At 40.8% G+C, this 72089-nt stretch overlaps 1 protein-coding gene across 4 annotated transcripts; it reads right to left on the bottom strand.

The window, feature by feature from the left end:
* Positions 1 to 25550: 25550 nt before the first annotated feature.
* Positions 25551 to 63923, bottom strand: ets1 (v-ets avian erythroblastosis virus E26 oncogene homolog 1). Of its 4 annotated transcripts, none has more exons than XM_040130908.1 (10): positions 63835 to 63923; positions 62273 to 62349; positions 58047 to 58194; positions 37953 to 38072; positions 36927 to 37127; positions 36539 to 36616; positions 35852 to 36097; positions 34158 to 34418; positions 29236 to 29354; positions 25551 to 28858 (listed from the first exon to the last, which is right to left on the bottom strand). In XM_040130908.1, the coding sequence occupies exons 2-10, from the start codon at positions 62339 to 62341 to the stop codon at positions 28643 to 28645; spliced, it is 1458 nt and encodes a 485-aa protein (XP_039986842.1). In that variant the 5' UTR covers positions 62342 to 62349; positions 63835 to 63923; the 3' UTR covers positions 25551 to 28642. The 4 variants fall into 4 exon arrangements, with proteins under 4 accessions (XP_039986842.1, XP_039986841.1, XP_039986843.1 ...); XM_040130907.1 differs by having other exon boundaries at positions 62273 to 62374; positions 63835 to 63917; XM_040130909.1 differs by lacking the exon at positions 36539 to 36616 and having other exon boundaries at positions 62273 to 62374; positions 63835 to 63917.
* Positions 63924 to 72089: the final 8166 nt, after the last annotated feature.

Raw genomic sequence — 72089 nt, 5'->3', positions numbered from 1 at the left:
TTTCCTGTTAGGTTAACCCACTGGGTCTGGGGGTATTCTACCTTGCTATTGGATCATAAGACACAATCCCCTCTTGCCCTAACACTTAAAATGAATGGGCCCATAATTCAGTCAAGCTGCAAAGTCACCACTAAACATTTTTTTTTTTTACGCTATTGTATTTTACTTTCTTAAAATACTTTTTTATAAAAACATAAGCCACCAAACCACAAGCTATTTTAATGCTTGTTGCCAGTTACAGACAGCAGTTGATCTGTGAGGTGATTTGGCAGGATGTCATTCCAGACAAGTCATGGTGTTACCATTAATTTTTTATTTGAAAGGTGAACAATGATCAATAAAACCCAATTGTCACCCAACTGTTGAATTTCTACATCATTATAGGAATCACACTCGTTCAGATGCACATATGAAAACACTTTTTCACGGCTTGATTCAATTCCCAGCTCTTCATGTATTGTCTAGGGGATGAAGTGTGGCTGGCACTGAAAGGGTTAGATCTGAGTGCAGGAAACTCCAGCTCAGAGCGCAGAGAGAGAAACAGAGAGGTGATCAGGTGCCCCATCTGGATCCAATCCCACCTGGGCCCAGATAAAAATAGAGGTTGGTAGATGGGCTATGGGCACACCAGTCCTTCTTCTTCAAAGGTGTTATGGGGAGGAAGTCTATTTGGGTCTTTATACTAACCCACAATCTCCTCTAAATTTTAAAATTATCAATTTTTATGTTAATTTTATTTTACATGATTTCTCAAATAAAAAAAGTGAGGCATTAGTAGGCCTTCTCCCTGTCTCCCCCTTGGTTTCCTCTACCCTTCATCTCTGTCCTGGATGGGTTGCAGGTGTTGGGAGAGGAGTTCTGCACCACAATCCCATTTTTTCAGCAGCTGCTCTGGTTGGTTCGGCTGGTGAGGAGATGGTCACGGTTTCATCATTGAATTAAGTTAGGCCTTTGAACCATGGGGGTCATCCCCCTTGTGCCTCTTTTCACAGATAAAAAACTCAGATAGGACATGTTGAAAGGATATGTTTCCAATTTGACTCGTGCCACCCTTATCCCTCTCAGCCCCCTCCTCCCCATCATTTTTCTTACTATCTCCCTCCCTCTGTCTGCCTCCCTGTCTGCCTCAGTGCATGTGTCAGACAGCTGATTAATTCCCCAGAGAAGAGAGGTGGAATGAGAGAGAGTGGGGAACACAAGAGGTGAATTGATAAATCATCTCTTTATTCAACCACAGGTAAATAAAAAAACGTGGCGGTGCTCAGAAATACATAGATCTCCCCCCTGACACCAACAGATGCTCTGCATTAATGTCTTCCTGGCTTCAGTGTAAGACGATAATTTATAAACTGCTTTTACATGCGGACCCCAGGGATGACTCTTATCTCTGCTGCACTCGTATGCCTATGTGTCTAGTTGGTCCAAGAGGGATTGTGTGTGTATGCATTCATAGTATCATCTAATTCTCACACTTTTATAGACGATATAAATAATTTGGTATATGGCCACAACCCACTGACAATATAGAGCTTCGACCAGACCTTAGTCAAATAGTATTTTAAGGCAAACTTAGATACAGTATACAACAAAAGTACACCCCCTAGTCAATATCACTAAAATATAAAGTCGTTACAAATCCTGTTCATTTAATACAATTTCAGTTGTTTGTGGCCAAAGCCCAAAAGGCCAATTGAAAAACAGACAAATTTGACTAATTAAACTATAACGAAAGGTCCACATTTAAGAACCAAATGCAACAAAAGTCAGTACACCCTTCATTAGTCAGATTATATTCTCCTATTTTTTTATACATTTTATGCCCGCCTTGATGACAGATTTCATCCTCTTGGGCATGAATAATACCAGTCTTGCACAAATCTATGGAGAGATGTTCTGCCATTCTTCACAGATGATTGTTTTCAGCTGCTCTTTGCTGGAGGGGTTTTGTTGCTCTACCTTCTGCTTTTAAATACTCCAGAGGTGTTCTATTGAATTCAAATACTTCATAGTTTTTACTTTTTTCTTCTATAAAAACTCCTGTGTGTTTTTTGCAGTGTGTTGGGGATCATTGTCATGCTGGAAATTTCCTTTTCTGCCAGGATTCTTCCGATCGTGAGTCATCTTGTCGTTCAGTATTTGGCTGTACAAACTTGCATTCATACTGCCATCTAATGTCATGTCCCCTACATTTTTTGCACTCATGCAATCATTGCACCCCATATCAGCACACCCCCACTTCCATGTTCCACGGTCAGCAACATACAGTCACTGTGGTAACCCTGGCCAGGTCCACGCCAAACATGCTGGACCCTATGTTGTTCATATGTTTTTCAATGCAAGATTGCATAAATTGCGAATTGTGCTTGGCGTGATTTTTCTTTTTATTGGTAGCATGGCTTTTCCTATAACTCTATTTATGAAATCAAGAGGTGTTTTTACTTAACTCAATGTGATACTTGTGCTACATGCAACAACATAATTAAATTAAAATCCAAAACAGTTATTAACACATAGAAGATACTAAAAATTGTGTAACTTTTAGTGTCTCTCCAGTCTCTCAAAAGTCAGCAGGCAGCAGGAATCAGGAGTAATGTCCACAGGCTAACATCACTGAATCTGCTGTCTGATTTTAATAATAAAAATATTAAGACTACCTTTTCAAACAGTTTTCCGTAGTTAAAGTGTTTTGATGTAAAAACAAGGAACGATAGGAATAAATCAACAACATTAATCTAAAACAAGATACATTTTTTTTTTTAAATTACAACAAATATCATCAGTTAAGAAAAAGCTACAAGATAAAAAGTGAGTCTTAAGAAGAGATTTAGAAGAGGATACTGAGTTTGCCTGTCTTAGATCAGGTAGTGTGGTCCACAGCTGAGGGGCCCGGACAGCAAAGGCCCGGTCACTTTTACTGACAAGTCGAGATTTTGGAACCGCTTGCAGGGCCCTACCAGAGAATCCTTAAGCAGCAGTCAGGCTCATAGAGAGTTAGTAGAATACAGATATAGGCAGGAGCCTGATCACCTGAGGCTTTAAAAACAAGCAGTATAATCTTAAAATCAATATAATTCGAAAACTCAGGCGGAGCCAGTCAAGGGTAGCAAGGATTCTATGATGTGGTCACTTCCCTTAGAGTGTGTTAAAAGCCTGGCAGCAGCATTTTGTAATAACTGTAGATTTTCGATGTTTCACCTGCTGATACCAAAATAAAGGGCAATGGAATAGTTGAGTCTGGAGGAGATGAAAGCATGGATGACCTTTCCTAGATCTGCAGATGAAAGCAATGACCTGATGTCAGTTAAAGATCTCAGTTGTAACAAGCAGGATTGCTCAACTTTAGTCACCTGACTTTCAAAGGACAACTCAGTCAAAATAATACTTAGGGTACAGGCCTCTTTTTGAACATTATTAGATAAGTACGCAGAATAAACAAGAGATTGTTAATGCTGGTAGTGATGGGGCCGGGTGGTGTAATTATAATTACTTATGATTTTGAGTCATTGAACTGCAGGAAAGTACTGGACATCCAGTACTTCATTTCTTCAAGAAAGGACATCACAGATGACACATCAGTGGCATCGGGCTTTATCTGAACATACAGTTGTGTGTCGTCCGCATAGCAATGGAAATCAATATTATTTCTACGTATTATTTGCCCCAGGGGAAGCATATATACAGTAAAGAAAAGGGGACCAAGAATAGACCCTTGTGCGACCCCACAAAATAGAGGAGCACATGAGGAGAAGGCATCTCCAAGCACAACAGAGAAGGACCTGTTAGTCAAATATGAGATGCACCAATCCAGAACCAAAAATTTTGAACCAAGCTCAAAGACTGAGCTGAGATCAAGGAGAATTAAAATGGAGCACAGGCCTGCATTAGTGGCAGTGAGCAAAAACCAGACTGAAATTTTTCTACGATCACTGTTCATAAAAGAAAAGTTTTGACAAAGACAATTTTTTTTCTAAAATCTTGGATAAAAAAAAGGATCCAGAGATAACGTACAACAGTGCATTCTAAGGTTGACAGGGAGATTTTACCGAAGTGAGTTAGTGCCGAAAATGGGCAGGAATCAACATCAAGCTCTCTGAATTCAGTGTTAATGTGCTGCTCATTCTCAACTATCTTGTTATAGAAACAATGAAGAAATTCTCAATCTCTCTGGGGAGGATTAAACTGGCTGGCTAAGTGGGAGACCAATCATAGTTTATGGTTTTAAAGAGAATTCTGGGATTATGACCCTGTTTAGCTATTAGCTAAGAGTAATAAGAGTCCCTTGCATCTTTTACTGAAAGGAAAGACGAACGGTACCTGGAGGAGCACTGCTTTGTGATGAGAGATGGCTAAAATCAACCATTTTCACATTTTCCACACAGAAACCATACAAGAGCACAAGGTCGAGCATGTGCCACTTGTAATGGCTGGGATGCTTGATATATTGAGTTAGATTAAAAGAGCCTAAAAGTTTGATCAAATCAGAAGTAAAAGAGGAGTAGGAGGACAGTCAACAAACATGGATATTAAAATCATCATTAAAAAAAACTCTGTTATATTTGAACATAACGACTGATAAAAGGTCTGATAATTCCTGGATAAAACGAGAGCTCAATTTAGGAGGTCTGTGTATAAAAACACATAAAATGGGCAATGCATTTTTTAACAATAAAACTAAGCGTCTCAAGGGTGGAAAAACAATTGACTTAGATTAGAGAACAGCAGAAAATATTTCCGTGTATTACTGCAAGACTTCTGCCTCGACAATCTGGGCTGGTGAAAATGCAAAAACTCTGGGGGCATGACTCAGTGAGGGGGGCATATTCATCAGGATTAATCCAAGACTCTGTGATGATTTAAAAAAAAATCAATATTGTTGGTCATACGAAAATCCTGGCAAATAAAAAACTTACTGGCAAGGGATCTAACATTAAGTAAACAGAAAAGAGTTGTTTCAACGGAGGGAATGGAAGAAGTGGCTTTAACTGTGATGAGATTGTTTCTGTGTGGACTCTGAGTACATTTTGGTTTTCCACATTGCCGTTCAGTGATCCTAACAGGAATGAAGGAATTAGTGTCGAAAATAAAACCAGCACCACCAGCAGCAGGACTCGCACTGTCAGGGACAGGCCTATGAAGTCTAAAGCCAGGATGCTGGGTAGGGTCTTACGGAAACTATCGATTATGGCTAAAAGCAAAAAAATTAATAAAATTAGAAATGTTCCTGTTCCTTTCCTGTTAGGATGCAAACCATTGTTTTTAAAAAGATCCCACTTGGTCCAGAAGGAATCAAAATTACCAACAATAAACTAATAATAACAAAAATAAAACCAAGCCCAGTAGCAGTTGTAAAAGTTTGCATCCATTATTGCAGACTAAGAAGACGACTAAAACATTCAGAGCTTTTAGTTATGGTGGCAGTGGCTTTCAAACGTGGAGGCAGGAGACTCAAGTTCATACTGTAATTTAATTGATTGCTTGGACATGATGTCACATATGCCAACATGAAATATCACAGTTTAGATAGAGGGGTGAATGTCAAGGAGAGCCGGGACCACTGTAGTTTTATAAAATCAACCATCTTGCCTCCTGAAAGACAGTATGTAATAGCTCCAGGGAGATTTACAAATCTAACGAGAGTCTTTAACAATTAAAACATCAGGCCACTCAGTTTTAGGGTTTCCACTGTACAGGTGGTTGTGGTGAAGAAGTCACTGTAGCTGACGTTGCTTAGTGGAACAGGTTGTCCGGTGCCGGCTGCAGGACTGACAAATGGAGACGTATGGACCGTGGGGGTCCTGATAAAATGGATGGCAAGCTTGTTGACATTGTGGAGCTGTTGGGTGAGGTCACACGGTCTGCTCCGCAAACAGCAGGTGGAATGGAGGAGAGCATAAAGATCTGGAGCTAGCTTCCCCAGAGGAGAGAAAAGGTTTGTGAGTGGGGTGGCCTAATCACCGCCGACACCGGATGGGTCATAGAGGGGAAGAGAGAGCCTTTTATGACCCTTGACCACAGACACCCATGAGGGAGGAAAGGGTGAAGTCAGGCCAGGGACATCAGCAGGAGTCCCTGCAGTTTCTGAAGCTGAGGGCCGCTGGCTACTCACAGGCTCGAGATAGGCAAGCTGTGAAAAGAGCTCCATCTTGTGCTGGAGGAGATCCTCGATGAGCTGCTCAATAGATCGCAGTTTAATTTTCAGCTGACCAACCTCCACGGACAGAGCCATCAACGGAACTGTAAAACAGAGCAAATTTCTCAGGCTCGAAACAGAAGCCCGCAGTGATGAAATGACAGAGGTTCGGCCAAAGTGTAGAAACTTACTGTCGAGGGCCCGGGGCCGGGCCCCCTGCAGATGGGTCGTTTCTGGTAAGTTTCAGCTTGAGGTGGCTACCCCTTGCAGTAATGTTTGGAACTTCTGGTACATGAATGAATCCCTTGATCCCTGAATCTCCCAAGCGGTGTCCTCAGCATTCTTCTTCAGTGTACAGGCTGAAGTTCAGCATGTACAGGAAGTTTAGAAGGCTGCAAGTACACAAGAGCTACAAGAACTGATATCAGCAGCAGCTGAGTCAAGTCAAGTATATCGGTTTGGACAGATTAGCAAAGGATTGTAGTACTTACTAGTCTCAGCAGCATGTTTAAAGCTGCTTAAAGCAAGCTAAACTTCATCATGCAGTATTCAGGTGAGTTTGTAACACTATTTAAGGATGTAATGCTATTTATTTATATGGCAGGCGGTTATTTTTAACATAATAGTAGAGTACGTGGGAGAAGGTGAAAGCTTTTTTCAGTATCAGACCTAGAGTGCAAGTATAAGTCAGTATTTCCTGCAAGCAAAATGTACAAATGTTAACTTGATTCATATCAAAATCACAAAAAATACCAGTAGAAAAGCTTAGTTTGTTAATTTTGGGCAAACACTAGCTGCAACTATGTTGCAGGTACTCAGTTGGTGTACTTAGTTTTGTTGTATAATGTACATTAGATGAGTCCATTTTTAAATCACATTTGTTTGTCATTTACATCTTCCCTGTGGAGCAATTTTCAATGTAGGAACTATCATTGTATTTACATAGATACAGTATGTGACTAAGTCCATCTGATGATATCTAATGATGATTAAAAACAAGCTGTTGTAAGTGTTTACGATTGCTCACACAGGTTCAGACCCAGCTGTACAGTCTCCAAAGTGTCTTCAACACCAAAGCCACTTTTTGCAACTGCTTTCAACACGGTGATTATTATTCGTCGCTATTTTGTAAACATGAACTCGTGGCTGTAATGAATGCATTTCGTGGTGATTTTTTTAATTATATTTAACATGGTATGAAATATGCAGTAGAGTGAGAATTGTGTTATGTCAGTTCATCGAAACGCCCAAGAGGATTTTGAATTTTCCTTTCGAGAAATGGCTGATTTTTTTTTCTGACCACCTGCTGTTTCCTTTCTCTCTCTCTCTCTCTCTCTCTCTCTCTCTACATACATGCATACAATATAGGTGAATTCATGGGTCCACTGGTAAGTCTGCAATTGAGGAATTCCCTTTCAGGAATCACAAGCATTTGAAATGTGTATAAACCCTGCAGCTTCACTGTATGGACAGGACTTCTGGGGTCTGCTTGCAGGTGGGGCTGAGTTAGCTGTCGATTGTTGTTGTCACTAAATAGTTATAAACCATATAGACCGGCTCCTTTTTAAACATTTGTTTTATATTTTCACATGGTAATCATCATTGTAAGGTCTATGGGTTTTAATTACCATTAAGCCTTAGGGCTATACAGTACCTACTACTTACAGGCCATCACATACACTAAATAGTTTGGTTGTCAACACAAGAAAGGATGCGAGCTTTGCCCAGATGGGCTCAAATGATTTCCACTTGTTCCTTGCAGTGTCATGCACTTGACTGCACGGCCAGCGCCACTTGTCCTGTCTTGACAACAGTTGTACGCAGAGCTCAATGTTGGCTTCAGTTCGCGTAGGTTAAAAAAAACTAAACCAAAATACTTCAGAGATGAGAGTTATCATTCATTCTACATTAAGTTAAGCTCTCTGCAGCACGTGACTCTTCGCTCTCCTTTTTCTACTCTCACTTCTCTGGTGTTTGCCCCCTTTGAAAAGACCCACTCACTTGAGATTGACAACCAATACAAAATAACAAATGTCAACTTGTGACCGTGACACTTACCAACCCTGTCTCCTAAAAATTATGTCTATATGCTGCTAATTTGTTGACTGCTAATTTGCTTATTTGCTTTTATCCATGACCATTCAACAACTTTAATCGCGTGTTAATCACAAAGATCTGGTACACTGCCCCTGATACGCTCCTATGGGTCATATATGGGTGGGAAGTGACAAACAACTTATACAGCCGTTTAGGTTGGAGGAAAACGATGCTTACTGACAAGGTAATTATTTCCTTATTTATTTTCCTTTATCAAGTCATGGCATTTTTTTATGGTTATGATGAAGCAACTTGAAATACCTGGTAAAGGTTATGGAAAAACTGTCATGACACAAGAAGTGTTTATTTTTACAATATTTAGCAAGTACTGAAATCTTTACCTAACCATAACCAAAGTGTTTCAGTAACCTAAAACCTAACCACATGAAGGATGGAGGATGCAAAACTCATCTCCAGTCCTGCACTTTGTCCCCCCACTACTCTGACCACCTTCTCACGACTTCTGTAGAAGAACATAATAACATGTGGAAATAGAAAACATGTTTCCAGTGAAGATAAACCAGTTTCTTCCAAAATAACTTTGGCAATTCAAATTAGTACAATATGAACATAATTTTCTAGAAGATCGGGTTGTACATAGAGAAAATATGAGTTCTAGTAAGCCACTTTTGACAGTGCTGGACTAGTAATGAAAAGTAATGTAACAAATAATGTACAGGAACTGTACTTTTGTTGTGTAATAAGTTATAAATAATTACATTTTCAAGCAACTTGCCCAACATTTCTTGTGTACCATCATAATCAAAGTCATCAGTAACAATAAGTTAATAAAAAACACTCAGCACTGTCATTGGGATTCCTTAAGCTCATGAACTCGCTTTCCAAGCAGCTGCCATTATTGCTGTTGAGGCGCCTTCAGTATGAATCAACCTATTTTGGCAGGGAGGAGGTGGTTGTGTTTGAACATTATGTTTATACAAGCAGTGTACCATGCTGATGAACTTACAGTCGATGAATATGCAGCTCTTTGAACTTTATATTGCCAAATAGCAACTCTGCAATTCTGCAAAATAGCAACTCTGATCAAATAACTAAAAAAAGGGAAAAAAGGGCAATATCTAAGTGAACCATCCTGGGTCAAAATCAATTTATTATGTTTTGTGTTTTGAAATAATACTCCTCCTTAGTATGTGACAGTGTATAACAGGCGGTGGTAGTGAGTTTTTTTCAGTCACATACGTTCAATCAAAACAAAGGATGTCTTGGTTTTTGTGTTTTTTTCTGCAGAGCAGTTGTTTAGAGGAGGATTGTGGTGCAGGCCCCATCACAGAGCTGAAATTTTATTTCAAGCTGGTTGATAGCGCTCAGCTTTGCGGGTGCAACAAAAAATTACTTCTGGGGTGGAGTTTCTGATAACAGTGGTTTCCTGTATTTGCTTCTTTTAGCAATGGACTGTGTGTGTGTGTGTGTGCGCGCGCGCGCGTGTGTGTTTGAACATGAGAGAGAGAGAGAGCTATTGAGAAAAGCATTTCCAGCTAAACGGAGAGTGTATATGATGTCAAAACAGCAGAGTCTATCCTCTTGGTCATTCCACAGTGTCAGTGTGTGCGTGTTTGTGTGTGTTCATGTGTGTCTGTCCGTGAATGGAGGTACATGTGCGTGCCGATATGCATGTGTGACCACTCCGCTTCTAATGCACTGTGTTTACAACTGTAGAGTAAGTTGTTAATGGTTGCCTGGTCAATGACCCTCAAAACAGACCACCTCCACCCTGTCTCCTCCTGCTCACCATGCCTTATCTGTGCCACCACTGCCGCCCCCTCACTCTCATCTGCTAACAGGGAAGGGTAACTGAGTATGGAGAAACTGAAAGTGCTCTAGCAGCTTTAGTAACTTTGCACACACTAAGGCCTAAAGGATTTCAAGAGTAAGACTATACTCCTCTCTTTGGTTTTTTGGATTTTCTCAAGTATTACTTTAACTTCGGTCTTACAGTATTTTTAACATTTAGTCATTGTTGTTACAGCATCAGGATTCACTTTGGAAATTTCTTTTGGGCTTTTAATAAAAACAGGAAACCACTTGCAGTAATTTATTATTGAGCAGTGAGCAGACTGTAAATTGAAATTTGGTAATGAAATGTAGCTGCACTATACTTGCGAAAAAACTGAGTTGATCTTTCAATGTAAACATGATACATAATAAGATTGACTACACCAGTCATAATTTGGGCAACTCATAAAACCCTAATGGTTACAATTTTAACCACAATATGTTTTCCAAGTTTATGAACTGAGTACCGATGTGTTTGTGAGTGAATGCTGTACGTGAAATTACAGGTTGTCAAACAGAAGTAATGTTTTACCATTGCATTTGTTTCTCTGTCAGTTAACACGTTAGTAGAGTATCTGAGAAATATATTATATATATATTATATATATATATATATATATTTATTTATTTATATATATTATAAATATATTATATAGAATTATATATAATACTTACATAAAAATAAATAAGACTAGTAATGCTTTACTTACTTTATAACTGTATTCTTTTAAAAATGCAATTATGTCTAATTAGTCAGTTTATGCACATTTTGACTCTGAAGCTTCCCACCAGTCACAACTGTGACCAAAAATAAAGCACATATTTTTACATATTTGAAAAATTAAAAAAATAATACATTTGAAAATATTGGCATGCAGTTTGAGTGATTCACTGAGTAAAACTCAAATAGGCTGTTGTTCTCACACAACATGTAAAATAATAATATTAATAAATTGGTGCAAATTGGTCTGCAAGTATTTACTTTATACTGGGGCATAAACTTCTCACAGGACACAGAATGTACGTCGAAATGTAAGCAAGAGGTCCACATGTTGCGTAGGCACACTGAGTTGTTAATGTTATGTAGTTGTCTGATGAGTCATTTGAAAAGGATGACTACAGTTTATCCGTGGATATGGGAATAGACATAAACACAACTTTGACAAGAGGAAAACACTGATGTTAATCTAATTTATTTGCTATCTCAACAGGATCACAATAGGCATTTTTGTTTTCAAAATTCAAGAGAAGTGACACTTTGGCCAGTCACACTGCTCTGCGTTGTTTCAATTTGTTATCACCTGGCAGCGAGTCCCCTCTCACCACACATCAGCTGTCCTCTGACTCTGGCTTCCCACTGGGCTCACTCCCTGACCACACATTTGCCTTGGGTATCTCCTCTCTCTCTCCCTTGCGCTCTCTCTCTCTCTCTCTCTCTCTCTGCTGGGTTAGTGACTACAGGAGGAGATGGTGAGAACAGAGGGCCGTAGCCTTTCCCAGCCACAGCCCAGAAGATTGCTGTGGAGCTAGGAGCCCACCTCTCGCCTCAGCCCCCGGCCCCCAGTGATGTGGGAAAAGCCTGGGAGGGTGTCCCACTGAGCGTGCTCAAGCAGTTGTCCCAGGCTCCAAACCTATCACTGCAGCCCTCTCAGTTGTCCTGGGCTCAGCTTGTTAAAGACAGCTTGCTTCACGAGCGTTATCTTTGCTGGGTTGTTTCACCTTGCCTCAGACCAAACAGAAAGTGCCACACAAGTTGCAGTGGGAGTCAGTGAGGTTTAATTGCACCAGTGAGTCGTGACTTCTTGTTACCACTTTAAAAAATTTGTGTAAACATCTGTTTGGCTTGCCTGAAACAGTCACGAAAAGGCTATTGATTGACATAGCTTTAACTGTTCCAGTCTTAAATCTCTGGTTTCTTTCTATTTTCTTTCTTTCTTTTTTGTTACTGCTTTTGCATCAAGCAACTGTTAGAATCATTATTGCAATAACAACCACTTTAAGAGTAATGACTCTTATCCAGCTGCATGACTAAAATCTGAGAATTACACAACGTCCATGTGGAACGAGAGGGATTGCATGGTGGCTCGGTGAGTAATCTCTGGCTAGTTCCCGTGCGTTAAACTGATAAAGAGCAGGAGGATCTGTGTAGTGTCAAATCCTATAACAAGTCAAACACGCACACACATGCGCAGATAAAACAACTTTACCCCAATGCAGAGGATGTGAGTGCCAAAACATGGGGAAAAAGAGGAATAAAGAGAGATCATTGACATTCATCTGGGTTTAGAAAGCATTATCATTTTAAGATCATTGCATGTCTCCCGCAGAAGTCTTTGCCATGGGAATGGGGATATTGTTCCACAGCTTACACCTCCTCTGTCACAATGTTTTCATGGGAGAAGAGGCGATCAAGCAGAGCAAAACCCCTCTGAAGTTCCAAGTCCGACGATTTTTTTTTTTTTTTTTTTCACAAAATACACAAAGATGCATAAATCATGACTGCTATATGTTCACATGCACACCCTTCTCGCAGCTGAGAGTTAGCCAGCCTATTGCACTGATTCGGAGGGAGCAGATCTTTGTATGGGAAACTCTGTGACCTGAGGAGCACTTGTCTGCTCCACAGCGTGTGAACAGCCACCATCCTCCCTCTATTTCCCCACGCTCCCCTTCCATCCCCTCATGCTAAACATGGCATTATATTTTTCTCTTGTCATCGTTAGGTTTCATTGTCTCTGAGAAGCGGTGATCAGTTGGCATCCTGTGTCTGCTTTACATTAGCTCTGAGTCACCAGGAGGGTGCTGTTTACACTGACTGAGACAACGGCACTTGAGAAAACAGCCAGGAGAGAACTTACCCTCATTTTTCTCATTTTTTTTCCTCTCATAGTTTCATTCTGGATCTTGTGGTATACATGCACTGTCAGAGAATGGGGGGAGGCAACATAAGCAAGGATTGCCACAATGCGTGTTTGGAAGTGTGTGTGATTACGGGGTGGGGCATGGGGGACTGATTTGTGGTTAAGTGAGCAAGACCTTCTTGGCACATCATCATATGACTTTGTTCTCTCTCACACAGTGAGTAAAAAAAGGGATGTGTGCATACAGGTTGTTTTATTGTGGATAAGGATCACCATTGTAGAGTCACAGTAAACACATGATTACATAGCAACCACAGAGAGTTTTTAAACCAGTTTATGTAAATATAGGTGAGATGCCATTGACTCTGTTGGTTTCCAGAATATTTGCTGCTCATTTAAAAACATATTGATGTCATTGTCCTATTGTTGTAATTAAGGGAGAAATATTCTGCTGATGCCATACAATATACCTGAATGACACTTAGAAGGCATGGAGGGGTTACTCATTTTATGCTTTTAAATTTGTCAGAACCTTTGGAACATCAGTTTTAATTCAAGCTGTCAACTACAGAAGAGAATCAGATGATGCTTTTCTTGGAGTTTTTTTGTTGGTTTTTTGGGGGCTGGGTTTTGACAAAGGGGGGGGGGGGACTAAAAAAGGAATTCTGAATTATGTGAGAACTGCATTATTTGTCAGAATGTTCTCTGATATTAAAATGGTACAGAGACAGTAGGACAACTTTAGGCAAGATTATGGTAAGACTTTTTGTGAAGTTTTTTTGAGATGGAAAAACTTTTCTTCCACAATTGTTGTGTAATGAATACAAAGTTCATAAAATGTTGAAAGCCCATCTATGCAATTAAATCTAGAGGCTTACTATTGTTGACACACCTAAAAATGAAAACCAAACACGCGGTCAGGGATTACTACTTCACTCTGGCTTTTCCAAGATAAGTTCTGCTCAAACTCAATTTGAAAATATCTCCTACCCAGGATTCCCAGGAGGTCTCTATTTTCTGTAAAATCACAGACTGGCTACTTTTGTCCTCCAGACCTCTTTGGCCCCTTTCAGCTGCCAAGCACAAACACATTTCCGGACACAAAAAACATTAGCACTAAGGATTTACGTGATATCACTGAACCATATCTTTCCTCCGCCTGATACAGTTCAGGCCATTAGTTACTATAAGGAGTTTGTGTTCATGGTTAGGTTGAGAAGGGGGCGGCTGACTGTGGTGCTGCACAGGTGAGCTCTGTGTCACACCTGCTAGGCTCTATCACAGGTACTGGAGCACTACAGCACTACAGTTGGTCACACAGCACTCAGCTAAACAAACTAAGGTTTGGTCAAATTGCTACATTAAGTTTGAGTGAAAATTATTGAGGTTTTGGAACTGTGAAAAAAATCATCTACTGGAACATGATCAGACTGCCTGTTTTGGTATAATACAAATAATTTATCACAGACATTATCAGCTTGGGAAAGTTTTTTCTTTTTGGTTCAACAAAGGTCCGAATGACTAAATGTCTCTATGATTGTAGATACAACTGCACTGGTGTCCATAAAAAGCTTAACCAATAAACAGTGAGAAACAGGAATTAGAGTGCAGCTAGCCTCTCTGAGGCTGTTTGGCACTGCAGTGCTTTGAGCTAAATGCTAGCATAAGAATGCTAACATGCTGATGTTAAGCAGGATTATTATTCACAATATTCACCATCTTAGATCAGGATTTTATCAAGCTAACATTTGCAGATTAGCACTAAAGACAAAGTGCAGCTGAAATTGATGCAAATATCACAAGTTTTGCAGGTGCTTTGTTATAAACTAAAATACTTGACGAAGTAAAGTTTTAATCTGATTATGGCGCTAGTAGAAAAAGGCAAGGTATCCCCAGAGTCATTAGGATTCATCCTGTGGAGAACAAAAATGTCTGCACCAAAGCTCAGTGCAGTCCACATAGTAGTTGTCACGTTCACGCAACTAACTCACAGTGGCTCTAAAGGAAGGGTCAGAGGGTCACCAAAGTTAGTAGGATTCAGCCTCTGGCGACCATGAATGTCTGTACTAAATTTTATGGCAATCCACCATGTAACTGTTAGGATATTTTGGTCTGGACCAAAGTGGTGGACTGACCGACCAACCAACCAACGTTGCTGTCTGTAAAGCCATGCCAATAACATGGTTAAAAAAAAAAATAGAAATACATTTAAAGTGCTCAAAAGTATTTAAATTTTTTTGCAGTGAGGGGAAAACATTGGATTTTATATTATATACCTCGGTTTTCAGTCATTATTCTGTTAAGATCCTTTCCTGATCTGTCCACTTCTCTGGTTATTCCTCTGGCCTTCTCCCTGAGTGCCAAGGAGCTGACTGTGGTGCTGCACAGGTGAGCTCTGTGTCACACCTGCTAGGCTCTATCACAGGTACTGGAGCACTACAGTGCTACAGTTGGTCACACAGCACTCAGCTAAATATAACTAAGGTTTGGTCAAATTGCTTCATTAAGTTTGAGTGAAAACTATTGAGGTTTTGGAACTGTGAAAAAAATCATCTACTGGAACATGATCAGACTGCCTGTTTTGGTATAATACAAATAATTTATCACAGACATTATCAGCTTGGGAAAGTTTTTTTTTTTTTTTTTTAATGGTTCAACAGAGATCTGAATGACTAAATGTCTCCATGATTGTAGCTATAACTGCACTGGTGTCCATAAAAAGCTTAACCAATAAACAGTGAGAAACAAGACATTGAATTTTGTATTATATGCCTCTGTTTTCAGTCATTATTCTGGTAAGATACCCTTTCCTGATCTGTCCACTTCTCTGGTTATTCCTCTGGCCCTCTCCCTGAGTGCCAGGGTAACTGCACTACTCACTGTCTTCCTCTCTATGCTGTCATAACTCGTAGCCCTGGACCAAGTAAATGTACTTACTGTTACTGGAACAAAAATAGTTCATTCATGTTGTATACATGTGCCTTCACACAAACCCCGGGTGTTTCTGTCCTTTCCCACAAAACTTTAACCTCTGAAGTGCCAAAGGTTGAAACAGCTTACTCCACTCACTGTGGTCTTTGCAGAAGGGGCTGTGCTTACATTCCTCATGGGGACAAGACATTTAGTAGCTCTCTAGTCTTTCTAATAAGAAAGAGTTTTACTGGAGTTTTGCCAAACCGCTCAGTTATAGCTCAAACCATTATTCCCCTATTTCCAAGCTTTAATGGTAACATTCAAATTTATCTTGTAAAAATCTTAGTCTGAGCTCATCTGTATGGCGCAATTACTCAGCCGCCTCCCCCACAAGGTAAGCCAAAACAGAGCATGCAACATCTCATGAAGCACATCATCAGCCAGTTCTCATGACTCACTGCAAACAGTGGGACAGCAGGTGCTGAGATTTGGCTTTTCACAGCCTCCTCCTCCGCTGTACATCTAACTGAACCATATTTGCACTGACCAAATTTTGGGGGGTTTTCTTTTCTGTATATTGTGTTTGCTGTACAGGGCCCAGTGAGCTGTGTCAGAAGAAAGAAGTGAATCAGAGAGTTAAGCCAGACAAGTGCCAGTGAGCAGCCAGCCTGCAGTGAGGAGCATGCACAGACCGAAGGGAAAAGAGGGCAGGGGCAGTGAGGGAAATTGAAACTGTACCAGAGGGGAAATGACTTACTTAAATTAGTCAAAGGGCAGCTTAAATGTATGATCAATGAGAATGAATGAAATGCATAACCACAGTAGCAGGACAATTATATTGTATGTCTTTACTTGAACGACCTGCTAAAGGGTGCAGTTTGGGTTGTTGATTTAGATTTAATGACATTCACTGTCTTTCTTTAACGTATATCTTTGATCTTTGCTATCGCACATCAGCTCAAGTTTTATCTTACTTATGTATTCTTTTTTATCTATTCTTCCTCCACCGTCAACCCCTTCAATCTTTCTGCATTCACTAACAAAATGTTTGGTATGGGCAAAGGTTATTGCAAGTGAGTTTTTGTGATGAAGGAAGACTGAAAGACATACAAAGGCTAAGTGAAAATATGATGTGTAATTGGTATGAATATATGCTATTCTATAGAAGAAGTAGTCAGCTGAGATATGAAATCTCCTCTTGCCCAACTGTGTTATTAACTTTGATTAACATTTCCTGCCATGTTGGTTTTGCACATATTTTTATTGATTACTTTGAAAAAAGGTACTAAACTGTGAACATTTAATGACACAGAAAACTATCCCCCTGGTACTGTAATAATACCACTTTCCCAATCACTTGAATGGGAAAACTCACACTCACACTATCTTATACTGTGTGTATAACATACACACACACACACACACACACACACACACACACACACACACACACACACACACACACACACACACACACACACACACACACACACATTTTTTATATACATGTTAATATAAAAAGTAGGTTTTGCTAGAGAGAAAGAAAGAAAGATCACACTTTCCGAAATCAGGCATTAATACTTGTAATATCCTTATCTACTATCCACTCTGGAGACCAAAGTTCTTTTATTAGCAACAGTTACACAGTGTGGTTTTTGCAATTGATGAGTAATCATAATAGAAAGTATAAGAGCAGTTATAGGTTTTGTACAATTCAAAGTTTCCTGGGAGCTCAGGAGTGTTTAATCATATATTATAATATGGGTAGCTCATTATTTTTACTTATTGCTTATTATGTTTATATTTTTAGAGGGCTAGTCTCTACAGTTTGGGCCAGCTGTTGCACAGAGATGTTAGTAATAACTCACAAATTTCACTTGACCAACCTCATAACCTCAAAGTTATTTCTCCCATGATTGTTTAGCCGTGGGGGCCAAAGCCTATTAAGCAGTGTGCTGGCAGAAACAACACAGTCAGCCTTGCTGATAATAGGGAGCTATGGCTAAGAACTGGAATAACTGCTGCTTACATTGTGTGTTTCTCTTTGGCTACAGTGAATCACCATGCTTATTTCTGAATATCTGTGGAAAGTACCTGCTATAATAAGCAAGGTTTTCTGCAGTTTGTTGACTTGTTGTAGTTGAAAGTCACGCAATACGAGCAACAGTAATGACCACACAGGAGGGCTGAGCTGTGAATGAAAGACAGAACGTAAGTAAGTAAGAAAGAGGAAGAATAGCAAAAACTGACACTTGTGGTCAAGAAAGTTGACCCATAATACCATTTTCTCATGAAAGTGAAGTGCTGACAGCAGCAGTTGCAAGGATGTTCAGTGTGTGTTTGAGTATTTGTGCATGTGAAAATAGTTTTCTCTTTACCAATTTCTGCCCTTTTTACTCCCATTCAGTTTGGTCAGATCTGATTCATGAACTGATTTATGAATAATGATGTATCATTCTATGCAATCAAATGTTAATCACTGCTTGCATGTTAAGTAAGTCATGTATAAAGACAACAGCTGTTGAATAAACTTGAGTCTGTAAGAAAATGCACATAATGCATTTGCAAAAAAAAGGTTGCCTGGTGTAAGTGTGTGTATGTATGTGTGTATGTATGTCTGTGTGTGTAACCCAGACAGCAGGGAGGAAGAGAAGCGGTCTTTTCACTAACATTGATTGGAAGCAGATGTTGGCGAAAGCCAAGACAGAGAAGAAAATGTTTCGGAAAATTCTCAGGGCTCAGCCTTCCCTTTCTGGGCCCTGGCCCCGGCAGCCAATCACCGCACAGCACCCGCTGGTCTTACGGGTGAAAGAAGCACTCCTATTGGATGGAGATTCAAACGTGGGCGTTGGGAGCAGATGTCCTGGGAAAGTTGCTGAATCCCAGTCGACTCACAGTAAAAGAAAAGCAAAAACATTTGCTTGTTCAACTGGACAGTGACCAAAACCCGTTTTAATCCAGCTGAACTCTCTCTCCCTCTTATTCTCTCTCGTAGTGCTTGCAAAAACACTGTAACAATGTATCTGAATGCCTGAGCTCTGTATATAGACTTAGAAATTTCAAATCGAAGGACTTTCAAATAGGTATTCAATTGCTTCACAAAAGGAACCCTGAGAATAATATTTTGTAAGAGAAGAAAGCTGGCTGAAAGACCTCTCTCTTTTCTGTTGTCTTCTTTCATCTAGTTTGGAGACAATGTTTGAAATGAATGCAGTTGAGAGCTTCCACACCTTTGCCATCTCCCACCACTCAGCTCTCCATCCCTCTCCATTTCTAAACCCTCCACTGTTCCTTTTCACCCCCTAACCTTCACCCTTCCGTATTCAACCTTCAATTCCATGTCTCATCTCTCTTCTCTCCATTCCCAAACACCCACTCCTCTCCTTTCACCTCCCCTCTCCCCCCATCATCAGCACCCTGATTCAGTCACACTATAGTTCACATACAGTCTCACCTGCACACAAAGCTCCATCTTACTCTTTTATTGTGCCACTCTATTGCCTATTCACAGGGACAGTACAGCACAAATCAATCATCTTTCCTAATGGAAAGTCCACATTAACATGAGAGGACACTCCATTTCCTCCCAGAATGCCAGGTCGACTGGTACCTGAGCCTCAGCCAGTGCAGATCCAGGGGCCAGCAGGCACTCTCATTTCAGGTGGGATAGCAAGGTGATGCCGTTAGGTCCAGGGGTGGCTCTGGGAGTCAATGGTGTATTAACTGAGGATGCGACAACTGCAATAAAAATGCAAATTACCAGCCAAAGCAGGGGATGGCCTGGATCTGCCCTTCATAAACCTGGATAATACAGTCACCGCACCTGCCAAGCCATGTGGTTCAACAAATCTCAGACACAACAATACAATGAATGACAGGAGGGGAGGAACAGGAGAGATTTCGAGTGTGTGACGCTTTTTTCTCTGTGTCAGTCATTGTTGGTTTGTCAAATACTCTCCATTATGTTTAAGTTGCATTATTTTAACAAGAAAGTTAATGTATGCTATTGAAAACACTAGATCATACACAGCATTCGTCAGTTCTTCAGATTCAATAAACATCTTGACTTTTACCAAAAACCAGTGATTTTGTGGTCTACAAAAGGGAGATTGTTTGTGAGTGAGAGCAGGCATCAGATTCTCAATCCTTTGTAGAAAGCTGCACCTATATTTAAAGTGCGTAGCAGTACCAGTGCTTCTCAGTAACTTGTGCTGGTTTTTCTTGGTGACAAACAGCTGATATTAAGGGAATAAAGAAGAAAAGGAAAAGACTGTTGGTACCACACTAAAGCTTGTCATAAGTCACTCAAGTTAAAGCGTAAACATCCCCAACAAACTTGGCTGCTTTTTTCATGAACTTTCATGCACCTATCCGATTTAGTTAAAGTGGCAATAGACAAGTTTTTTGCTTTAACTTATCATTATGAAGAAAATGTTCATTGCACAATGTAATGACTATAGAATAATGACACCACTGGCATTTAGATTGGTTCCCTGTAAGCCTTGCTTTCACTATGCAACTCTGTCTGCCACCAGGTACGAAATCTCCCAGGAAAATAAATGCTTTACGGTACAAAGAAAGTGCATCTGCCATTATGCACCCAAAACAAGAAGAAGATAGTGCTTTTGTTTTCCCAAGTATCAATCAGTAGCTTTCCCAGATAGCAGAGATAGCAGATGTTGGAACAACAGGAGTAACTGTGGAAACCCGGCAAAAGAAAAAAGAGCGCTGTTGTTAGAGGAGGCAGGGAGGGTGATCTGGTCTTTGCGACAGCAGCGCCAACAGTAATACCACTTGGAAACAGTGTGTGTGTGTGTGTGGGGGGGGGGTTGTCCATTGCCACTTAAATTGGAGATAATAAGATAATATCCCTTTCTGTCATATATGGCGCATTATGAATTTATAATATAACCAAATTATAACCATAATGTGTATAACTCATTCAAGATACTTTAGCATTGATGAGATGTGACACTAAGGAAAAAGAGAGGTTGTCCCTACACCGCAATTTGCACTGCACTGTTGCCTGACCTTGTAGATTGAAATGTTGTATGTTCCATTGTATGCTATTTTTTGTGTGCACACTATCCAATATTTTGCTAAGATGTGTCACTGTGACAACAAACACTGCCAATAAACAGTATTACCTGTCAACAAGTCCTCCAACCTGAACAACCATATAGGTCATTTGTCCCTCCCCTCTGATACAACTTATATGACCTAACTAACTCCCTTTTATGTTGGGACAATACTATGGTAAATTAAAAATTGTTAGGTTTAGGCACAAAAAGACCTTGTTTAGGTTTGGGGAAAGATGATGGTTTGGGTACTTCATTGAGGGTAGATGATGTTCGTTGTCATGGTTAGAATAATAAACATTTGGTTAAGGTTATACCACAATTGTCGTCATGGTTAAAACAACGTTGGCTGTCATTTTGGAAAATTCCAATGCTTTGTCGACCCAACCATCCACCCCAACTTCCCCCCTACACAGACTTTGTCCTTATGTAACAACCTCACCTGACTTCCTTCTTTGCTCCAGTCATAATGACTACAGCCACTAGAGGGCTTTGTCACTTTAACACAAAAAAGACTGGTGCCGTCTCACTCAACTGCTACCTGTCACAGCCACATCGTGAAAGGTGTTCTACTGGGTTCAGATCTGAACTCATTGTCGTGTTCGTGAAACTGGTTTGAGACGACTTTTGCTATGTGACATGGTGCGTTATCGAGTAAGAAGTAAGCATTAGACGATGTGTAAATTTTGGCCATTAAGAGATGCACCTGGTCAGCAACAATACTTAGATAGGCTGTGGCATTCAGACCATTATTGGTCTCTATTAAGGGGCCCAAATTGTGCCAAGAAAACACCCACACCATTACACTACCACCACCACCAGTCTGTACTTTTGGCACAAGGTAGGTTGATCAAATTTTTTCCCCATTCTGATGTTTGATGTGAATATTAACTGAAGTTCCTGACCTATATGTGCATGATTTTATGCACCTCTGCAACATGATTGGCTAATTGGATAATTGCATGAATAAGCCGGTGTACTGGCGTTCCCAATAAAGTTCTTGTTGGGTGTATATCATATGGCTTTGTGCTAACAAGTGACCAGATGTCCTGGAGATGTACAATTAATTTATGATCCACTATTCTTCATTTCTCAAGCAGCGTACATCAATCAAGGTTAATGACCACAAAGTTCAGTTTTCCTTTAAATGAAAATAAAAATAAAATAACATTTTACTACTGGTGGTTAACGGTCTTAACTGAGTTTATGTTACTGTATGTGACACAAGTTGCCTGTCCCAAGTAACATGATTGATTTAATTTCCCATGCCTACGGGGTGTAGTTTTAAAGTCACAATGTATATTAGCCAGGCAGGAGTATGAATAGAGTCAAAATGACTAGTCTCAATATATGCATACAAGCCCAGTGCACTGGTTTCCAAAAACCTAGAATTATGGAAGTAAACCAGATCAGCAGAAGACAATTCCATGAGAAGGGTCATATTTGAGAAGACATAATGCTTCTAACTCTGCTTATGATAGTCCCTGGACACCACTGGATACCCTACTGACCCAAGCCAGCCCAGCCATGAAGGACAATAGGACATGAATATATCCCCATGCAACTTTGTCTTAACTCAGGCCATCAGGGTCCCCAGGGACACATTGGTCATATTTCACAACTTCTCTGCGTAATGGAACCACTGAGTTGGTCTCTTGTGCGTCACAGGGATTCACTTTCTATGAAGAGGACGTTAATTTAGGGCAGTGAGGATAGATATAGTTGTATTTCATCCTTATCATAGCAGAGGGTCCATTAGGTCTTAAATCTAAAGACTGTAGACTGTTACAACTGAAGTTTAAAGCCGACAAAACTTTTGCAGTAGTGACATTTGGAATGTGTGATATTCTGCTCAACTCTAAAATTCAAAATTTGCTACAAAACATTACCTTTGGAGCCAACGGGAGGTCAGGCTTTAATTCAGCTACCAGCTGCTGCACTGAATTCATTTAGATGACATACATATGTACTGTTACATTCTCAAATGGAGATTTATGTAACTAGCTTTGGAGATTTATAATGTGCATACATTTTGGTTTCACCACATATGAAATTTCTTTTGGTACTATTCACGGACCATGACAAGTGTGATTGCTTTAAGAGATACAAGGACAGATTTACTAATTCCATTACAAATTACTGTCAGGACCACAAAACTTTGCGCTACTAGCTGCCACATGTTTTCAATTTAGTATTTAGAATTTTCTAAGACTGATTCTGTAATTTGGCCCAGCCACAGCACTGTCTATTATTTCATTTAAATGTTATGCTGCTAATTAATACTTGATCCAAAGCAAAGGATATGTTTGAAAGCAATGGAGCACAACAGAAAGCTCTGCTAGCTTGAAATATTTAAGTAGTGTTAAATACCACTGCCAGCTTGATAAAGGGTTAGTAATTGAATTTAAAAAACATAATAACTGGTGCCACTCCCAGACCTGCAGTGGCTGCAGCGGTCAATCATCATTTATGAGTCAGTTTCCATTCCCCGTCTCACATTTTCTACTCCCACACAGGAATGCCCTAAAATGCATATCGCCTGAACTTAGAAGTCTGACATTTTGCTGTCATTTCACCCCATAAAAACTACAGACGAGTGCCATTTCACCCATTAGTGTGACGCAATTTTTTAGTAAAGCAATACCGTGCTGATACTGGATGATGTGGCCTCCTAGAATTAGACTCAGCCTAACAGCCTAACGTAGGATTGGGGCTGCAAATTAGCTTCAACTAGATGGAGAAACCTACAGATATATATAAAGACCAAACACTCAGCACTATCATCTGAATGCTCAAAATCCTGCTTGAGGAAACAGACTGCGACAAACTGATAAGATTAATTCAAGGGGAAATTATGATGTCTTATTGATTTCACCTAATAAATTCAGTGCAGAGGTCCAAATTTGTATTGCAAAAATGTCCCTAACTGGGCCAATATTGCCCAACTTCATGGCTACACTAGTTCATCATTTAATCTCCCTCCCTGTCTTTCTCAGTCATGTTAAGACTACATGCAGGAGACAGATGTAGCTTGGTAAGACCGTTTGAATAAATATTTAGGTTTGAAATCTGACAAACGAGCCGCACTCCAGTGTCAAGAGAGTTGTAAGCTGCTGACAACAGGAGGTGATACTTTTTGTGGGAGAGGCAGAAATCATGCAACATCTCTCAGCGACTGCCAGGTGTGACAGTTCTCACTTTCTGCACAGACTTCCTCCTCTCTTTATGTCTCTCTCAGTTGTCTTTCAGTTTTAAACACTGCTTTAAATCAGTGGAAGCTTTCTTTGAAGGAGGCACAAAACGGGGGAAAAATTGGGCAAAGTGTGTCTGCATGAGCCAGCTTTGTGTCTGGGTTTGGATGTGAAATAAGCAGGTATCATAATGGTTTGGATTTTGTTCCAGGTCTGTTGGAACGTGCACTGTATGGGCAAGTGTTTAAAAACCTGCCTAGCCATCACGCCTGGACTGGATCATCAGCCCAGTAAGAGCGAGGGAGGTGGAACAGGAGAAGAACCACCTGGGTAACCTCAGCGTGCCCCCTGCCAACAAGACTACCAACAGGTTCAACAGAAGAATATGGGTTGGATTTTGATAGAAGACAGCTCTATCACATTTGCTTTGGGGTTCCATGTGAACTATGTAAAATCAGTCATGTTTGTATATCCTTTTTATGTGTTTTTTTTTAAAGTATGTGTGTCTTATGTGATCAGCATAACTTTTTTACATCATTTTTGTAAAGTGTACATTACATTTGCAATCCATGTGAATCTGCCCCAAACTAAATACATATTTCTAAAATTGCTTCTATGTTAGAGGTGTTTTCATGTACTTTGAGTTTTGTATCTACATTCAGACTGCCATTTTCTTCAACTGAAAAACAGCCTGATCTATTGGACCTGTAGTTGGCCATAGCACTAGACCGCTGCAGCAGAGCCAAACAGCTGTGCAGTTTGGGGCAGCAGGCCATGGCCCTGTATGTTTTCTATCTACAGTGGAATTTATATGAGACTGGAGTTACAAACACATGAATGGGCCCCAGTGTGCTGGTTATGTTTTGACGTCACCTCATCAGTGCACATGGGACACACTCATTAAAACTGGGACACACCATGGTCCGCGTGTATTTCAAAGGAAACCTAGGCCCACTTTGAAGCACCAGTGTGTGGATTTGAAAAATGGGCAGATTTGTTTGACCAATTTGTGCCACTTTGAGTTAGGGACTATTGCAGAATCAAATGTTCATTGAAACCATTTATCATGTGTATATGTATCTACTGCGTCTGTCTATCTATCTATCTAACAAAAAATAAATTCAGTTGATAATTTTCTGTATTTGTTATTAATACATGTTCTTTAAATGTCTCTGATTACTCTTAATGTTGAGCTAAATCATACAGAATATGCTTTAGGAACCTTGAGTTTCACCTTGAGTTGAGAATCAAAATCATGTCTTAGACCAGAGGACTTACTGCAGAATAGGTATAGAATAACACCATGTTTCAATATTAGCAAAACTAGTCTAGTATAATAGTATAGTATATTAGTATATAGCATAATCGTATTATAGTAGTTATATTAGTATGGTATATTAGTAACAATTTTTTTTAGTATCACAATAGTGTATGTTCATGGATCAAAACAGCAACACCACACACAATTATCAAGTCTTTGTTCACATATGTTTTATATCATTTGAAGTACATTAAGTACATTTTAGAAATAGAAGCTACAGTTTATAAAACCTTTCCAGCAGAAATCATTGATGGGCCAGCATCAGCCTTTTTTCTCTAGCAGACAGGTGTATTTTTCTATATAAAAAAAAAGGATAAAAAAGAAAAACAAACAAACAAAAAAAAGACCAAAACAAAAAAAATCGCTACATTATTTTGTCCTGCGCTACCTTAAAATTCCCATGAAAGCACCAGCTGTCTGCATCTCTTGTCTTTTATAAAATATAAATTATTGAAAAATATTCAAATGTTTGTGAACTAAATACAATAAAAATGATCTCATAAAAAAAATACAGAGACACTATAAAATATACAAAAAAACAACATCCAAAACAAAAAACGGTTTTTCCTTCTGAATCCATTCTGAGATATGCATATGCCACAATTGGTATGTATACACTTGCCTGACTAAGGTTCATTAATACATAAGACCTGCAGTAATCTCTGACAGTTAACAACAGTATATTTTCCTGACAAAATAATTTTTAAAATATTAACATTTTAAATGACAGAACGTTTTCTTTTAGCACACTGATCTTATGAAGTCAACGACACTAACATTTTGATCTTGTGTTGGGAAAAAAGAAAACTTTTTTTTTTTTCCCAGGGCATTAGCAACTGTTACAAATATATTTAAAAATCTGTAAAGCTCTCTTTAACATAAAACACTGACATCAGAAAAAAAAACAACCTGAACAAAAAACAGTGTTTTGAAACCTTGACGCCAACATGCAGAAAAGAATGAAAATACAGTGAAGCTTGTTACTAATTAATTTGTTGAATTTCTTTGTGACGGATGACAAGCATGGTTGAAGGCTTGTGAGTCAGCGCTCGATGACGGTGGACAAGCTTGTTACCAATTAAACACTATGAACATATACAGCATCTCTTTTCTTCACTCAGTGGGAAACCCAGATCAGCAAAGGCGTTTCTCTTTGTCCTAAAGCTGTGTGCTTTCCAACATATTAACAAAAGATAAAAGAAAAGTCAACACTGAAAATATGAGAGATTTCTGGTCCCTGTCTTCCAACATTGTGGACGATACGTGAAGCACCGTGGCCATAGACCTCACATGGGTTTTGGTTATTATTCCTGCTTTGTCTCTTGCTTATTTGTGTAATCTGGGTCTCAATAAAGCATTATGAAATACAATCTGTACAAATAGACATCTCAAAAGCTATTTTCATCCATATGGGTAACATCCAGCCACTGTAAACAATAACATTGTATTCTAAGATGATTTTCGACTTTGGCATTTCCCATAAGGCCAGTGTACAGCCACTGTTCCCACTGCTGGGGAGGAAACTGCTGCCAATTTGCTCAAATGTAACCAGTAAATCTCTATGCATGTGTTTTGAGCAAACTACACAAATATGGGTAGAATCATACATGAGTTACTCACTATGAACTGAATGTTATTTTGTTCAAGGATAAGTAACACACAAAATCACAAATTAAATACAAATGTCTGTCACTAGTCCTTTACGTCTCTATCTGCATTCAGATTTCAGGGGAAAGCGCCATCAAACCTTAATGGCGGTGGCAAATTAAATACACAACCCATGTAATGCAAACCTCCAAGCAGTGCCAACTTGCATCATTTCTATCATTTTCTGTCAGACCTCACAAGTGATCATTATCTTCATGATCCACAGACTCCTTTCAGTCACCTTCATCTATCCCATACAGCTTTTAATTCTCTCTAGTCAACATTTTTCTATTGCCTGTCCCTTTTTCCTACACTGTACCTTCACACTATACTGCAGCCACTTCCCTATGGCCAAAATGTGCTGCATAACAAGAGAAAAAAATAATCCGACATTCTTACAATTTTTGTAAAATCACTCCCTCAACTACTTCACTTGTGATTTTTATTGTACAGACAGACACATAGACTATTCAAACACTTCTAAAGCAATGCTAACATGGATAGTGAACCGACAAACTATGCATCTAATCTGCACATTAAACAACTCTTCTTACCCAAGAGTCCTGAATTTCCCCACAGATTGTCTACAGTTTGCTAATACTGATGGTATATGCAAAATGCATAAGTTTCAGTCACAATATGTGTCTCTAACAAGGTGGCAAACATGTACGTAAAGGTGAAAGCGTCAGTTTCAAAAGCAACGGCTACTTTCAGTTGTCTGTCTATCAGACACTCTGGGTATGAGTAATCTCACCAGATCCTCACACCCTGTAAAAGCACAGGGCCAGTGTCTGTAGTGTTGTCTGATAACCAATCAGCACATTTCAGTTAAAGGCTCCTAAAGAAGAGAACATTTAAACTTGGCATCGAATTTTTGGTTCCACTGTGATACCTTCATTGACAACATAAGAAAAATAATCTTTCCAATATATGCCTGGCAGGTAGGTTTACACTGGGTGTTCTCAACATCAATAATACAATACTGGCACAAGCATACGCTCCTTAAACAACAAATTATAAACGACAATTTTTGGTACAAGCTGAAAAATCTCTCCTTACCAAAGAGAAACAGTGAACATATATCTAAATATGAAATGAAACCTTGCTCAGTTTGGTTTTTTTAAATTTTGGCAACCATTTTCTTAGCGGGAACTTTCTGCCCGCTCTCTTGTTGCAATGAAATAAATCATTTTATTTTACTCTTTTTCTCTCTTTTTCTCTCACACTTTCTGCCTTGGTCCTCTTGTCTCCCCACTGTGCTACTTAGGCAAAATGGAACCTGAACTCTACCCGATAGCGCTCCATCTGCCTTGAGCTGCTAAATAATACCAGTATATATCACACATACGCACGCTCACACACACATGCGCGCACACACATCTCAACTGCAACAGAGTATGAATACAGGCTTTTGGGTTGTGCCTTCTTTTTAAAACATGGTCTGAGAGACAGGAGCTCGAAGTTGACAAAGACCACAGTTAGTCATTTAAAACATTTTGGTCCCCAAAAAAATGGTTTACAAATGCTATCAAACAGTTAAGACCACTTTATGAGCCCCAGTCCATGTGGCTCCTTAAGGTTTGTCTTCACTTCCTTTTTCATCTTTGCTTTCACTCGTCCGTATCAGGCTTTACGTCCAACATTGCATGCAGCTCCTCAGGAGTGTACCCCAGCAGGCTTTTTAAGTCACAGACAAAGCGGTAGACGTAGCGTTTCCCCGATGTCTTGTGGATGATATTCTTGTCATAGTAGTAGCGCAGGCCACGGCTCAGCTTCTCGTAGTTCATTTTGGGCTTGTTTTTCCTCTTACCCCACCTCCGAGCAACCTAAAACAATACAAGGAATAAGATGATCAAGAAGTGGCATAAACACTTAGAAAATCATATAATAAATGTGTAACAAATTAGTTCAGTTTCATATCAAAGCCACATTAAAAAAAAAAAAATCTGGTAATCGTTGGTAAATGTAATCATTTACATTTACATACAAGTGCAGTACTTTGGTTTTCAGTATTACTAAGTCATTTTGAAATGAATCACTAATGACGTGAAACCTGTAAATTTAACTCTTCCAAAAATATTAATGGAGCCAAACAAGGCATGCAAACATTCTTAAAAGGTAAAACGATATCATGTTCATCTGGTTAACTACTTAGGACCTCCCAGCACGTGTGCCAGTGACCAGTGGTGTCACGACCCCTCACCTCATCTGGGTCAGAAAGCTTGAACTCCCAGCCGTCACCAGTCCAGCTGATGAAGGACTGGCAAGACTTGTCGGTCAGCAGCTCCAGAAGAAACTGCCACAGCTGGATGGGGCCGCTGCCTGCAGAACAGATGTGAGAGGGAGAGAAGGTGTGCATTTACAGAAGAGCTGTTTACACTGAAAAGACACTTTATTGTTGATGTGAAAACAGGTAGTGGGGGGGGTTATTTAGCAAAGTGTGAGCTCTGGGCTAAGATATCAAGATCCAGATTGAGGGTACACTCAAGTTCTGTCCTATCGTTAGTTCAGTGTTCCAAAGTACTGTATTATATATAAAGACACAGTAAATTGCATATACATTATGGTTTGTTGATGCTGAATGAAACCCAAGAGTGGTAAAACACACATTTGGGAATAGGAAGATTTCCAGTAGAAGAGTTTACAAAAGTGAGACACATTGCATAACTCTATGCAGAATCTACATACTGTTGTTGCACAGCATAAAACATATAAGGGATTGAAAGTACAAGGTAAAAAGGAGGAATGCATCTCTACAGTGGATATTTCTGCTATGTGTGAAAGTGTTAAATACTCATGCCAATTATTCACTCATGTCTGAAGAGGGACAAAGTAAACCTTCTAATCTGGGTCAGACTGAAGTACAGCAATGGAACCAAATGTCCTCCTAAATACAACAGTCCCATTCATCATGTATTCCCTTGTCTGCCGGTTGCCCTGTGCAGTATGTGAATCTAGAGTCTGAGTTCCATACTGATGAAATCACTAGTTTAAAATAAGAGAGGCTGCCTTCAGCAACACATCTCAGAGACTTGAATACAGACTGTGTGTGTGAGAGAAGGAGAGCAGTTACTAAGTTTTCTGTAATGTTATAATGGAGTTTTCATGACTGAAGTGTAATATAATAACCTGGTTAAACCAAACTTCAGAGTTATTACAAGAGTTTATTACATCTCATGGAAAAATTGGGGAAAGCAGAACAAAGACAACCAAAAAGAGGCTGGTTTGGTCTCTGAACTAGATTCACAGAAGAACACTTTGATCTTGTGGTTTTTCAGCACATACACTAACCCACCCACTTTTGAGGCTTGCATGTTGAAATCACACCTGCCTATGCAGCACACCGCCTCAGCAAAACCAAAGGTAAGCAAAAGTTAGCTCTCTCAAGTGCCTCCGAAGACCAATATACCCTTATACAACACAAACAAAAGCCTTCAGGGAAAGAGGCGTGTGGGCTGAACTGAAATGGCGTTTGACGGGGCCTCTTTGCTCCCGCTAGGATTGGAGAAGGTGCATGACAACAGCCACCCCAACTTTGGAAAATGAGTGACTCTGCAACACTGAGTCTCTTTCAGACAGAGTTTTGACTCGCATTCCAAAAGTCTGCTACTGTAACAGCGAGCCCTCATAAGGGTAATACATTGCCCGTTTACCAGCCCCCATTGCTCTCACGGTAGACTGTAGGCGACACTTTGACCAAAAAAAAAAAAAAAAATTTCCAAAATATGTTATAAGTCTCCATGCACAATGGGCTTCATTGAAAAAGCATACAGTGTGGCAAAAGGGTAACGGACTCACATTCAAAGCAGTGTTAATTATTTGACCTGTGGCACGCTAAATGAGTCTTGAGATTATGCAGCTATAAACAAGAAAGCTGGGTTGTGACTGGGGCTGCAACTGCAGATTAATCTATGGATTATTTATGGTCAATGTAAAAAAAAAAGAAAAAAAGAAAAAAGACAACTCAAAGGTATTCAAATCATGATTAGCATATTAGAAACTGTTGGAATCAGCTAATCTGTAGGGTTTTAACTCAATAAATCAATTGAATGAAACAATGAATAATCAATTGTATTACCAATTTTTAACCACTTGACTGCATATAGTGGCAATGCAAATAAAGTCCCTTTGTGTGCATTTGTATGTATGTACTTGTGAGACTGAGAGAAAGAGGAGAGACACGAGACAAGTATCATGCTACAGACAGTTTACCATCTTGTGAGGCTGCCTGATGTTACCGTAGGCAGAGGTGTAAATGGAGAATTGTCACAGGAAACCACGGAGATGACAAGAGGAGCTTTACTTATCTCTCTTTAGCCTTATCAGGCTCCCTGTCCTCGCTACGAGTGTCACCTGTCACCCCACGACTGGGACAGGAAGCCGAGCAGAGCAAACTGTCAAGCTGTCACAAACATCAATTTGGAATTTTACAAAAGCTTTTTTCTTTATTTTGAGATTTGATTTTTTTTTTTTTTTGAGGTTTCTCTCTCTCTTGCTCTCCCTTTCTTCCTCTATTTCTTCATCCACCCACACATATGCACATGGGCACACACATACGAACACTAAAACAATGCTTCCATCTTTTAAGTACTACACTCTTCATACACTGCCCCTAATAACAGCTAGGACCATAGCGGGCTGCTCGACATTTTCCTCTTTCAGGGAAATTGGGGTGTTTTAGCATGATTTTTATTTTCTTCTTTCCCTTTTCCCATTGTATGAAAGCTCAGAGAAAGCACATTCTCCTCAGTGAGAATAAATTACTATGTATTAGACTGGAAACACTCACAAGGCTTTCACACATGAGCTCTTTGGAGTCATCTGTGGTTTCTTAATAACTGATACATGTCAGACGTCACAACTGAAGCGGTAAATGGAGTCAGAATGTCATGATGTACATCTGCAAAGATGGTGGAAGATGATATCTCCACATGCTTAGGTTTACATTTAGATATAACACAGATTTCAAAGTCCAAGCACATATCATAAAGGGAGATTTGGTCGTAGCTTGTTTAAAAACTCCTCAGACTAAAATTTACACAAAGGATTAAGAATCTCTCTAGGAAATCCAGACTGTTTGGCCATGACTCATATTTATATCTTTACTGTATCAGCTTATGCATCATATTTATTTTTATGCATTAACTGTAAGTTTCTTGGTTCAGTCCACTTTTATCAAATGGGGTGCCGGGAGCAACACAACCTCTAATGGTCACTAGAACGGTTTTAGACTGTGTCTTAGTCTTCATTATTTGATTATAAAGTACATTACAACATCTTTCCAACATCATTACGAATGAATGACTCATTGTTCCATATGCGGCTTTTGAACTAATAACCATAGAAATGACCAATTAACTTGCACATACCAACTTTGGGACAGTCTGTTGAGATCTGATGTATGCATTGTTAGTGACGTTGGAACTTTGCTTGGAGTTCCCCTTTTCCAATGCTGGCAACCTCGCGGCCTTGTGACTATAATTTAAACGTGGCTGAAAAAGTCCCAAACTCTTTGGCGTTGGAGGCAATTCACTGTCTACAGTGTAACTGTTCAACTCTCTTTACAATTCAATTTTTTAACAGTAATGTACTGTATGTCATAAAGACTCATGTCATAGTTGAACTAAATCCTTTACTAATGCCCAAAAAGGTTTAATATGCATTTTCTTATGCAACACATGATTTGTTAATCATAGGTTTATGCAATATTTAACATTAAGAGTCAGTTTACAGAATACCAGAAAAGCCTTAAAGTTATTTATATCAATTTCCTAGGTTCATTTAGTTATAGGAGCAGCCCAGTGTTATCAAACACATCTTGGTAAACTGTTAAGAGTAGTAACAGTAGCAGTTTTTTCATGCACCTTTTTAAACCAAAAACCATAACAAATGCTAAAATAGTGCATTTGCTTTAGAGGAGCTTGCAAATATCTCCAAATCTTATTGAACTCGGAAAACATACATAAACCAGCTCTTTGAGCATGTACGAGTATGAAGATGCTTTACGAGATGAAGAGATAATTTTACTCGGTGTTATGTGCAGGGGCAGGCATAATTTCTATGTTTCAGCGTTGCTAGGACGACCTAGAAAAAATAGGTTTAGATGCAGGCTGCAGATTACAAGGAGGTAGATGATAGGTGAAGAAAGAACAAAAAAGTGTGAGAGATAGAGAGAAGAAGAAGAAGGTACGAGCGAAATCTGTTTTGTTTCCTGTAATTTGCCTGATTCGTGCTGCCTGGGTAAAAGGTGTTTTTTTGTTTGGTTATTTTTAAGAAGTGCAATAAGGCACCTCCATATCCGGGGCTTTTGCAGAGCATCAACAAGTGTGTTACAGCTGCACTGAATTTTGTTTCCTTAGAACTATTGGAAGGAATTCTGCATCATGTGAGAATATTTCCCCCCTAAAAAAGAATAATCATGCACTTAATAGTTTGGGTTTTATTTGCCCTGACTGAGATGTTCACCACTAAGATTTCTGCAATACATTCTGCGAATAAGACATGTTCACCTTCAAACCGAGCTTTGGTGTCTTTATGTTTATAGAGATGAATGATTGCCTAGGCAATGTTCAAGGCTATGGGATTTTTTTTCAGTATGTAATAGAGTGAATGTCAACAAACTATACATTATATAATATTTTGAACCTAGAAAAACGAGACAATCTCTTAAAAGTCTTCTGATTGCATGCAGAGACTACAAGGAATGATCATAAACACCAATATTATTCGTTAAATGTAGTCCTTACTGTGTTATAATAATAATAATAATAATAATAATAATAATAATAATAATAATAAAGACTACAAGAACTATTGTAAATAAACTATTGTAAATAAATAAATAATATTGTTCTACATTTTGTTATGTTCTGTAACTATTAAAATTTGTAATGGATACATTTCCTTTAAGGTATACCAATATCTGGGTCCGGTTGTGCATGCTGGCTGACTTAAAGGCACACTGAACAGAGCTATGATTAATGTTATTGGTTACCCTGCGCTTTTCCTGCTATGACATTTTAAAATGTCTGCTGTGAAAAAGGTTTATAAAACGCTGCAGCACTTTTCGCGGTAGGAGTCTATACAAAATTATAATGTATAAAGTATGACCTCTAGACATCTTACCTGTGTATCCTGCCAGTGCCGCTGCTGGGATGACAGGTTTATCCTTGCTGAGGTCTGAGCGCTCCCTCACATAGTCTTTGAAGGTGCCCTTGGGCTTGTGGCCGTGCAGGGCAGTGGGATAGTCTTCTGAGTCAAAGCTGTCATATGAAGGTACCCGCTGCAGGCTACTGAATGAAGACTGGCTGCTCCAGGACTGGGTCAATCGGTCACAGCTTTCAAAGCTCTCAATGCTCTCAAAGGAGTCCTGGCCACCGAGCTTACCTGAGAGGGAAGGACGAGAATTAACTTTTTAAATTGAAGGTGTTACAAAGGAGTAATCTGTATATTGTAAGTTTTATAGCATATCATACTTTAAAACGCTCTTTAATAAAGCCTGAATTTGTATTGTGTATGACTCTGTTGCTATGCATTTTCTCGAAAAAGTAATTTCTAAAAATGTATGTGTAGCTTTTTTTCAGTGTGATACTTCGGTGCATGAGAATGTAAATTGTTACACATTTTTGTAGCCTTTGACAAAGGAGCAGTGTGTATAAAAGTGATGTAAACAACACCTTAGTAGTAAATTATATTCATTCTCACTAAGCTATATTTCTCTGTACAGTGCCTCATCTCTCTTCATTTCACACGTCATTTCCCTTGTACAACCACCATTTGAGTTTGATTTTAAATGGAAGACAATCACACAAATTGCCCTGCTATTTCTGGCCTTGGGAAAGATAAGAGGAGTCTCTCAATGGTACGTCATTAACAAATGACAGATAATGCAGTGCCTCGATTGATGCTGAAAATCTTCAACTGCTGAAATTGAAGCCACATGTGGATATCAGTTGTGCTATAAAATACTTTCCCACGTTGGGAGAGCTAAAAACCTTGGTATGTGTGATGCATGAGGACTGGACCTCATACCTTGCAGGCAAATGCTTAAAGCACCGTTGGGGGGTAAAGGCGCTTGTATAATGCACTTGGCACATGCTATTCATTTATACAGCTGGGGACTTGGGAGAAGAAAATCCTAGCTTTGTGACTATAAATGTAAACCATGCTGCTAATTCCTCTGTAAACTATCACTGGGAGAGAAACAAGCCTGTGTATTCAGAAAAGCAGTTTCATGAGAAAACCCCACGCTTTCTAACTGAGGATGACACCTCTATCTCCTTACTCAGAAACTTAAGGTTGAGTCAAGGAAAAGAGGCCAACAGAAACAAAAAGAAAAAAATTCTTGAAGGTTACACCACTTGAACTGTTTTACATAAAGGACAGGCGGCAAGAAGCGAACACGTTGTGGCTTTGGTTTGTGTATCACTTTGACAAAAACAATAGAGTTTTCTTTTTTTTTTTCCAAACCCAGTCTAGAGTGTGAGGCAGGTTCACTTGAACCACAAACCAAGCAGGGGACCTGCTTTTCTTCTCTTCTAATACATACACACAGATGTTGCATGACAAGATTCTGGTAGCTTCAGCACAATAACATGCATTCATACACCCACAGAAACACTCAACATTTAGATGCACTTGCACAAACACATGCCTGCACTTGTGGACACATTTATCAAGCACTTAATCTAAACAATCTGTTGAATACAACATAAATGCAGCAAATCTTCACTGCAATGCTTCTCCAGACTAATCCTATAATCTTAATATCCTATCAAATCACAACTTTATTCTTTCATATCTAGTATGCGACCACTCACCTCTGCTGAGGCGCCCCACACACATGTTGTCAGGGGACACCACCTCCTGCTTGACAGAAAAGTAGTCCCCCTGCAGCGGGTTGAGGGGCGTGTCCCGTAGGATGACAGCAGGATATTCACTCTCATACTTGAGCGTCAGCAATTCCTCTGAGCTGATGGGATGAAGTGTCTGGTAGGACTCTGTGATGAAGCCGGGCTCTGAGTATTCAGAAGGAGGGACACACTGAGCATGCTCAACACCATAGCCTGGAGAAATTAAGAAAAAACGAGTGTAGACAGAAAGCAGAGAAAGAAAGCAAGGAGCAAAACAGAGGAGGAAAAGATCGATATTATGAGAGTGGAGTCATTATACCTCTTGTGCTGGAATGCTGCCCAAATGCTTAGTGTGTGAATAGTCCATAAGCCCAGCCTTGAGTGCACAAGACGAATCTTGTACATTTTAGGCAAGATTATTGATCAGGCCTAATATCAGCAAAACTTACAGTGATGCCATATTATTTTCTACGAGATACTGTATGGTCAATATATACCTACACCTGCAAAGCTTCTCTAGGGATCAATATCCATTTTTAGACTACACTAAACACTAAATGCCAATCCTTTTTTATTCACAACAATAAACCTCTTTTTGCATTTACATTTATATTCTAGGCAGAGGGATTAACAAGGAGAGTGATGAGTACTCACTGACAAAGTAGTCTGAGGTATAACGGGATTCCTGGAAGTTGGAGGTCAATCCATTGATGGGATAATGCTTTGTGTCCTCTTCATGAAAAATAGATCGAGAGTGTCAATGACCTCGTCATTGATTTCATGTATCATGTAACTGCATCCAGCATTATCAAAAATTAATGACCTGGGCTAAACTGTGTCTTCCTGTTTGGCTCCAGTATAGCAAATGCCAACAGAGTCCTAAACTGGTGTAAGCAGTGACATCACCCTGTTTGGTCTGAGTGAGTTTTTCTCAAATATAATATGTCTCTTAGCCTGTAGTCTGTATTAAAACTTACTTATAACGCACAAAAATACCCGAAAATCAGTATATTAACTTGTCTTTAGATTACTATGGCCTTACCTTTTTGAAGCATTTCTAAATGTTCCCAAAGGATGTCACCCACAAAGTCTGGTGCTAAGTCCAGGAAGCGTTCCTTCCCCATCGCACACAGGCTGGCTCCGTTCATGCAGAATTTGTCAAAGTCAACGTTCTTCAGACTGAATTCGTTCACTGTCCATGTTAACCACTCAGCCACATGGTTTTCTGTCCACTGTCTGGGATCTGAAGAGGATCAAAATTTGTGATTGTTGTATATATTGTTAGACCATTTGGTATTCTTTTTTTTTTTTTTTGTTAATGTAACTTTAAGTATTATAGGATGCATTAACGCTCTACTTGCTGAGGTGCATATGCTACACTTACATATTTATTCAAACATTCACCTTGACCTGTGACTGATATGACAATACAGTTTAAATATTCACTTTTCTGGTTCACTTTTCTGCACTGTGACCTGCAGCACATCACATAGTGTATTAATTTCTGTTTTCACTGCCAGAAATCTCTGACCTTTGGTTATGCTGCCAACTTTCACACTGTCTGTGTGGTAGATATATCTACCAATAGCGAGTCAATCAACAGCAAACAGGGAGGCAGCACTGGATGTAAACAGCAGTGGTAATAACAACCCAAAACCATAGTTTGCAGGATCATTACACAGAAAGATACTGAATGTCCTGCTGCTTCCGAACAACATGAAAAGGCTCTGCGTTCAGCCTGAAAGCTAACTCACTGTTTTACTGTTTGTCTCTGTGTCTAGATTCTCTGAATGTTGCAGTCAGTGAGTCTGCCTGGACTGAAATGTACTTTAATGTAATGCCATTTCTGGAATAACTGAGTTTCTTCTGCTTTTCAGTGAATCCTTCTAAGAGACAACTTCACTGAATGATCTAAAGCAGGCTATGATGTCAAAAAATCTAATGAATGTGCATCCCTGACATGGGACATGTTGAAGTAGTTTTGAGGGCTCGTGGTTAATGATAAGATTTAAGTTCCCCAATGCAAATGTTACGGACTGACAAGAATACAAGCAGCTTACAGTCCTACCTTTGGGAATACCCAGTCGCTGCTGTTCTTTTGTGAAGCCACTGAAGGTGGCCTTCAGAGCCTGGGACATCATCTCTTTACTTCCTGGAGTTAGCAGGGGGACATCTCCACACTCCGGATCTGCCAGTGACAAATTACAAAGAACACTGATTATGTTATTATTTTGAAAAATATCAATATCTATTTCATTTGGGGTTGCAATTACTAACATGCTAATATTATATACTGCTTCAATAATTATTGACAACCCAAGCTAAAACGATGTATCCTGTATTGCATTTCATTCCAATAAAGCTTACTGAATGGAAAATTGAATTGAGACGGGGAGAGGGTGGGAAAGAGAGAATTGTGAATGTGGTTCAGTTAGCTATTTACAGAGATACACACATGCACCCACACGCACACAAACAAAGTCAACGCAGTTGGATCTGATCGTGATTAATAACATGGCTCAACAATTACCTCCAGTCTAGACAGACACTGTCTCCATATCAGATCCAATCTATTTAAACAAGAGCTGTCACACCGTCAGATTTGTTCGTTTTAAAAAGGAGGTAACACTGCATGTGCACTATTTTTGCAGGCAATACATGTGCACATTTCAGTAGGCTGAATAGCAGATAGTGGAAATCAGTGCTGTTTATAAACAGAATTTAGTGCATAGTGAGTTGGGACAGTTGTCATGCAAGTGGCTTTTCAACTGTTTTTGTCTACACTTTCTGGGATTTCAGACAGGGTTCTAAGGCAAATCCCACTAATCTGGCATTAAAATAAACACAAGTTTATTTGCAAATACCACAAACACTAATCTCTCTGCTGCCCGCGCATCCCTGGTGTGAGAGCAGCGCCTGGTGCCCATCAGTGACACCATGACCCCTGCTAGCCCTCCTACCATGCTGCCCCTACACAGTGGGTCTACTGTCACCGGACCAAGCATGGGGTCAAACATTCTGAGAGGTCAAGGGTCGGGGGAAGAGGTGATGATGTCACTGTGGCTGCTGGCGGGTGGCTAGGAGAGATGGGGATGGGCAGTCTCAAGGGTCTCAGTAACACACTAGGCTTACTGTTCTCTGCTCACAGCCAGTGGGCACCCAGTGGGGAACAGAGCTCCCTTTGATGGCTTTAAACAGTGCCTGATGACTCGCACTCATCTAATTAGATTGACCAGGCTACAGAAGTGTGGGATAAGGGAACAAAACAGGAGAGATGATGAGGGAAGCAGGGGAAAGACCCCGGGGCCACTAACACTAGAATAGACTGCTAAAAACTAAATCGGGCCAAGACTCAACAAATGACTTGTAAATAGACACAAAAAGGCCCTATACAGTTCCAATTAACTAGCATGTCTTTTTCATTCAATCTGCAAAGCACCCACACTTATTTAGACAACAAAGGCCGACATATATCACAATTTGTTAGAGTCTGCAGTATGACATAATAGCACTATCTTGTCTGATCAACTTGGGTGGTAACGTACATTAGGCAAAACTTCAAAGGACTACAACAGGGTATCTTGGGGCTTCAACAGGTTAAGGTGCACACAAAATCAAAAGGTTCAGTCAGGCTTCAACGTTTGAGTCTCTCTCTTTAGCTCATCCTCCTTATCCGTCTCAATTCCACATCAAATAAAATCATTATAACCAGATCACAAAAGGCTTGGCTTGAATCCAAATTAGTGATGCCGAAAAGTTGTGCCACTCCTCTCACAGCAACACGATTCGTCAAACCCAGATGTTCTGGCATCTCCATTGGCTGGTGATTGTCTGCCAGCAGCACACTGGGGCAACATACAGGTCATGCTTGTTTTCACCGCTCGCTGACGCCTCGACCTCGTCTGGAATGCACAGCAGCTGTCCCTCCTTCGCCCATGTAACCAATGTCTGTCTGGCTGTTTGTAAAATTAGGTCTCCCACTTTCTTTTTTCTGTCTTAGGCTCTTTTTTTCCCTCTATTTTCTCTCTCAAGAAAGAAACCTTAGAACAGATCCGAGACAGAGGACAGACAAGAGATCTTTGCTTCTTCATTTGATTAAATTAGGCCTGTAATAATATATTGCTCCCTGTTAGACTGGTGAACAAGCAGAAAGTCATTCATTCTAGTCAGAAGTAAAAGCAAGGTAGAAGAGCTGAGAATAAACAGTGTTTTTACAGTCTCACATGAGAACTCCATTAAACTATTGTCTGATTCAGCTGACACATCAAAATAAACTGTGCAGTTTTACATTGAAAATAAGACCCGAGTGAGTTGTCTTTATGCAAAAGGTGACTCTGACAGCGAAGCTGTCTAGGCCTCAACTGAGTTAATTTTTCCTTTAAGTAGTGTTGGTACTGCAAAAACATACATGTTGCAAACGGCTGCAAATTGTGATGGGACTGGGACTCAGACAGTCTGCGCTTTGATGTGAAGGCAAAGGCGAAATGTGGCAGTTTATTTAAGCTGGATCGAGTGGAGTTTGTCTGCACTTTCGAACTGTTTACGCCCCTCCTTCCCCATCGCTTTTATCAACCCAGCCCAGGCCTGTACTTGCCCACACAGAGTTGAACCCACTTTAGCACTAAATCCTCCATCAAAGACACTCAACACCATCTTGCATGAGAACTACCATTAGGCACTAAAGAGAGAAATATGTGAACCACGATTATAGAGCAAATTAAAATGTGAACTGCTATTTGTGTGCTTTCTTTTGTTTTTATTTTGAATTACTTGTTCCCCAGTTTAAAAAGGATTTTGAAGTGGGATTTTTGTTTACTGTTTTATGGCAATTCAAAGCACAACCAATGTCTTCTAAGTTTAGACTGTTAGGTGACATTGCAACTGCACTTTCAACAAAACATTCAACTTTTTTTAAAGTATATGCATTTACATTGCTTTGTTGTATCTTTGTGATTCAAAATGAAATCTTAAAATGTGAAGCAGAGCTCACTGCAATGCTGAAAGGCAAACACAAGACTTAAAAGTGCAATGATAATAGAGCAGTCTCCATGGTGAATGATCCATATGAAAGTTATCTGCGGCAGAGCTAATGTACAGTGTGCATCCATTAGTGAGAGAGGAGGGCTTGAATCTAGACGATCTCTAGTAAATGATGAAGTCCTGATAGGATTTCAATGCCTGCGAGTCCCATTAGATACAGAATGGTCAGTACGTACTGAGAGTTAGAGCATCCACAAGTCATCACTTTCCACATTAGACAGTGTGGGACTGTCCACAAAATGAGTCCCATCCACTTAGCTCATGAAATGTGGGAGTGGGTATAAATCACAGGCAACATTATGGCATTCACATTTCACTAACAGGAGTCAAAGTCAAAACAGCGTCTGAAGTGAAAAATCTGAAATGAAACCAATTTTTTCTAATGATGTAGAGGAAATACTAAGTCTATCTATTCTAAGAATCACTGATGAAGTGAGACTGATGTTTAATCTGGATGTAAATGTACAGTAAAAGGTATTGATTAGCCACTCCCCTCTTGCCATGATATGATTAATGGACAGTCTGCTGAGTGCGACGGGGATATTTCTCCAAGGGATTCTCACTGACAGACTGTGCAGCTATACTGCCTTGCCTTTGCCCCAGCCCAACTTTAGAAGGAGGTTCTATTTGGCACCTTAGACTGACACACACATAAACACACATACACACACATACATGAACTAAATTAGCAGTCTTCTTCGCCTGTGCGCCAGAGTGTGGGCATGAAATTGGGATTTTTGCGACTGGGCCCAAAGTCTATGGGGCTGGAACAGGCAGGGCTGGGCAGGGCAGCACAGGGCCTGAGAAAGATAGCAGGAAGATAGCAATAGCATCCTGGCTGGTTGAGGGGTAACAATGTAGGAGGGGGTGGGGGGTTGGTGGGGGCAGTGGGGTGAGTCACTAGACTGTAATATGAGCCCATCACAGGACAAGAGAACCCGGGGTGGGCACAGAGACAGAGAGAAAGAGACAGACGAATGAATGGGAGGTCTCATAAAGTTCCCTCTCTTCTCCTTGTCTTTGGAGTGACATCACAGTGGGATCGGTGCCATCTCCCAGCCTCTGGCGGAGACTTGGTTCATTCATAAAGCCTGGACTACTGCCTCTACTCAGAATGATGCAATGATCCAGGCAGAGCAGGCAACCAGCCCCTACAAATAAGGGACAATATGCTTTCTATCATGTGATTGAGCTATAAATAGCCCTACAGAGTTTATCTCATGAGTGGGTGTGTGTTGGTAATAGAGAATGAGCTGAAAAAAAGAGGACGACATCTAAGCTATTCAAAGTTTCAAAGTTGGGTTTTTCAAAAGTGAAATACTTTAGGGTCAAACAGTCATTTATTTATATCAGCATCAAAGCATGTGGCAGTTCATGTCTCCCTCTCTATGCCCCTCTGTACCAGTGTATTGTGGGCTTTTTTTAAATATGTGAATGTGTCCATTTCCTGTGGCTAAGTTGCTGCTTCCTGTGGGAAGTGAGGTGAGTTGTGGGTTCAGGTGAGGGTTAAACATTTCAGATCCACCACAAGAGGCATCAAAACCCTTCCAGAATACCCCTGCATGCACACAGGTACATATCAGCAGGGTCACGACAAGGTGCAGGAAAGGGTTGGCTACTTGCCAAGGGCTTATAATCAGCTCTTTAAGGCAGACCAGTCTGCCCAAAGCAGACCAGAGGTGACAGTGGTATCTGAGAAAGCCTTTGATGGAGATCTGTATCTGGACCCCTGGTCTGAAAACACAACCAACATGAAGGGGGCCCATTCAACGCCACAGGGTGAGAAAGTGGTGGCTGAGGGCTGCAGTGGAGCGAGAGGAGGAGGACGGGGTGGCAGTCTGGTTTTGAGAAGGCTGCTTGTTCAGCCAGATGCTCCGCTATTTAGATTTCCATCTCAATGCCAAGGACCAGGAATAGATAGGTAGGCCTGGCTAAGGCTAATGTGAAGAAACCAGGCCAGACCTAGACCCAAGCCTGCTCCAGTTAGGACAGTGTAAAGCTAAAGAGATCCAATGCACTAACCAAGACCATCCCATCACCTCTGACAGCAGTGCTGAAACACTAGTTTTATTCCTAGGTCTTCACCACTGGCTTCTGGCTGCCCTCTTGAAGCACTGACCTGAGGTGGTGTAAAGCAGCTGTGCGGGACAAGGCCACAACTGCTGACATCTGTCTTTGGCCATGAAACTAGAGTTGTCCAGGGTGATCACCGCCACAGACACACTGGCTACTGAAGCAGACAATAAGTGAGACTAATCCCCCATAGCTGCCTTGCTGTCTTTTTTTTCTTCCACTCCCTCCATCTCTGAAATCATATTACCTTATGCTGTGGAAGTGCATTAACTCTACTGTTTATGCCAAAGTCTCAGCACTTTATATGACATTACCTCTGAGTTTGAAATGATCCGCACCATCGCCGACAGACACTAAACATATTTTTGCTAAAAGCTTGATGGAAATTCTTTTCTTTCTAGAAGAACAGAGAAAACAGAGACAAGGCGGGATTTGGCTCCTTGTTGCTTATTTAACTGCCTACAAGTTTTGTTACTCTGTGATCTTTAACAGTGTGAAACAGCCTGAGTTTTAGGTATGCCTCAAGTATTGAAGATTGAGCAACAGTAATGTACTTCTCACAACAGCCCATTGCACAATCTTGAAGTTCTCCATTACTTTGAGAAGGCTGCAACTAATATTGGGAAAAGCTAAAACCCAGTATGCACTACAGCACTACACAAACAGTAGGTATCTGACGAACGTCATTCAACCTGATGGCTTTTAATGACCTCCATATATGTTAAATATTTAAAATGAAAGCACTACTTAGTCGAAAAAGATTTGATTGCCTATTTTTTAATCCATCAGTGTTAGGCATAGTGGGGAGAAAAGTGAACTGACAGGCGAGCACTGTACTTGTGTGAGTGCAGGTGGTGCTAGCCTAGCTGTGTCCAGGCTAGCTGCCCTCCCAGGCTCCATCCCTGTTGTAAACAGACAGGGGATGCTCTGGGGGAACTGTTTAGGCGTTAAACCAAACACACGACATATCTGACAAACAGTTTACTCTCTGTGTTGCATTTTTTCCACAAAACATGGTGCCTGCCTCATTTTTAGTCCAAACTGATACATTCCACAACCAGGTCCCCAATATAAGTGTGAATTATGCGGGATAGTATACAGCCACACATTCACACATGTCGATGGACCTGTTTGCCCCTCGACCGTCCTTTTGTGCAATATGTACATATGTAAGTCTTGTTATGGCTGGGTCTAATTATACATCATACATATAAGAGCTTGTTGCTTGTTTGAAGGCAAGTTATGGGCGACAGATGGATACTTGATAAATAAATTCCCCCCAGACCACAGTGTTTTCATGTTGCGTGCCTCACATTCCAACTCTGTTTTACAATCGCTAATGTGCTTCTCACAGCTTTTTTTGTTTTCCTCTAATGTGACCAAAAATGACTTGTGGTCTAAGTGGCAAAATGGTTTCAGCTCAGGATGATGAATTACCCTTCTATTTTAAGCTCAGTTTAGGCTCTGTCGCTAATAAGAGCATTAAACATCAAACATCTGGCCGCATATCTGTTCCTTTATCTTTTTTAAAACATGTTGTTGTTCATGACAATGTGAAACACCTCAGGTTTGGCTGACTATGCTGATTAAAAGATGAAAACCACAGTTTGATAACCGGAAAGTTACAACTCAGTGTTTTGCAATGAAAATACATGGAAGTTGTTTCCAAAACGTGTGCATATCACTGCAGTTGTGTAAACTCATGCTCACCCCTCTCTCTCTTGCTTGGACACATACATACGCAAGCACAGACAGGCTGTGACTCATTCCATCAAAGAATGACTGGACTTCAGAGGATATCGTGCTGCTTCGTTTGACAATGTGACTGGTCATGATGAAAGCAATGACCATATCTTGTAAAATTCCTGCTCAATGACTCAGCTAACCTTGTGACTATGGATAAAACAAACACGTTTTAAGCAGCAAGCAGACCATCTCTGCTGAGCATTTATGTGAGGCCAGAAGATAATGTTTACAAAAACAATGGCACTTTTGTAAGAAAATACTGTCAAAGTCAAGTTCTCATCATGTCCTGGTCATGTGGGCCTACAGCCGATGTAGTCAATAAAGGTAGCTCATTTTAATATGTAGAACATGCAGATACTAGGGAGGTCAGACTAGACAGACAGAGCTAAGGAATCTACCTGCTTTTACTTTCATAACTACAACTTCAACAGTGGTCTAAAAACTTACCCTGAGTCCTATTCTTCAACCTCCACTGCCAGAAAACATGTGATTCCATTTCACCACGTCACTGAGGCCCGACTTGTCATGAGCGCCACAGAGTCACACCTACACAACAAAGCCCGCGACCCAGACAAACACACCCTTCTTTATCATATTGTGCTTTGGCAGGCCAAACAATCAATACAACTCTGATGCTGTAGGTCTGATACACATGAAGTCTGTGGTTTTGCCCCATTTGTTCACCTGATTACAAAAGCAGCATGCAATGCATACGGACTCCAAAAACAGGTGGTGTGCAGCAAACGCAGACAAAAGACAAAACAAGGGGAGAAAATCTGGAACGTAAACTGAACAAAATGAGTGACACGGCCTCATTGTGGACAGCTGAAAGAAACCTACTGCCTTTCAGGACAGCGGACTGATTCTCAAAGCAAGCTAAACTAGCCCAGTTTCCATTCCATTATAGGAAACACAGCTCCTAATTGTAGAACTATAAAACAGAAACAGCAACAGAGCAAGAGGACAAAAAAAAACAAAGGTTATAAAGCACTCAGGACGATGTTGAGATGCGTGGGCGGCTATGGAGCCATTTTGGGGCAGAGTCAGGCCAGTTAGAGTTCCCAGTCAGACTGGTAATGTAGGAGGGGGAGAGGCATGTGGTAGCCAAAACCAGTAAGCAAGCCAAGCAGACGCACAGTCGGACAGCCAGTGTCGTGTGGTGCAGCAGGCGTCTAGTATCATGACTCAGGGATTACAAGCTAGGAATGACTGGGGATGGGACAAAGTGCACTCCCCAGGAACTCACTCTACACCACATCAAGGTGCCGTGAGAGAAACTCATGTGGCCAGCAGAAAGACATGGAAACAGAGGAAGAAAGGGAAAGGAGGGGGAGGAACACTGGAGGAGGAACTGTGTGAGTGGGTGGGTGAATGATTGAAAAGAGTTGTCTGTTACAAAAAAGGCTTGTTGCTTTATTTCCCCAGCCAAAGAACATATTTTCCTTTGTTTTGGTTGTTGGCTTTGTGTGGAATGTGAGTAAAACGAAAAGTTGTTGAAGACTGATTGCTGGGAGAGGCTCTCCAATAATTTTGATCTCAAATTTTTTTTTTTTTTTCTTTAGCATAGCAAGGAATATTTAGTACCATCACATTGACCACACCTTGGAAGATCTGTCTCTCTCCATCCCTCAAATACCCCCCCAAAAAACATACACACACCATATGCTTGCTATTTAGCAGACTGCTGTATCTAGTGCTAACACGCCTCATTCTATGACTAAGCTTTATAAGCAAAGATTAAGGCGTGTATTCACCAGGGAGGCGTCGAGAAAGGACCCACGCAGTATAATGGTTTAACGTTTATATGGGCAACACAGCAGATGACTGAAGGAGTAATGACTGAAATGCTGGCTGAATGGGGGGATAACCCATTTGATGTGACATAGTGGCATCACTGAGCAGAGCGGGAAAGAAAGACAAGGTCATTGTGAAAACTCACAGACATCCAATTCACTGGTATCCATGCAGCCTGTTAACAAGTCTGAACAACACAGGGAGGTCCATTGAGCACGCTGGTATCTGTTGCTCTCTAGGCACAGACATGGCCTGGTCAAACACTACCTAACGACATAAAATATGTGTGATGCACTGAACACAGGACTGACTTATCAAGTTTTGATCTGGAAAAACATATTGCCCTCAGTTTGACACAGAGCACATCAGATGAAAAACTGACCTGTTTGCTCCGTTTGGCCCGATTCATTGACAGACCACATCAAGAGAAGCCTGGATCACCCAAACAGTGTTTGCGCAGCTGCCAGCCAGCCACGCACACTCAAACATTGGCATATATTACACTGCACTACTGAAGAAGTGCTGACACAAACACAGCGAAACAAAAACCTGAAGCTTATGTAACTCCCTCTGCTCTGGCACAACCTACGCCTCTCCATACTGCACCAACATGGGAGGCACCTTGGAACAGACAGCCAGTGAAGCCTTTCTAAGAATCATTCATATGGTATGGCCTGTGTGTGCCTATGTGCATACAGTATATGGCGGGCGTGGAGCGAGATGCCTTATAAGGGCTCTCTGTAGAAGCATCAGGCATGCCAGGTATAACAAACAGCAGCATTTTGATCAGATAAAAAAAAAAAAAAAAAAAAAGTGAGTCTCCCCCTCAAGCTCCTTCTATGCCTCCATGCATGCCACTCAGCAGGGCATGCTCACAAACATTCCTGTCAGTCACTGAACCCTGCCCTGACGAACACAGAAGGAAAATAAAAGAGGGACAACTCACTCAATCTGAAACAGACTTGTATTGTAAATGATTGACAGATCTCTTGAGTATTAAATCTATCCTTAACCAGAGAAAAATTTTACTTGAATATACTGTAACGCTCAATAAAAACTTCAGCAACACAAAAGTTATAGAAGGATGACAATCTTGTGCTTTCATGCCTGTAATTTCACAATCCAACACCTTGCTGTTAAGTAATACTTTCCCCTATATTTAAAACTTGTCTAAGTAGAGCTGACAGTTTTGTTATGGCTGCATGATGCTTTCAGTACTTAGCTACCACGATTGGGGTTACACTGGAGTAAGTGTGCTGTGTCAGGAATTGACTGCTACAATTCCAATTAGAGGAATAAAAGCTTGGTGGAACATTAGAAGCCTTGTTTGGGTGCACCTATGACCCTGGCAGTGTGTGAGCACTTTAAAGGGAATTACCTCTGCTGGAGAGAGAGAGAGAGAGGACCGGCTTTGGGTAAGCTGACACTGGCTGCACTTCCGTCGCGAAGGAAAACAAACAATATAGTACGGTGGGCTGGAAACCACTTATGCCTGTTAGTGGGGTATATATGTATTTACAGTACGTGCTTGCAGGTGTTTGGAGAAAGAAAAAAAGACAGTATCTGTAGTTCCCACAATTCCATAGCTCTGTGCTTGCTTGTAAAGATGATAATAATGTGTTCTGGCTTTGTATTAGGTGCTTCTGTCTTTCAGTAAGGTGTAAGCAAATAGCCTGTCATATTGCTTTACGTGCATGCAATGCAGAAGGACAACAATTTTATATGTTATTAGGATCAAGCACAGCATTGGACATGGGTAGTTCATTAATCTTCTAAGCATGGTAATACCAAGGTATTAACATAAAAGTGTTGCTTGTGTGCAAGAGGTGGTCAAGGAGGAGAAAAGATGTGTTTGTGTGAAGTTGCGAACAGCTCCTAGGCAGCCTCAACTTGACCCGGGTGCACCCAAGTGAGCATAAGCGGGAGCAAGCATTGCAAAATGGTTTTGCAAGATAGCAGTATGCTTTGGCAACTTAACTGCAGCTGTCAGCACCTTTTTATAAGACTTGTGAGATGCATATGTGAGAATCTATGTTCTGCAGGTACTGACAGTGAGGAGAAGGTGGTTAATTTGGTGAGTCACAGCCCCTTAGTGGGTCAACACTAGCAATTAGTATCAAATTTCCATGATGCATCAATGCAGTGTGCTGCTTTACTAACAGACTCCGTGCCACCTGAGCTGCAAAAAGCACAGGGGATTAGTAAATGTAAAAAGCTGCTAAATGCAAATGATCCAAACATGCAACCATGTGTAACATCTGTCCGATTTAAAACGAGAAATGAAACCACGCAAAGTTTTAAAACCCAACACAAACAAAGCTCACAGTTGCGGGCTTCCCTGTCTGTGCCCTGGACTACCCCTGGAGCTGGCCAAGTCTTCCAGGCAGCAGGGTCAGAGAGGCAAGCCTCAGCACTGCAGATTCATCACCTCAGCCCGTCTCTCCTTCCCTCTGGAAAGTCAGTTTCAACCACTGAAGAGGAGGGGGGGGGGGGGAGAAAGGAGGGAGGGAGGCAGAGGAGACAGTGGATTTGGTGGGGAGGGGGGTAATTAGGCACCACTGCTTGTCTCCCATGCCGGCTGGGCAGAATGCCCTGACTCTCTCAGTATGGCACCGAATATATGGGTCAGAGATGGGTGCTAAAGTGGGGTTAGAGAGGAGATGGCGATAGATCCCCAGCGCGATCAAAGCAGGATGAAAGAGAGAGGGGCATCATTTGTACAACAAACCTACAGAGCATATATCAGTAGTCAATTTGAGGAACACCCATCCAAAACAAAATGTGACAAAACTTAACTTACTGTAAGAGCAAATCTGAAAAAGTAATTCGCTTTAATTAAAGCCTGATTTGTTTAAAACATGCAGTGTTTGACAGTATGTCAGCCACATGAAAGCATATTAAAAACACAGGAACTGTCACAATCATTTTTATATGAACTAAACATTTTTTGTTGTTGTGGGGTATGAGATTTTATTTTGCCTACATGACATCACTGAGTCTACTTTTGCGATGAATAAAAAAAATGTAAAAGCTGGAGTATCATGGCTTCTTTTCACATTTGGCACTCTGTTTCACATACAGCATCATATTCTGAACTATAGAAGCAGACCAGTCTGAGCCTGATTCATTCAATAATAAGGAGAAACACACACGCGCACACACACAAACACGCAGGAGAGCCAACTGCATGACTGTAGAGCCTCCGGCGTGTATTTTTCCTCAAGTGTTGCGTGTTGTCCAATATTGAGCAACCGAACACCGTTTTCACACCGAAATATCAGGACGTTGTGTCCCTCTCAACGCATGAATCTACCGAGAATTAGGCCTAAGACTGTGGTTACCGTCAGCGTAATCTGCGACCCGCCGGTTCTGTTACAAGGACAACATTAAGGAGTGATGTTAGCCTCGTGTAAACTGTCAAGCTCTTAGAGAAGAGTTGGATTACTCACCGTCCATTTTCTCAGCCTTTATGATTGTTAACGTCGGTTTCATATCGACAGCTGCCGTCATGACCATCAGATCAGTGTGACTTAATAACGCCGCGTCCCTCTTTTATTCTAACAGCTCCAAAAACACACTATAAGGGAAAAATCTTCTCTTCCTTCGGCGACCCAGTCAATGCCACTGGCCGATGTTCTTGTTTTGTTTTTTGTTTTTTCTTGGGGTTTTTTTTCCGCCTTTTCCCTCACACTAAAAACAGATTCAGTTTCTTTAACTCCTAACTCTCTTTCCCTCTCTCGCTCTCCGGTACATGTACACACACTCACACACTCCCTCTTTTCCTCGTTCTTTCTTACTCACTCACTCACTCACACACTCACTCACTTCTTCCTCTCTATCTCTGCCTATGGGCGTTGCATTGCGAGGAGCCGGAGCGCGACGACAGCTGAAGGGGGCGGTGTTACGGGGCTGACTTGCCAGTTGATTCACAATTCAATTACAATCCCCCAGCCTTCTACAAACACACACACACACACACACACACACTACTGCCACCTCCTGCGTGTCTCTGTGAGAACCTACTTATACCAAGACCCCTTCGCGTCATCACGAGTCTGCATGTTCCCGGAAATTACCCGCCTTTTACAGGGATGAAGAACACTCTGGAGACGTGAGAGCTGCTGAGTAGCCCGAGAGAAGAGTAGTAATGTAGTAATGCTTAACCACATTACGGGGGAGATAGGCTACTATCCAAAAATGACAGCAAGCACTTCATTCACGAACTACATCATACCATCTTTCATGTCCAAAAATACAATCAAGTTTAGAAATATCATTATATCACAAATTACACAGTGTAGGTACCTAAAGGAATTATGCTGGAATGATTCAGGCATACTGTAGGGGAAATAAACAGCATGGAGTACAATATGGCTGCCATATCCGACACACTGTGAGCCCCTATAGGAACATTATACGAACAGTAGTTACTGTGATATTTCCTGAGAGTAAGTAATAACCTGTCTTTTGAGATGGTCTTATATCTTGAATTAGCTAGGTACAAATAGTTTCGATGTATTTTAAAATCCTTTTCATATAACAATAAGGTGTACTAAAGATGCAAGGTTTAAAGATACTTTAGTTGTACAGATATTAAAATCAATCAAACTGGGTCTCGCCAAGACAATCATCGGAAATCTAGTTTGCCTGCCTGTTCTAATTTTCAATTTCCATTGCTTTTCTTTTTTTTTTTCTTTTTTTTTTTTCTTGATTTTTGTGCTTTCTTATCGACAATAATCAGGAACAATGACCATGCCTTACTGGAAATTGAATCAAAAATTTGTTCTGCCACTGGAAAATGACAAAGACAAGAGAAAGACTGGGATTTTTAGCCACAGTATGGATCCACTGTGAGCAAACCATTGCCATTAGGGAACACCTCCCATGGCAACAGAAAGAGTAAGAACAGATTATAATAGTCATTCTCAAACAAGTTCCGCTGGAACCTTCTGCCTTTTAAACAAAAGTGAGAAAATCGAACTCCAGTGAGAAGAAGCCACATGTACTCAGGTTAACACAAATGCGTTCCTTCTTTTGTTTAGTAACAAAACAATGTAAATGGTTTTCTTTAAGGCATCAGCCCTTATTTTCCATACATCCAACCTCATCATAAACAACCTTGTTAGAGTGAGTCATATGGCGCAACCTATGAGGCACATCAATATGATACTTCTGCATGTACTGTACTCATGTATTTCTAAATGGGATGATCTGGATGGAGGCTGGGGAGCCAGGGATATTGATCACACATGGATTTTTAAACCGGTGGTACTTCACTGGTTCCATTAGCAGCCCTGGATCAGGTTTCATTGCCCTGATAGGAGCCTTGTCTGGGAAGAGTGCTGGTGGGTTCTGCGGTGAGAGGAGCTGCCTCACCAGGGGCAAAGTAGTGGGGGTGATGGAGGAGAGAGAATGAAAGGGGGAACAGTACCTCTCACTTCATCTCAGTCAGTCAGTCTCTCATTCCTTCTGACTGGACCTCTTTGTTTTCTGTTAATGAACTCCCTCGTATCTGTTCTTAAAAGGACAGCCCGGGTCCTTTTGTGCCTAAGGGCAGCCATTAGGGGTTTAATGGTGTTGCTGACTAATATCTGGGCTGGCATCACTGTAAACCATTTCAGCTTGGGTTTTCTTCCTTCCATCTTCACTTCTCTGCATCAGATTTTTCAGTACTATATAAATGCATTTTGATTGTATTTCCCCAAGTCAATTGTCAGAATTTGTATATGCATGTTAAAATTTAAAATATGATCAAAACTGAACTATTACGCTGTAATTGTGGGGGAAAAAAAGTCATGTAACAAAGTGATTGCAAAAAGCATTGTTGCTTTAAATTCCCGTTGCTGGGAAACATCTGAGTACATTTCTGTATCGCAGTACAGTACAGTATGTCATTGATTTGTTTCTCAGAGCAGTGACCATTGCAGTTGCTCTTAGACAGCCTGTTGTACACTGACCCTGAAGACAAACACATTTTTATGAACAGCACACTAACATGGGAGAAATGGTTTCCATAAAAATCAAATACTAAACATTCACTTTATCTTCAGAGAGATCTCAACTGCTTCCATCAACTGCTTGTGTCAACGTTTTGCACAATACAAACCCAAAAAAGAACTATTGTTGAAACAAATTGTGTCACTTCCTTTTGAGACAGAGGAATTGTTAATTGTTTTACTCTCATAAAACAACCAGCCAGTGCGTGAACCAGTACACTTGAGGACACATGTCCCAGATCAAACAAGTTTTGGTTTCAGTGTCTCCTTTTTGTTCACCTGGCAAATGCTGTTGCCATGGTTTTGACAGTTAGCTGGCTTCACTCATTTGCGTAGCAGTCTTGCACCCCTAGCTAAAGCAGTTCTCTCTCTCTCTCCTCGCTGCTCTCTCCTGCCTGCTGTCTGTCTCTCTCCGGCACATCTGTGTTGTCTGGCTGTCTATAATCCTTAGATGTAACCGTTGCACCTGCTACTTTTCACAGAGTTAACTGAAAGGTTATTCGATTTAGAGAAATCCATACAGCAGTCAAAATATATTTGTCTTTGATGTTGGTGCCCTCGCAGCAAGTCACCAGAGTTTTGGTTGCTTTATGTATTTAGATTTCAACACTATTTTTTTTTTCCACATTTACAAACATAAAAACTGAAATGATCAAAGCGTAAAACATCTCAGACAATGGACATGGCCTGACAGGTTTGGTATATTGCGTGAATAGACAGCATTTAGCACGCAATCAATCAGTCGCTCGCTTACAGGCACTCTGTCACCCACACAGATGGGTGACAGACATGCACACCACACACACACACACACACACACACACACAGGCACACACAGAGAGAAAGAGAGAGAGAGAGAGAAGACAGTGAAACAGTAAAACAGTGGGGTCCTTGTGGCCTCTGTCTAGTAGCTCACTCTCTGCTCTATCTGTGGTGAATGCTGTCTGAAGGTGCCACAGGCTGCGTGCACTCCTGCTGAGATGGGAGGTTTAGCTGGGATATGAGTGGTGTATCCCTCTCTGTGTGTGTGTGTGTGTGTGTGTGTGTGTGTGTGTGTGTGTGTGTGTGTGTGTGTGTGTGTGTGTGTGTGTGTGTGTGTGTGGGTGTGTGTGCTCATACACATGTACTTGTGCCTCACATTCCAAAGTGTCTTCTGAGAGTATGTGTGAGTGTCAGCAAGTGCATGTGTCTGTGTGTGTGTGTGTGTGTGTGTGTGTGTGTGTGTGTGTGTGTGTGTCTCGGTACTAAGTAGCAGGGCCTCCCTGAACAAAGGCTCAGCTCTTTTCTGAACAATTAGCTTCGCTAAAAAGGACATCTCTTCCTCCATTAGCGGCACCACGTGCCCCCCATCACTCCATTGTGCAGATAATTCAATTATCCCCACCCCCCGTCCGAGCCTCTTTGCCTCCTAGACCTCCCTCTCCTTGTCTTGCCCTCCCTCCTCTCTGTTACCGCCGAGCTCTCAGATAAAGCTCTGCTAGTCTTCACAGCTGAAGGGAAAATGTATCAGTCTGTGGTTTTATATTTATTTTTCATTGAGTAAATGAAAGTTGTACATTATTGTAAGTAGCAGCACTCAAAGGAATGGTATACTCTGAAAAGACAATGATCCAGCTGTGAAAATACAGTTGCTGGTTGCTCTATATGGTTAAATGTTATATAAATGCTCTTTATATTGAGTGACTTTGGGGAAGACTTTAACTTTAACTACTATAGGATGGACTTTGAACGAATATTACTGGTCACAGTAAGAGGTATTCACCCTTACCGTTACCGGTGTACACTCATTGTAGTTAACAGTCTGTGGATATTGCCAAGCTCACAATATATAAACATTAAAACAATGGGAGGTCTCTCTTAGGGTTTGTTAAAGCACCACCTTTCCTGATGAGCTGGCATCTGTTGCATCATCACCTGTCAATGATTGCATGTGTTTCAGAACTGCGTGTTCTCCAACTGAAGGGATTTGTAATTAGTCATCACTCTGGAGCAACTTACTAAACTCGCACTTACTAGAAATAAAACTTGTAGAACTCTGTAAAAGGGATCTTTACAAATCTTTCCAAATGCTAACAGTAAGTAAGGGTAATAGTCAGTAGCTGTTGGTGAGGGGAAAATATTGACAGATTTCTTAAGGTCAAGAGTATTTATTTGGAAAAATACTCAAATAAATGAATCATCAAAAGAAAATTATATTAACCAGAAATTATTCTTTGAGATGGATTTCTTTTAGTTCAGCATAGCAGTACTTTGAATTATGGGACAGAAAGTCCGGAGGGACTGTAAGCTGATTTCAATGTTTAATGCAAGCACCTCTGAGAAGTCTAATGTGTAACCTCACTCAAATAGTTCCAAATTTCTTTAAAATTTCTAAAAATACTTCAAAATCTACAAATATACAGTGTATTTGTAACACATTACCTCTTTCCTCTGTTTATTGCCTAACACCTCTTGTTTTAGAACTATTATCACACCATGCAGTTCAAATCTAGGGCCATGGCAGCAGTGTAGCCCATTCCTCCACAGTTGTCTGTTGCTTTTCCGCGTTTCCACTCTTGTTTTGTTTTATTGTTGGAGGGGGAAGTGTGCGGCGGCCTGATTAGCATCACTGTTTCCTCCTTTCCCATAACCCTCCAGACCCCCGCAGGCTGCCTGTTTACTTTTAGAAATAAAAAATGGGCCTGCGCCCGTGAGGACGTGCCCCTCATCAGAGGCGAAGCTCCCCCCCCCCCTTCAAGACTCCAAATCTCAGATCCTCCTCCCCTCCCCTCGTCTCCTCTCCTCCCATCAACGCCAGTCCCAGTCCTGTGACTTATCCCTCTCCTTATCCGTCTTCTCTTCTCAAACTGTATTCCGCCCACTCTCCTTTGCTTTCCTCCCCGTTCCCCTCCTCTTCCAACTGTCCAGCTGTCAAATCACATCAAATAAAACACAGGCCAATGGTCCCTGAGTGCCAGATCACAGCTGTGTCTGTGTGTACTAAATGGGAGTGCATGTTTAAATGTACAGTGCCTGGGAGTGGATGTGTGTGTGTGTGTGTGTGTGTGTGTGTGTGTGTGTGTGTGTGTGTGTGTGTGTGTGTGTGTGTGTGTCAATGTGTGTGTGTGTGTGTGTGTGTGCGCCTGCTTTACTGAATGGGAGGATGCTGTAATACAATACACACCAGAGTGCAGGGTGTGAATTTAATGAATGAATATGCGGAGTGTGCATCACTGCAGGATGTTGGTGGAGTGTGTATGTATTTGTGTGATATCTGTGCCTGGATTTCAATGAGATTGCACAGAAACACTCGCTCGCTCCATTTTTCCCACACACACACATTGTGAATTTCCACAATGAGACTTTACAACAGGCACTGTGGTGTGAGTGTTGGATAGTGAAGAGTAGAGCAGGCTTAGTATAAACATCACCATGGCATGGCTGTTGTCAGGAAGCAGTGTGTGTGACATTGGGCTCTGGGCCAAACATGCAATGGTCCTTTAACATCCAACATCCCCGCCTTACATCTGCTCTGTACTCCGTCTTTCTCACACTAGCACATTTCACTGTAAAAACTACCAATCCATTCTCAAAGAAAAAAATTGAGAGGAAAACTTGGGTAATGTAACCACTTTAAAAGTTTAATAAAATACTTCAATCATCCCATATATCCAAATCAATGGATTTAGTTTGTGAGGTAGGAATGTTGTCAACTTAGGACTTAACTGCAGTGCTTGAAAAATTCCTGATTTACTTTTGTTTAGTTATCACCTTGTAACTGTTGTGCCAGAAAATAATTTAGAAATGCCTGATTTATCTTTGTAGAATTTCGATCAGTTCAGTCTAGCTTCACTGTAAATTGAAGGAATAGAGTAAGAGGAATTTGCATTTAAACATACAGTATTTGTTTTCATGGGTATACTGTTGCTGATTACACATAGTTTTACTGAACAACTCAGAGAGAATAAATGTAGAGAGGTGCTTAATAAATGCTGTAAACCTACTAATAAAGTCATTGTATACTATTATATCCCAGAAAATCTTCAGTCAATTGTGTCAGATGTTTTGAGGTTGGTTAAATAAAACATTAGTTTACTGTTAATGAGGAAAAACATAATCATAATTAAAAACTGGCTAAACCTCAGTGGTTAAAAATGAGTGTTTGTATCTCCATCTTTAATTACATACAAACTGAATGCAGATGAAATAGAATGCAGAAATTATTCAAGGGGAGACGTTTTCAGTTCGAGTGAAATGAGTCAAAGCAACGGCTCCAGGGTGTGGAGACTGTGTCGGAGGTTACTGAGCTGCTTTTGAGGTTAGCAAAGACTCATAACACCATATACAGGTAGCAGAAAAACCTCATATATATGAAATCACCAAAACCAGCTAAATGACTCTAACAACATCTCCAGGTGGCTCAAATGCTCTTAGACCTGTGGTCTGTGTAGTGTAGGATTTAGGAGAAAGGAAAAAAAAGGTCAACGCTCGGTCATTTTTTTCCACTCAGCAATGTTTATGTCAACAGTTTAGCGTTGGGAGCAATGAAGTGAGGGCTCTGAAGGAGTGTGTCTCTGGCAACAAACATCAGCAAATCCCATCAGATCCCGACTCCCTCTCATACACACACACACGTATGCACACTCAGACCTCTCCACCTCTCCAGAGACCAAACCAGAGGCTTGGGAAAAAGATGGCCGCCCTTTGGCCCCCGGTCTCGCCCCCTGAATCCAGCTTAGGGAGGTGACGGAAGAAAGCTTGTGCCCCTCAGCACCCCTACCCTACTACAGTGGCGTGTGTCCCAGTCCACCACCATCAATCACGTTTGAGGACGAGAAGAGGCCAGAGTCAAGCACAGGCAAATGCACTGGAAGGAATGTTCCAGTTTAAAATAAAACTCATTTGAAAAAGATGAAAGAAAAAAGAGAAAAACAGGGTTGGAAGTAGAAAAATGCAGGGCATTTGGTTGTCCCCAGAAGCAGAGTGGAGATATTGTGAAATGGAACGAGAGGGGGTATCTGGTAAAGGCATTGCCCTTGAGGTCAGCATCGCCAACATCCCGTGTGCAGCAGACGTAGAACAAGAGGCCAAGTCAAGACTGCGTTTGTGTGTGTGCATGTGTGCGTCTGTTCAAAAAAACTAGATATGGGAGTTTAAATGTGTTTATCAAGATCACGGAGTGACTGACTGCCCGTTTAGCATTCCTAAGTCTTTTTTGTTTTCTCTAAGTTGTTAATCCACAATTAACTATTTACTATTTTTTGATCATTATATGTATACACAGTATGACCAAAAAGAGAAGGTGACTTTTACAGAAGAAGCTAATTGGAACAATGAAAAATTACTTATTAATTAAAGGTTAAATTCATCAGGAATAACATTACATTTCAGTATTTTGTTAAGTTATGGTCTTGATCAAAAATTACAAATGTATAGTACTTGGTAATACTGACTGTTACTGAATTTGCATTTTGCCTCTTCTTCTAGTACCTCATACCATATTTGAGGTCAAACTTTCTGTGTCTATTTCCTACCTGTAGGACACATGTCGTGTCCGTTGGGTACCTCCTGCAGGGGTATATCCTGGGGGTAAAGGGGCTGCGATGGGTAGTACTGCTGCTGAGGATGAACCACACCTGGGAGCTGGGTCTGAGGGCCCACTGCCACTCCTCCGCTCTGCCTCTGGAGACAAACAACACAGTATGGTTTAGACAAAATAAACTAAGCGGCATGGAATAGATACGCGCTGTATATGTTAAACAGCTGATTCATTCTGTATGCTTGGATTTATGATGTGTTTTAGATGTGAAACAAATAAAACTTCACATTCAGGTGGGTAACTGTATTTTAACAGTTTTAAAAAAACAATAATTCAACCATGGATGGAGATTTGTTATTTTATAAACATTAAGAAAATCACTTGCCTAAATAAAAATTAATTTTCTGAGTTTTGGGTGGAGTTCAAGCTATAAAATCAATGATTTCAATAGCTTGGATTCCAAGCACAAAATCATACTTGAACCACTGGAGGGGCAGTGCAACTTGCCAGTGTTTTACTGCTCTCACACTAAATCAGTGTATGTTTTCAATATAACAAATAAGTTTAGCCAGAGTTCTATTTGTTAACAAATGAAAAACATTTATATCTGTCCCTCAGGAAGTAGTGAAAGCTTGAGCTGAAAACAGCTGATCAAACTATCCAGTGGCTTTGGCCGACAGTGCAACCTTGGATTTTGAAAAGGAGTTTTTCATTGTTTTCCCTCACAGATAACCCTCGCAGCTAAATTTGACTCATTCAGTTTATCTTTGCTGTGTTGTTTTATCCTGCTTATCACAGAACCGTTCACGTAAGAGGTTGCACCAAGGAGGAAGTCTGAAGTCAGCACTTGACAGGGGAGCCAGAGGAGATATAAAATTCTATGTGGATACAAGAGATAGTAGGGCAGAAGTAAACTACTTGGCCATTTATAGCATATCAAAACCTTAATATGACAACAAACAAAATCCTCAATAGATATTGTTGGATGTTTCAGTTTGAAAGTGATGTGAATAGGGGATTGACATTTTTCTCACGAGAATGTGCCTAACTAGACATAATGTACTCTTTTTAACTTGCCATGTAAATACAGGCTATAAAACTTTTTCTATTATACATTTTTGAATGCTGAGAAAAGTGTTTCCTCAGCTGGTGTTGGAGTAATGTATTCTCCACATTCACGTTAAAACAGATAATCTGCTTTTGGAGTTTATGCTCATTTCACAAAAGTTTCCCAGACTTTGTCATTCATTGAGCTACAATTTCTCATTTTGTCCTTGTAACAAGTCAAAGGAGACAAACAGCAATGCCACAGTTAATCTTGCCAATGTAGCCACCACAAAGAAGGACGTTAGACTGTCATATGTTATATGTCATATGCATAACTGACAGACTGGCAGACAGAGTGATTACCAATCTGATAAGCTGCCTCTGTTTAAGCACAGCAGCATTTATCAGTACCCGGCCAGCTTTATGGATGGCCAACACGACCAGAGGATCAGGGAGGCCAGTTTATGAGGCTCTTCGGAGCTTTGCGTGGGACGCTGCCATCTCCTATCAGGCCAGTCAGCAAGGGGGAAAAGGTTAGATAGGCATGGAAGGAGCCACATGGAGGATTTATGGATTAGACAGATAGACTGACATAGATAACAGTGGAGATAACATCGACACCATAATATTCTTTGATCAGTTCAAATGTAGGGTAACTTTAAATGCAGAGTTCCGTTTATACTTCAGAAAGTGAATAGGGATGGCTAACGACAACCTTAAAGGAGCCTTGTAGGCCTTTTTCAGTTTGAGTTAATGGTATAAATACTTTACCATACAAACCTTCCGTAGGCTACTGTCCACTTTCGTAGGTATCTCGAGTCCTCAAAAGAACACCTTAATATTAGCGATATAAATTGGCTTTTTTTTTGTAGTGCTACAGAGAAAAAAGCAAAATGCAGACACCAGCAGCATCTTAAACATACCACAGCTATGAATGTATTACAGGCCATTTATTTGTGACAGGACAAGTTAATAGCCCATTTCAAACAATAATAAAACCATGGTAAAACGTAGAGAAAGCACTGGGCCCTTGATACATTACAGTAATAAGCCAACATTTGAATAGAAAAAGGCCAGCAGGCACTGAGATCTTGAGCATAAATTCTCACTCCTGTGAGGTCTGACTGAACTGGCACATTGATATTCCAATCCCCTCTTGTGCAAATTCAAAGATCTGACTGCTTCTTGTAGGGAATGTGCCATGGCATTTCTAGCGTTTATATACAATATACAATATACTATAAATAGGTCAGTGTATCTGATGCCGTGCCTCCTGTCAAAAACATGTATAGCCTGTATTAAGATTTGAGTGTCAAGTAGATTCATGCTCATTAAAATTTTCGTCAACTGCCATTTAACCCACAGAATAACTGTAAGTATATATAGAAAGGGAATGTTTTTGAAATTGTGTTATAAGGAACCATTTTAATTCATCCTTAATGGCAAATCTCATGGCTATACACACATTCATTTGTTCATTCATTCATTCATCATCTCGGGTAGTTAGTCTATCTGCCCCCTAGTGATTCTAGGAAAGAACTGCAGTGTCTACCCGTAGCAGACAGGTGTGATTAAATGCACCTGAGGGTTAACAGAAAAGGTGTAAAAGATTAACAACGATAATACGCTGCAGTTGCACGGCCCTGATGTTGTGCATGTTGGCCTCCGTGGTAGGCTTAACAGATAAATTAAATATCTGCCTTAACAAAACGTGCTTTGTCTGAAATCACTTCTATTTACTCTGTGGTGCACTGTATGTACCTTCTGCCATTTTTCAGCTGAGTGTCCAAATTCACTACAAAAAAACCCCCAAAAATTCACACACAAATGTAGTGCTCATGACATGTACACCAGTTTCTTCTGTCAATCCCATGATTCAATGCGTTGCATTTTATAGATGCAAAAATTACATCCATGACCTTTTACCTGTCAGTGATGACGAGAAATGGCAATGATTCAGAGGGTTGATTCCGTGATATTCCAAACCGAAGCCGGGTAAGAAAGAGTGCTCTGCTGTTCCATATGTTACTTGTACTACAGTCGGGAAGTCTCACACTGTTCAATTATTTTTTTCTTTATGTTTCTTAGAAATGGAGATCACCTTTGCAGTGAGGGGGCTTCTGGTATAAGTGCTACAGGCAGCTAGGAAGCCCTGTTTTTTTCTCCTCTGTTCTTTGCATACAGTCTTCGTAACGCAATTGAACACACTGACGGAACCGTAAATATACAAAATAAAACACATAAGGCCCTCTGCTTTTTTGCTGATAATCCATGTAAATTCAAGAGAATAGCGCTATCGAGGTGACCCGGGTTCACCTTTTGACCAAGTCTGTTCTGGTATACAGTAGTCTCAATTTCAAAGGCAAGCCCCACCACCTGAGCCAATTAGGACCCAGGGAGCTGTATCCTTCTATGTTTTCTATCAGGCCAGGGTGGGGTTGCCATTTGCATATAACCTCAGTCTCTTATCCTAATGTGCCAGCGCTCTGCATACAAATGGAGGCATTTATTTTGCCGCTCCTTGGCCTTCACCCTTCAAAAGCTCCCCTGACAGGAATCCCAATGTTCCCAGCTACCACTGTCTCTGACTCTGTATTCAACTCTCTCATTTGGAAAGCATTTACAGCCTTGGTGTTCTTGCAAACAGGCTGCGGCAAAGCACTGTGCAGGTGGCTTAGCTGAGAGAAGTGTTATTCAGTAGTTATGGTCTGACTCAAATTTGATTGGTTAGTGGCAAGGTTGGAGGCCTACAGGTCTCAATATTTACAATTTTACTTGCTAAAGAGAAGTGCATTTTGGCGGTGGCTGGTTGTGCAACCGTAAGGGCTTCATAAGGGTGATTTCACAGCCTTGTAGAAAATCATCTTGTTCAACAGCTCTGTTTCCTAACTTCTGACGAAATCACAAGGAACACTATGTACAGATAGAGAAACTACAAGTCAACAGGAAAAATGTTCAGATAGAGTGTGTTTCTGTGAGGTGATGGAATCCAGAGTTGTTAACAGACTTACAAGCACACCACTCATATGCTCCTGCGCACATTCCTGCACTGCCATGTGCCTGAGCGGCTATACACACCGCAAAAACACTCATTCCCTCACACTCCTGCCCAGCTGTGTGGTAGGTAGCTGAGGCAGCCCTTAACACGAAGGTAATTTACGAGGGAGGTCTTACCATTGCGCCCAGGCGGTCACAGGGGTGAAGGGCCGGGTAGGAAGAAACTGGATCCATGTAGTAACTCATCACGGATGCTGTGGACAAGAGAAGCAGGGCCTGCTGAAGGGATCAACACACAAACAGATGAGGCAGGTTGGAGCGATCTATCTATCACACGCTGTTTACACTTTGTGTGCAAGTGTGTGGTATATACTATGTGCGTGTGTGCGTGCGCGTCTGTAGGCGTAAGCGTTTTTGTGTGTATATGTAGGTGAGTGAGAGAGGAGCAAGAGATAGAGGGAGCGGGAAGGGGGTCAAAAAGAGAACGAGGGGGGAGAGCGAGAAATTTGAGCTGAGTTTCAATAACCTGCAGCATTAGCTGCACAGTTTAGAAGGGTGAAAACTGTGGTTTGGGGCTTTTTAAAAACAACTAAAATATCATGTTGTCCCAGCCAACTTTGGTCTGATTTAAGTTTTAGGGCTTACAGGATTTTTTATTTTTTTTTATTTTTTTTAGTTCTTTTAAAGTACACACTAGAGATTTTTTATGCGAAAAAAAATATTTCAACTGAAACAAATCCATCTACCCAGAAGCTTGGCAACCTAACATTTGCGTCACTTCTCCCTAACCATCTCTCTCCCTTCTCCTCATGCAAAACTGCCTCCTCCTCTGATCTGCCTCAATTCTTCCCCATCCTCCTCCTCCTCCTCCTCCTCTTTTCCTTCCTCTTCCTCTCCTTCCTCCCCTCCTACACACTTTGCTTATCACTTAACATTGTTTACTTGAAGCAGCATCAACAAAAGAGACTGGAGACTGAGCTGAAGGATAACATTTGAGAAGGAAGGGTGTATATGGGCAGTGGCAGGTCCCATCTTCCTCGTATTCATATGTTAAGCAATTTGAAATATCTAGTTGGTGGCAGCTGCTGAGAAACTGAGGGAAGATGCGCCAGTGCTCAATGCTTGCAGATGTTCATCAGCTCAAAAAGATTCAGAAAAAAAGTATCCATACACAAAGTGAATAATGTGCAAATCAGTTTCTGTCATTCAAATTCATGCACTACCTTTAGGCTCATACTTAAACGTCATTGATTTGGTGAGGGTAAAAAACAATAAATCAGTGCTAAATAAAAATAGGAAAGCATTCATATAGCCATAATTTTGCAGTTTGCGATATAAATAGATCCCATTTATACATTATATATTTTGAGTACTTTATCTGAAGACAGTTTCTAGCCTACAAAGTGAAAGGAAATTGCGAAATTTTGACTTAAAGTTCATTTTAAAAAGAGTTAAAGATGTGCATGTAAGTTTTTCTTCTTCGGACGTTTTGAACGCTGCTGTAAGGTCGCAAAAATAAGCAGAGATCAAACAGGTCGAAAGCAGCGCATCTCAGTTTAAAAAGGACGCTGCGCGCATTGTGAGAATTCCTGACGGGAAAAACAGAAACTTTAAAGCCAACACTTCCCCCCCGTGCACCAAAGGAGCATCGATCACCGATAAACGCACGCAACCACTCAATCGATCATTGATTCATAGTTGATTTTGGTACAAAAAAAAAACCAAAACTTTGCACTCACCGACCGCGGTGTGAGAAGTTTCCTGTAAAGTGGAAGCGTTGGGCAGCTGAGCGTGACAGCTGAGCGGTGGACTGCAGAGATGCTGTACCTGCTCGCAGCGAGTCCCACAGAGGAAGGAATATTATGCACACTCTTAGTCCCTCCCTCAATCGTACGGTGATCCTCTCCAAATCCTATTTTTCCTCTGCATGTAGTCTTTGGACTTCATATGCACTCGTGGTTCACATGCAGCAACAGTACAGGTGTAAACTTGTAGAGAGCCTGTAATGGTCAGTAATGGGATTTCTTGGACCATACGTTTCCTTTTTTACATCTTACACTACTGAAATATTCCAAAATCATGTGGTTGAGGTATATTTATCCAATATCAAGTCAACTAGGAAGTTTCTTCAGTGTTATGCAAGGAATCTAAACAATGAAGCTATCAAGGCAACAACTGATTAGTCATTTGTTAGTAGACTCATTCCTTAAATAATCCAGAACTATATTTACTATTTATGTTTTGTGTAATGTTTCATTAAAATGGCCTGCTTTAAGCTCCATTTGAATTGCGTTTGTTCATTTGTTAGTTTGTTTTCCTGTCACACCAAATTCTTACTCGGAAAAATAGCAGGAAAGAGGGAGGAAAACATCACATGGAGACGGGTGTGATGACAATGACAATAGCTGATCTTCCTGTGATGTTATCTGAAAAAAAAAATGAAAAAAACATCTGTTTCTGTATGTGTTTCACAACAGGCAGGGGTTTATTTAAAGCACCAATATGTTCTTTTGGAACATCTGTGTCAATTAAACTTAAATCAAACCTCAGGGTTTTAAATTTGCTGGTAAATATCTCCTCACTCTGGTAGTGTCTTGCATGGTGAAGTTCAGAGCTCTGAAATCTGGCATCATGCTAGGCTACAACAAACCATTTGAGGAACTGTAGCTGTCAAATCAATTTGTCCCAGGAGTTGCCAGAATGCACCTGAGGAGCATCTGCTTCTTGAGAATATTTTACTGTACGCCACTGACTATCATATCATCCCCCACCTCCTACTTCCTAACCCAAACCAACAGCCAATACATGTGGGACACTGATTAAAACTATGACAGAAATGTGGAACCACTCTTCTGTGAAATGAGAAGTTCCCCCAGTACAACGCAAGATCTACATCCACCCGCTCTGATAGGGGTTAGTGATAACCAGGTAAGAGTGTGAAGTTTTATCTATTTGCCTATTATCGCTTTATTTGTTTATTTATTTCCACGCTGCAAGCTCGCAACCTTTCAGTTGCATTGCTGCCTAACAGTATGGAGCACCGTCTCTCTCTTTCTCTCTCATCTTCTGTCCCTCTCTCGATCATCTTAACACTCAACACTTGCGAGTCATCTGAAACACCTTGTGGCCCCATGATAATTCCGTGACCCCAGTGCAGCATTTGTTTGAATTAGAAAGTGCACGGTTCAAACCTCCTGACAGCCACTGCTCTTAACAGTAAATCTTATAAGTCTCGGGGTAAGGAGGTGTGCGTGTGTGTGTGGGTGTGTGTCTGTGTGTGTGTGTGTGTGTGTGTGTGTGTGTGTGTGTGGGTGTGTGTGTGTGTGTGTGTGTGTGTTTGTGTGTGTGTGTGTGTGTGTGTGTGTGTGTCTGAGTGTGTGCGAAGAGCTGACGGGGGGGTCAAGTCCAAGGTGAGAGGCGTGAAGAAGTACCATAAGGGGCTCAGTGGCAGGCAGCCTGTATTTTCTCAAGACCTCATCTGAATCCCTTTGCGTTCTGTGGGCCTCAGCACCCTGGGCCCCCAGGGGACACAGATGGGCAACACGTCGAGGGCAAAAGGCAGGGGTATGACTTATTGCCATGTGGAGAGAAAAGCATGGGACGCGCCTCTGTGATGAGACCAAATTGAATAAAAGCAAGGATGAATGCGATCCAGATCTTCGGCCGATGCCCCTGCAATGCTGTTTCAATTAGATGGCTCACCAGTTCAAAGGCGAGGCCCTTGATTCACTTCTGCTCCGCATGAAGCCACCATCATCACATTGCCCCCCTGCCTTTCACCTCCACATTATGGTGCCACCTTTTTTCCGCTCAGAGCCTCCGTCTATGTGCTGGCTGTGCTCATGTTTTACATTAAACAGATAGTGAATGCCTTACCATCACGACCAGTAAAAGCCATCAGTCAAAAGACCTGCAGGAGTTTATGGCCTTCACCATTACTCTCCTTGTAAAGTCCTTGTAAAGTGTTCTTGATCTACATCAGCTCTGAATTAAGCTGATGAGTCCATTTTCTACCAGAATATCTGAAATCTTTAAAATAATACTTGAATAAATTTTCCTCCACACTTTTTTTTTCAGAGTTTACAACATTTAGTGCCACATTCCACACCTAAAAAAATCAGGAGTTTAAAATCTTGGTCATATAATGTAAACCCTGAAACAAAGTTCTCATGGCTTGTCCATTATCCGCCTTGAAAGATGCAGTATCTGAAGTCACATAGGGGTCATCTTTACCATCTTTTCAGAAGTGACAATCCCACTTTAACCTGCTGAATTCAAACCCCAGTTGATCATTTTACTGGAACATCTCTGAGAAAACACTAAAAAAGATCATTACTGTCTGCTGTAAATCCGACCAATATAAGCGAACCATGCTCTCAGACATAAATTCCACAAACCTAGTGTTTCAGCTAAGAAAACCAAATGTTTTGTAGTTGAAACACAAGTTACAAAATATGGGACTGTTCCACAGCCCTTATGTTGTCTTTATCCAGGGACATTGATGGATCTAATCCCAATGCTTTTTTTAAATCAGCACACCAAACCATACTGCTGTCTGTCCTCCACCGGTGCCCTACGTCTTGGTGAGCAGCTCCAGACTGTGAATCCTTTTGTCTCATTTTCTCATTTTGGATCTTCCAAAGATAGCGCTGACAGGTGATATTAATGGTCTTTTATTAGCATCGTCCTGATTGCTACAGTTTTTTGGAAGCAAGAGATAGAGGGAAAGAGCAAGAGAGAGGGGGAAAAAAGAAAGAGAGAGAGAGAGAATATGGAAGGCCTCCGCCCACCGCTTCTCACAGGAGATCGCCTCTCTCTTTGATAGTCTGCCCGAATCTGTTCCCCCCAAAGAAACTGCCCTGCAGATGTTGTTGCTGTATGCCGACTACAAAGAAGGAGCCCTTTATGAGAAGAACATCTATTTTGGGCCTCAGTGTTTCCGAGCCGTGGTGCTCAGTGAGAGATGTACAGGCCTAATCTTTCTGCTGCTGAAAACTCTGTTTTATTCCCTGCCCATGATATTTTTAGATTAAAGCCCAGTTCTAATGAATAAAGTGAGGATGTAATATTTTATGACAGTATCAATATGCCATCACCACGGTGGGCTTGGGCCTGAAAAAGCCTGCGTTGCTATTGGCATCAGCAGAGAGAAAGTGGGGGAATATGGGGTAGTAACCACAAGGAACATGGAGAAGCCTTTGTGTCAGGCCTGACTAGATTCATTTAGAAGTGTTTGTGGTTAAGACTCTCACCCTCACCCACAGAACTGTGACTTTGTTGCACTGTTGACTGTGAGGCAAAGGTCTTGGGGGCAATATTAGCTCTTGATATTATCTTTAATTAAAGCACCAATCCCTCAGCCAAGTTGTCCAAACACTCCTAAATAGGCTCTATAAATCAGACAAACATCCTCAATATTTGATGGGTCGAGAGTGTGCACTATAGCCTCCAGATGGTTCTTGTTTCTCAAGCGTTTCACAAGGGATGGTACGGGACAGCGATCTTCTGTTCAAGTGTGCCTCTTGACAGATCGAGTTCCTCCAAATCACATGCTGAGACGTTGGATTTCTGCCTAGGTCGCTCTCTCTCCATTTTTGTGTTCTGTCTCCTCTGTGTGTGGGTTTATCTGTAGGCTATACGTGTGTTCGTGTACTGTAGCATTTGATTTTTTTGTCAGTCAGTGTTGTGTTTAATTAATGACGTGCTCACAACCAACTGATTCTACTGTCAAAACTAACACTGCATATTTAATGGTTATGCAAAAAGCCAGTATAGCACGCAGGGCAGATCATGGATTTGCATGGATTGCATGGTTTTTTACATCATACTTCAAAGGCTCATAGAACAAGTATCCGTTTCAAAGCTTATACCAGATTTAATTAAGTATAAGGTTAACATTATTTGGCAAAATAATGCCTTTATAGTGATTTTTTTGCAGGAAAAAAATGTAAGATGAAAGGAAAAAGGAGGCTGAGGAGGGAGGGAGAGAATGAGATGCTAAGTCCAACATGCCCCGGTTGATAAGATGCCGGTTTGGTGCCAAAATACTCCCCCCGAATACACACACATGCACAATAATACACACACAAACACCCCACCCACTGGCCAGTTTGACCTCCCCACCACACAAAGACACACACACCACCACCACCACTCCAGTGGCGTCTCCAGCTCACTATTCCTCTTCATTAGTGTCCCAGAACGAGATGCTTGTCATGTAATTAGCAGAGGAGGTTCTCTGAATGCCTCTGTGTAGCACACACTCTCATTAGGGAAGTGAGAGAAAGCTGGAGCAAGAGAGAAGAGGTGGAGAGGCAGGCCTAGGAGGCACATAGAGGGAGACCAATCAGTGAGACACATGGGGAGAGAGAAAGACAGAGGGACAGAGAACTTGACAGGAAAAAAAAAAATGTGGAGAGCAACAAGAGAACCAGAAACCTGCATGACGAGAGGAGAGATATCTGATTTGAATGTGCCAACTAGGGAAGTGAGTGACAGCTACTTGGTCTGGACGAAATTATAACGACTTACCTCAGTCAACTGGTATTCTCATTAGTATTCATAAATTCTGCAACAGGCATTTAAGCCAACCTTTGTTCAGTTTTCTTTCGGAATCGTGAGATTCGTGAAGGTCAATGAGTCAAGTGAAGAGAGATATGAAATGTGATATATGAACTTTGATACTACAAGACATTCAGAACAGCTAAACTGAAAAAAAAAACTTTTTCAAGTTTTGTACTCTTCATCAACTCTCTAAATCTCTTGCTCTCACTACAGATTATGGAAGTGGCTATCTCCTCTGAAGAGTTACAGATGATGTCCTACTTTATCTCTCTTCACAGTGTTAACCAGTCAACAGACCATTGACACACGCGACCTAGGATTATTACAGTTTGCTAATCTGGCTCCATTTTATGTGGGAGGTACCCTATGTAAGGACCTAGGTGAGTCTGACAGCCAACCTGAGTATTTCCCTGGGCACTTATTGTGAGAAAGAGGTATCATTAGCTCCACTGTGTTCGCACTGATAACAACATCAGTGACACTTGTAGACCTGTCGGCTTCGTTCAGTTCCTCCAGTCTGTGATGAGGTGTGGTTCAGGCTGCAGAGAAGGCCTTATCAGGGTGGTGAGAGGGAAAAAGGAGCTGCTTGTCAGTGGCTGGTTTTCAACGGAGTCTGTGTTGTGTCCTGAGAAACATCTTCTCTCCTCTGCTAATAGACTGGCAGAGGAGAGAATATTTGAAAATGTCTTTTATGCTTTGTTTTATAACCCACACAGGTGACAGGTGAGTATCAATAAATTTGAATAAAACTACAGAAAAGAATAGTAACTGAGTATACTTTTCTGTATTACACAGCTTGCTTTATATTGTCCTGATGCTATTAACCCAACCAATCTGAAGCTCCAAATATGAAACAATTGCTGCAAGAAATTTGACCCAGGTTTATACATTACCAGTAGTCTGAGCAGATTCTTGCTAAATTATCTCGCATAGCCATACCTCTGTGTCAATCATCTGGAGAAATTTCTAAAAGAATTCTCGCATATTACCGTGGAACTGTTCCTTCCCAGGCAGGATGATTTTGCTCATTAGCTTATCTACAAGAATAGCATTTAGTATGCACTCGTTGGCAAATAAAAGAGGTTTCTTACCTGCAGTTTATGTAACATGGTACGTATAGTGTGTGATTCCACTTGCTATAAATCCAGTATTGTAGACTTGTCATTTCAAGTCCCTTTTTCAGTAGTTAATGCTGCTGGTAGCTGAGTAACTTTGCCAGTTCACAAGAAATATAGCTAACGTAGGTTAGCTCAGCGCTCCACACAAAAGTTGCAAATTCATATCATTACGCTATTTCCTCTGTATGAACATGCTAATACTGTGACTTACTGAAATGTTGCTATGAACTGGTAAGAGTTGATTAAAACAAATTTTTTTTGGTGCTAAATTGTCCATATAAAATGAAATACTGAACTCGTGTTACACGAATGTTAGCAGCTGTGCGGAAGTTGCTTGTTGAGCTTAGATCTATAGTGGATCTGAGCTCACTGTGGCTAACCATTATAATTTTTTTTCTAAATATCAGGTACTTACATATTGGTGCATAAGTATTTGGACAGTGACACAATTTTAGTAATTTTGCCTCTGTACACCATCATAATGGAATTTGCAATGAAGCCATCAAGATGTGATAAAGTGTGGACTTTCAGCTTTGATTCAAGGGGTTTAACAAAAATGTTGCATTAACCGTTGAGGAATTACAGCCATTTTTATACAGAGTCCCTCATTTTCAGAGACTGAAAAGTAATTCGGCAATTGACATTTGATCAGTTTCATGGCCAGTTGTGGCCTGCTCCCACGTTATTATTATTGTAAATCAAGCAGTTTTATCTGCTTAATTTGTCGTGAATTTGTCTGGAGTTGATTCCAAGGGTTGAATCTGCATTGGGTAGCTGTTCATGGGAACTCTCAATAGGAATGGCCAAATCAACAATTTGGTACATTCTTAAAAAGAAGGAATGTACTGGCGAGCTTCACAATATCTAGTCAGGTCAAGAACACACTCGAGGAGGTAGGCGTATCATTGTCAAAGTCTACAATCAAGAGACGCCTTCATGAATGTAAATACAGAGGTTTATCATAAGGTGCAAACCACTGGTAACACTCAAGAACAGAAAGGCCAGATTAGACTTTACTAGAAAACATCTAACAAGCCTGCCCAGTTCTGCAACAAGATTCTTTGAACAGATGAAACCAAGATTAACTTGTACCAGAATGATGGGAAGAGAAGCGTACGGAGAAGGAAAGGAACGGCTCATGATCTAAAGCACGCCACATCATCTGTTAAAAATGGTGGAGGCACTGTTATGTCATGGGCATGTATGGCTGCGAATGGAACTGGGTCACTAGTGTTTACTGATGATGTGACTGCTGATAGAAGTAGCAGGATGAATTCTGAACCGTATAGGGCTTTACTATCTGCAAATGCTGCATAACTGATAGGACGGTGCTTCACAGTACAGATGGATAATGACCCAAAACATACTGCGCAAGCAACCCAAGAACCTCTCAAGGCAAAGAAATGGAATATTCTTCAATGGCCAAGTCAGTTACGTGACCTCAACCCAAACGAGAATGCTTTGCACTTATTGAAGACAAAACTGAGGTCAGAAAGACCCACAAACAAGCTGCAACTGAGGGCGGCGACAGTAAAGGCCCAGCAAAGCATCTCAAGGGATGAAACTCAGCATTTCATGATGTCCATGGCTTCCAGACTTCAGGCAGTCACTGATGGCAAAGGATTTTCATCCAAGTACTAAAAATAATCCCTATATTCATATTTATGTTGCTTTGTAAAATTAATAAAAGAAGGGACTATGTACAAAATGGCTAAACAGTTAATGTGATATTATTGTTAAACCCCTTGAATTAAAGCTGAAAGTCTACACTTCAATCACATCTTGATGGCTTCACTTCAAATCCATTGTGGTGGTGTACAATGGCAGAATTATGAAAATTGTCACTATTCAAATACTTATGTACCTAATTGTATGTTCACGTTATTGAATTTATAATGTAATTTTTCTTCATGAGCGATATGCTATAGCGAGCTAACTGTATTAATGACCAGAATGTAAATTCTCTTCCAATCCAGACAATCTACGGCAGCACAGAAACAGACGCAGGCCTCCTGTCCATCATTCATCCACCCAACACAACACATTGCGGAGTCAAGGGGCTGCTTAACTAGCCAGCTCCAATAGAGTCTGGCTGAGCTCAGTCACATTCAATTGCATATACTCTTAATACATATAATACCTGATGCACTGCAGAATTTTAAGGTTGTTTTGAGTCAAAGTACAGCTCATTTTAAGTACTGTTGGGTAGTTTAATCAACACTGCATCATATTTAATGACCTCATCAGTTTTTTGTATGAGAAATGTGAAATGTTGCCATGTAACTAGTAACTATAGGTGTCAGATGAATGCA

The sequence above is a fragment of the Xiphias gladius genome, chromosome 7 (genome assembly GCF_016859285.1).
Source record: "Xiphias gladius isolate SHS-SW01 ecotype Sanya breed wild chromosome 7, ASM1685928v1, whole genome shotgun sequence".
NCBI lineage: Eukaryota > Metazoa > Chordata > Actinopteri > Istiophoriformes > Xiphiidae > Xiphias > Xiphias gladius.
The sequence above is the reverse complement of the archived record's forward strand: the minus strand, read 5'-3'. Positions and strand labels throughout refer to the sequence as shown.

Coding starts and splice junctions, on each gene's coding strand:
- ets1 (XM_040130908.1), bottom strand. CDS start 62,341: ATGAGTTACTACATGGATCCAGTTTCTTCCTACCCGGCCCTTCACCCC. Junction 36,617..36,926: donor TTTAGAAATGCTTCAAAAAG/GTAAGGCCATAG, acceptor TTTTTCATGAAG/AGGACACAAAGCATTATCCC. Junction 36,098..36,538: donor TACCTCAGACTACTTTGTCA/GTGAGTACTCAT, acceptor TAATTTCTCCAG/GCTATGGTGTTGAGCATGCT.